The sequence below is a fragment of the Cherax quadricarinatus genome, chromosome 77 (assembly GCF_038502225.1).
Source record: "Cherax quadricarinatus isolate ZL_2023a chromosome 77, ASM3850222v1, whole genome shotgun sequence".
Classification (NCBI taxonomy): domain Eukaryota; kingdom Metazoa; phylum Arthropoda; class Malacostraca; order Decapoda; family Parastacidae; genus Cherax; species Cherax quadricarinatus.
The window spans coordinates 20,504,264-20,576,352 of record NC_091368.1 but is presented as its reverse complement, the minus strand read 5'-3'; positions in this window follow the sequence as shown (position 1 = coordinate 20,576,352).

The following is a 72,089-nucleotide window of genomic DNA, read 5'->3' as shown; positions in this document are numbered from 1 at the left end:
GAGGTTCCTTGATGCTGGTGAGGGGCTCTTGATCTAGGGAATTGGATCTGTGATTCGGTTCCCTGAATTGTGCCTGAATAACTTCCATCCCCCCTCCCCCAGATGCGCTATATATTCCTACGGGTTTAGCGCTCTTCCACGATTATAATAATATAAACCAAACAAATATTAACATACAACGTGTGGATAGAGTTATATTAGTGTATGCAACCACAGGATCAGTTAAATAATAGATCTAGGCCTTTCATGTTGCAATCACATCACGAGGAGCTTGCAAAGTTGCAAAAATTAATTAGAATTCTCAGCAGATTCGTTCCGTGGGACGCTTGCTAAAACTGAGGGAGGAGGGGCAGGAAACACACAGAGCCCCAGGTACATGAGTTCCTAGTGCCAGACAGATTGAGTATTAGAGGAAAAGAAGATAGTCAGGCCACAAGCAAAGGTATTGTAGTGGTTAACTAGCAAAATTGACATTGATAACTTTTTTTTTTTTTTTTTTTTTTTTATTCGCCGGTATTCTCCCGGCCCGGGTCTTTTCCAAGTAGTGGTGACCCGGCCTTGGCTCCCTATCTGGGGAGTGTCTTGAGACTTAAGTCTCCCATGGGAGGAGGTACAGTACCTCCTCATCTTTGGGACCAAGTGTCCCCACATTCCCCGCCCTCACGGGGCTCGTAGGGAGAAGTTAGGCCTCTGGTCTGCCATCTACCCCGCCTCAAAGGGGCTCATGGGGATGGCAGGCTTATGAGCTGCAGATGGTAGCAAGCTCAGGCCTATTGATAACAGTTATCAAAATAATTATCAGTCGAACTTCAGGGCAAAATAAAGGACTTACCAATCTGAATATAAATGTCTTGCAATTGTCTTAGGGAAATTCTACACACTTAAGGAAAATGGATCAGCGACTAGCTCACGTAAAAGGTTGATTAACGGTAGAGCCTCAAAAGGAGAGAGAAACGAAAAACCTTAATTCCTTGAAGTGGAACCCTGGCACCGAAGACAGTCCAGAGCATTCATATAAGAATCCAGTTTTAGATTGTGTATGATAATCTCAGTTATAAACGAATCGTGCTTGAATAACCCACAACTACCATTATATAACAAATATTTATCGTGTTCAATGCTGTATAGCCCTTGTGGCTTAGCGCTTCTTTTTGATTATAATAATATCGTGTTCAATAATTGCAGACTCAAATATATTTCTTTCTATCCATGAAATACATGGAACAATGATCTTTGCTGCAGACAGACTACTTAACCAAATTATTGCAAACTCGCGTGTAGTTGAATATTACGTTTGATTCTTGAGCAGTCCTTACTGAATACTGATGTTATGTAATAATAACCTTCAGAGGCTTGTCAGTCTGTCCCACATAGTATAAGTTTCAGCCTTGGCAAAAAATCCTGTACACACAACCTACATAATGTTCCGGGGAATTCTTGACCAACTTCCTCTTAAATCTGTGAATTCTTAAACACAACTTGTATATTGAGTCTCTTCAGGGCATTCGGTAGGACTAATAAATTGTCAGTGTATGGTAAGAAAAAACATTCTTTTTATGAGGGGGTTATTCTACGTTCAGTCCTACGATACGTTTTCCCAGCTGCCAACAAAGTCTCTACAAACACCTTAGGGCAACAAAGTTTGGTAGCAGTATCGATTTTTTTTCAAATTTCCTCATCCACAAACTCAGAGCTACACTCTCTGTAATCTCTCAAAAAGGCACTTTTTTTTTACTCTAAACTGTAAACTTGAACATTCTATTAACCCTGTGAATCAGAACATCTGAAAATTGAAGTTTAAAGTCCACTTCTTTCTAGACAGTGAATTTAATAGAGGGGACAAGAGAGTTAAATCTCGGTAAAAATATATTGAGGTCCAAATAATTTGGCAAAAACACACGACATCATCCACATATCTGAACCACTTAGCTTCACAGGGCAGGACATCTTTCAACGGCTTAGTCTCAAAAAACTCCATATACAAATTTCTTAACAGGCGAGACAATGGATTTTCCATAGCCATTCCCTACCTTTGAGAATATTTTCCTTCAAATTCAAATTTGCAATCAACCACACTCAACTTAATCAACCCATTAACAGTTTTGTTAAATGACAAGAGGAATTCATCTAATTGTTCGTCTAGATAAGCTAACAAATCAGGGATGTGTTCACGGGTGAATTAAACTGTGATGTCGAAACTTACTAATATAAAATCATTAGACATGTTAACATTTTGTATTTTGTCAATGAGATCAACATTGTTTTTAATGTGAGCTTCCGAAATGTTGACAAGTAATGGAGATAATATTTTTACCAATAATTTTGACAAAGCATAGGTCGCCAATTCTGTAAAACTAATGTCTCACTGGATTTTAATCAAACCATATATATATAAGGGAGTATCACTAATCCATCTTTACCCTATATGTATAGATTAATAAAAACGCATAAACCAGGTAATCCAGTTAGACCAATTTTTAGCTCCATAGGATCAGTCATATGTAGCAGCTTGCCTAGAAAGGGAGTGGGCAATGAATGGATGTCTAGGGCAATTGGTATAAATTGCTGGCTAGACAGGTACTGCAAGGAACTTGCAATCCCATTCATTGTTAACTGGGATAAATTCTATGGCAAACGTGATATGTATGCAAGGGATGGGGTTCATCTCTCTTGGGCTGGAGTGGTTGCATTAGCCAATTCGATTGAGGGGGTAATTGATGACTTTGTCTAGGACTTTAAATTGATAGATTATAGATGTATGGGTGTTTGTGGGAAACAATTAGGGTTGAAAACAGTAGATATTACCGGGATACTGTAGGGATATGTTTAAAAGACAATATTCAAAATAAAGTTGCTAGTAATGGCAAATCAATTGATCAACAAAGAGAGATAGTAGAGGGCAACGAGTGACTAGCTCCCTTAAGGTTTACTATACAAATAGTAGGAGTCTAAGAAATAAGATAGATGAGCTAAGATCACTTGCAAGTGCAGGTAATATAGATATTAGTATTACAGAGACCTGATTCAACCTGAAAGATAGAGAAATGCCTTCCAAATTCAACATACAGGGTTATAAACTATTCCACACTGGTAAACCATACTCCCGGCCGGGATTGAACCCGCGGTCATAGTCTCTCAAAACTCCAGCCCGTCGCGTTAGCCACTAGACCAGCTAGCCACAATAAGATTCATCCAACTAGGTATATTTTTACACCATACATTACGATTTCTTGAGTCATGTTGACGGCAGTGAAGGGACTTGAGCTAGAGTTCGTCACGGCCACGCTAGCTGGAGATTCGTCTGTAAAAACTTGCATTTGTGGTCACAGTGGTGCCTGTGCTAACCTTCCTATGGTGTAGAAATATACCTAGTTGGATGAATCTTATTGTGGCTAGCTGGTCTAGTGGCTAACGCGACGGGCTGGTGTTTTGAGACTCTATGACCGCGGGTTCAATCCCGGCCGGGGGTATGGTTTGTTTGCAATCGTGTCATTACGATTTCTTGAGCCACACTGGTAAGGTCAACAGGAAGGGTGGTGGAGTGGCGATGTTTGTCAGAGATAATTTAAATTGTTGTCTTAGACATGATATAAGATTAGAAACATCTGACAAAAAATCTGTTTGGCTACAGTTTCGCGAGGGTCGTGACAAATTTTGGGTGATTTATAGGCCCCCAAACCCTGATAGGGAGTGCAGTAAGCTGTTATGGGACGAAATTCATAAGGCATCTAGATATGTTGTGTTAATGGGAGATTTTAACATTAGACAAATTGATTGGAACAATATGACAGGAAATCTTGAGTCTAGTGACTTTCTTGATACGCTTCAGGATTGCTTTTTAGAACAGGCTGTGACAGAACCAACTAGAGGAACACAATCTGCTTGACTTGGTTCTTGCCAACAAAGAATCACTAATTAATAATCTTGAGGTTAATGATGAGCTTGGGGAAACTGATCACAAATCACTTAATTTCAATATATCATGGAATTGCCAAGATAACTGCAATCAAATCTGTGCCAAACTTTCGCCTGGGTGATTTCATGGGACTGAGAAATTACCTGGGTGGGTTAAATTGGGATGTCCTGACTATGGGTCAGGTAGGTGATCTTGGTTGCCAGTATGACGTTTTTTAAAGCATAGTTCTAGCTGCCCAGACAACTTTTGTTCCGAGTAGGGAAATTAGATCTAACAAAAATGATCCCATATGGATGAACAATAGATTAAAACATCTCATTGGTCAAGAGTGTGAAGGCTTACTAAGCCCTGTAACAACTTCAGTCAGTATTACTCAGGCTGGCTCCTCCTCAGGAAAATTAATGAATAGAAAAAGAACAAAAACTGACAAATATAAACACTTTATTATTTAGGAAATATGAAATATAAAACACTTATATAAGAAATACTGATCCTACATGAAAGAAAATGAAAAATTAAAAATATAAATGATATCTGAATTCAACGCTAAAAACTTCGGTGCCTGGTGTTGGTGACACTGCGTATTGTTGCAATAGAAGCAGTTGCTGATGATGTGGGGGGGGGGGGTTGCAGTTGGCGACAACCCACTGGCTCGTTCTAGTGGCCGTAAGTAATCTTTCCCGATGACAGGAGATCAAGTTCTTGACCGCTGCAATGATGAGGGGTTTTGTCCTGATTCTTTATAAAAGTGCACAGACAAGTAAATCCAATATGGGACGTCTCCAGGACGTTAGTCCGTCTCCTTCAGTTTTTCTCGTTGATTGACAGGTGACCCCTCTCTGTCATCCAAGCTGAAAAGATAGACAGGTTACCCACTACTTAAATAATCACTCTCCATGATAAGTACAAAATCTAAAAGACATGGTGATTATTACAACAGTCAACTTAGAGCAAGGCTGAAAAGACTAAGTTTATTATTGGTCCAAAGTAAAGCTTTCAACCAATAAATCCACTAGAATACAAGGCAGGCATGTACTTACAGTAGTGTTGGGAGCTGTGAGCAGAGTGATTTACTGTTTGACCAGAGCCCCACACGTCACCTTTGCGGGGGGAGGGGAAGGGATAGTGGGAGCTAGACTGACCCTACGTTAACAAGTAGCCAGCAAACAAACTATCACTTTAGGGGTGGGGGAAAAAAGGTGGGAATAGTGGGAGCTTGACTTACCCTACCTTAACAAGTAGCCGGCAATGAAACTATTGTTATTATATATTCCCTCGCTACTCCTATCTATTGAACTTTTCCCTCACACTCCCCCATACCAAGACTTATAGTCAAGGAGTATAAGAAGAATAGGCGAGGAAAAAGTTCTAACATGTGGAAGTCGCGTAAGGCAAGAAATCTTCTACTGACTGTCACGACTTAACCAGTAAGAGAAATAATTGGATGAACCATTGATATACACAATATGGAACTTAAAAGCCTGGAGTGCCAATGTCCACCTCAAGAGGCGACTGTTGGTTCCCTTAAAAGTTTCTAGGTATATCAAAGGTTTGTCATCTGTTTCTAAAATGAATTCTTTTTCCAGCAAATAAAATTTAAGTTTGGAGATACCCCACACAAGGGCTAAACATTCCTTTTCTATGGTGGAGTATCTCGTTTCTGCGGGAAGGAGTTTCTGGCTTAGGAAGCATACAGGGAAGGGAGTACCATCATTGTATTGTAGTAACACCACACCTAAGCCAGTATTGGAGGCATCAGTTCTTAAGCAAAATTTTTTATTATCTGGAATCTTAAGTATAGGGTCTTTCAAAAAGATGCTTTTAATCTCATTAAACTTTTCCCGAGCTACGTCGGAAAGTTCAAGACTTTTTAAGGAAGTCGGATAAGATGCCTGTAAGATCAGTAAGGTTCGGGATAAACCGTGCATAAAAATTTACAGAACCAAGAAAACTACGCATGAGCTTCTTGGTTTTGGGGAATTTAAATTCTAATAAAGCTTTGATCTTACTGGGGAGAGGCTGCAGTGTGTTATTAGAAAGTATCAGTCCAAGATATCTAATCTTCTTATACCCAAGGAAGCATTTCTTCGGCTTGGCAGTGAGGCCATGCGAGCGTAACCTACACAAAACTGATGTTTGGATATGTGCTTAGAAGAAGGATCTAACATTACTTGATATGCCTGCGCAATATCAATCTCTGAAAAGAAGGAAGAGTCATAAAATTTGTGTAGATCGCTTTCTATTAAGGGCATAGGCTCAACATCCCACCTAGTTATAGCATTAAGGCCTCTGAAGTCAATAGTAAGTCTATATGAATTATCCTCCTCCTTAACCATGACTGCTGGTGAGCAATATGCAGATACTGAAGGTTCAATGATCTTTAGTTTTAATAATTTGTCTACCTCTCGGTCAAATGCATCCCTAAGGTGAACTGGAACTGGGTATAATTTCCGTTTGATAGGATTGTCAGTCACTAAGTCAATCTTATGGACTACCGTGGAGGTAACACCTGGAATATCAGTAAAGACGTCTGAAAAGTTACTCACACATTGAAGTAGTTCATGTCTCTTATGGTCATCCAAAGATTCATTAATATTAATGTTGGTTGTGCCCGAGTGGTCAAGAGTCACCAAGTCATGTAGTTCTTCATCATAGTCTAAGTTAGAGGTGTCAATTAAATACACCTTACATTCTTCAGTTGTCGTATCAAGTTCGTGTGGAAAAACTAAGTCAAAGTTATTAAGGCAGTCAACCGAATTTCTTCGGTAATATTTCTTAAGGATGTTGATATGATAAAGCTTTGGTTTCCCCTTGACTTCTATGAGGGAGTCAACTTTCCCACAAATTTTTAATACTTTATATGGACCTTTCCATGCTACTAATAATTTATTTGACTTGCAAGGCAAAAGTACCAGAACTTCATCCCCTATTTTAAAACTTCTCCTCTGACTTTTGGAATCAAAATAGGTTTTGTACTGGTCCATTGACAAGCTTAGGTTTTTCGAAACTATGTTAGAGGTCTCCTCAAGTTTGGATCTAAGGTCAAGGAGAAACTGATAAGAAGACTGAACCTCGGCCTTTACGTCCTCATTAGTCCATAAGTCATGAAGGATGGACAATGGGCCTCTGGCCTTCTACCATAGAGAAGTTCAAAAGGTGAAAACCCCAAAGAGTCACTGGGAACTTCCCTCATGGCAAACAAAGCACAGGGTAGGTAACGATGCCACTTCTTAGGTTTAAGGGAGCAAAGTTTCTTTAAAATGGACTTGAGAATCGAATGCAGGCGCTCAATCCTCCCATTACAGCTGGGATGATAGGGTGTGGTGAAGAGAGGCTTCACTCCCAGAAGTTGGTAGAGATGTTGTATTAAGTAAGATGTGAATTGTGTCCCACGGTCAGACAAAATTTCTCTAGGGATGCCCACTCTGGAGAAGATGGACAAAAGGGCTTCAGCCACCTCTGTAGTAGTTATGGTCTTTAAGGGAACGGCTTCAGGGAAACTTGAAGCATAATCAACTAATGTTAAGTTTTATCTATGTCCCCCAGATGAAAGTGGAGATAAAGGACCAACGATGTCAATAGCTACTCTTTCAAACGGTACCATAAAGATAGGCATTTTGACCATAGGTACTCGCCTGGTACCTCGGGAGGATGACAGTTGGCAAACTTTACACGATCTACAATAGGTAGTGACATCTGAGGACATTTATGGCCAAAAATAGGTTTCCCTAATTTTATTTAAGGTTTTACGATGCGAGAAATGTCCGGCCACTGGCAGGTCATAAGCCATTTTAAGAACAGTCTCTCTGCATTGACTTGGAACAACTAAGATGGAATAGTCTATCTCATCTGAATTTAATTTGAATACTGACTTGTACAAGATACCTTTTATATATTCAAATTTATATGAAAAGTTTTTCCTTTGGATAACTTGATTTTGTTTAGCGGCATTATGGCAATTCTGAAGAGAAGGGTTATTACGTTGTAAATTGACAAAGGAGTCATTCGATATATCTAAAGGCTTAAAGTTAGGGAAAATCAAAGGATGGACAGTAGGAGAAGCCTGGGCTTTTGTCTGAGCCTAATGTCAAGACATTTATGGTATCGGAGGTGATATCTTCACTTTCATCTAACAAGTGAACCGGTGATCCTACTTCCTTGCTTTCGAGAGTAGCATCACTGGTTTTTAATCCCACATGAATCTCACGAGACATTGTCTCATCTGAACTTTCGAAGGGCTTCTCTGACTCTATAGGAGGAGGATCTGAAACACTTATGTCCATCTTTGGTGCTGAAAGGTCAACCTCAGAAGGAAGAATGGCACCTTTTACATTACCTATTAGTACGGAGCAAGAAGTGATGGGATCTAGTACGGCTTCAGACCAACCTGTGAACCATTTAGACTTAATGTAACAACGGATGGTAGGAAAAGTGTCCGTACAGCCCAAGTAGTCTGAAAGTATAGCAGAGGAATGAGTTTCTTTAAGATTAGGGAACAGCTTATCAGAAATGACTATACATGTGCATCCAGTGTCTCGTAAAATGGTAGATACATTAAGTCCATTAACTGTTCCTGAACAGAAGGGTGCTTGGTCATTACAGTCTTAAAAACATCTTCCAACTTTTTGGACCTTCTTAGAAGGACAATCTGGACGTTTATGTCCCTTAACACCACACAAATGACAAACAGGAATAAAAGAAGTCATTTTACTTTCCACTAGAGGCTTTGATTTCTTAAAATCTGATGAACCCTTGCCCTTAGGGTTCGATCCCTTTAGGTCTTTATAGGAATTGTGAGCCTCAGCATACAGGTCAGCAGCCTCAGCAACTTCCTCAGCTTTAATCAGGTTACGTTCTCTGATGAATGTTCGTATCTGATGGGGAAGAGCTGTCAGGAACTGGTCAGCAACCATGAAGTCTCTAAGAGATTCATAACTGTGATCAATTCCTGAACTCTCTATCCAAAAGTCGAACAAACGAAAGAGTGTTACCTGAAGCTGCTGAAAGTTCTGGCCAGGCTGTAAGGTGGCATACCTGAAATCTTTCCTGTAAGAATTAGCGGTTTTTTGATATGCTTTAAGGATTGCCTTCTTCAGTAGGTTATAATTACACATGATATCCTGCAACAAAGTTGCATAGATATTCAAAGCGGTACCAGAAAATAACATTCCTAACCTGGTAGCCCAGGTGTCAGCAGGCCATTCACAGAGGGTAGCGGTATTTTCAAACCTGATAATGTATGAAGTTATGTCTTCCCCCTCTGTGAAGGGAGGTAAATTAGGTGTTGGAATATGTGCACTAGCTGCACGTTGTTCCATTACTCCTTCATCTAATTGCTGTTGTGAGAAAGTTAAATTTTTATTCTCTAATTCAAGGCGAGCTTGTTCGAGCTCGCGATCCTTTTCTCTCTCAACTCATGTTCTCTAGCTCTTTCCTCAACTTCTCTATCCTTTGCTCTTTCCTCAAGTTCCCTTAATTTAACTTGTTCATCACGTACTTTAGCTCTCTCCTCACGATCAAGTCTATCACGCTCCTTTTTGTCTTCTCTTTCTCTTTCTATTCCCTCTCTTTCAAGTCTTTCCTGGATCTTAACACTTATGAAAGATTCTAAATTTTTCCCTGTTATTCCTAACTTACTTCCAGCATTCATCCAAAACTGGTATTCCTCCATATTTGCAAGAATAACTTAAACCACCAGGGGAAAATGAAACGGGTATTAAAGAAAACGGAGGGTTCAATTCCTGCTCCGCTCAAACTGTAAATAAACCAGAGGGCTCGATCCCTGTTTCAATTAAACAATATGTATTAATTAAAACGAAGGGTTCTATGCCGGCTCCGAGCAAACAGTAAGTAGAATGGGGTCACTTGACCGTCCAATCTTCTCACCAACAAATCAAGAGTGTCCTACGACAGTTCCCTTGATATAATAAAGAGCTCAATGAAACAAATTGTCACTGGAAAATCTCGGGTCCCTAGAGTCTAATCCTCCAAAGTGTTTCAAGCTCACACTAAATTAGGTGGCAGAATTAAATACTATATCCTGCCTGACTTGACTTACAATAAATTGAGACTATAACAATCACCAAATCTTTTAAATACCTGTACTGTAGTCCTACCATAGAGAATGATTACTCATGGCTGGTGGTAACCGTCTGTGGTATGCGGCGATGAAGTTCCAATGGTAGATTCGATATGGAGTTGAATCTTGATTCAGTAGAGTTGATCCTGGCAAGGTCGCCACTTGCGAAGGCTTACTCAGCCCTGTAACAACTTCAGTCAGTATTACTCAGGCTGGCTCCTCCTCAGGAAAATTAATGAATAGAAAAAGAACAAAAACTGACAAATATAAACACTTTATTATTTAGGAAATATGAAATATAAAACACTTAAATATGAAATACTGATCCTACATGAAAGAAAATGAAAAATTAAAAATATAAATGATATCTGAATTCAACGCTAAAAACTTGGGTGTCTGGTGTTGGTGACACTGCGTATTGTTGCAATAGAAGCCGTTGCTGATGATGTGGGGGGGGGGGGTGTCGCAGTTGTTGGTGACAACCCACTGGCTCGTTCTAGTGGCTGTAAGTAATCTTTCCCGATGACAGGAGATCAGGTTCTTGACCGCTGTAATGATGAGGGGTTATGTCCTGATTCTTCATACAAGTGCACAGGCAAGTAAATCCAATATGAGACGTCTCCAGGACGTTAGTCCGTCTCCTTTAGTTTTTCTCGTTGATTGACAGATGACCCTCTGTCATCCAAGCTGAAAAGATAGACAGGTTACCCACTGCTTAAATAATCACTCTCCATGATAAGTACAAAATCTAAAAGACATGGTGATTATTACAACAGTCAACTTAGAGCAAGGCTGAAAAGACTAAGTTTATTATTGGTCCAAAGTGAAGCTTTCAACCAATAAATCCACTAGAATACAAGGCAGGCATGTACTTACAGTAGTGTTGGGAGCTTGAGTCGAGTGATTTACTGTTTGACCAGAGCCCCACACGTCACCTTTCGGGGGGGGGGGGGGCGAAGAGGGAGGGGAAGGGATAGTGAGAGCTAGACTGACCCTACGTTAACAAGCAGCCGGCAAACAAACTATCACTTTAGGGGTGGGTGAAAAAAGGCGGGAATAGCTGAAGCTTGACTTACCCTACCTTAACAAGTAGCCGGCAATGAAACTATTGTTACTATATATTCCCTCGCTACTCCTATCTTTTGAACTTTTCCCTCACAAAGAGAGAGGCATGTATAGGTGTATCAAAAGAGCGGAGGGGCAGTTAACAAATCAATATATTCAATTAAAGAGAGAAATAAAAAAAACAGGAATAAGAAAAGCAAAAAGTGATTATGAGGCTAAGGTCGCAAGGGATTCGAAGACTAATCCAAAAGGGTTCTTTCAGATATACAGAAGTAAGATTAGGAACAAGATAGGCTCATTTAAAAGTAACTCACGATTTCGCTAACTAGTGACATCGTCCTCAGACAAACAGAGAAATTAAAACCTAACAAATCCCCAGGCCCTGATGAACTGTTTGCAAGGGTGTTAAAGGAATGTAAAGAGAAACTTAGCATACCTTTGGCTAATCATTTCAACTTATCACTACAAACTGGCATAGTGCCTGATAAGTGGAAAATGGCAAATGTAATATCTATTTACAATACAGATGACAGGTCCTTGGTTTCAAACTATAGACCAATAAGCCTTACCTCCATAGTGGGAAAATTTATGGAACCAATAATTGCTGAAGCAATTCGCAGCCATCTTGATAGGCATAAATTGATTGGCATTGTCCTCTTCGCTTCCGGGCCGAGTGGACGTGCTGTGCAGGCGCTCCCGATTCAGTTGATTTTCTGCGCAGTTTACCTGTTTTGAGCAATCAAAATGGCGGACAGACATGGACGCAGGGTGAATACTGTCTGTGTGGTGCTGGTACGTGGTGCCCTGAGTAGTTCTACAATGCAGGTGCTGCTGCCAAGTATTATCCGCGATGTGTATGGCATACCGAACGAAGAGTTGTATGGTGTAGCAGTGAATGGAGTGTACAGGATCTTCATCAAGTTCAAGAGTGCTGGGTTTTACGCCAGCATAGTCGACGCGTTTCAAGAAAAGAGGATGACCGTTAATTCTGCAGTGGAGGTGTGCCTACATGACGTATCAAGCTATGTAACGTGGGTAAAGGTGAGAAATGTCCCCTTTGAGGCCTTGGAATATGATGTTGTGGAGGTATTCTGTAGGTATGGCAAGATCCATTCGGCACAGTTGGGAGTGTGGAAGGATGGGCCTTATATGGGGCTGCCAGAGGGGTCTTTCACATTGAAGATGACATTGAGACAACCTATACCATCGTACGTTCTGATGGAAGAGTTCAGAACACAGGTTTATGTATATTATGCAGGACAGCGTCGGACATGTAGGCTGTGCGGGTCTTATGACCATATGGCGGCCCAATGTCATCAAAGGCAGGGACGGAGGGAACAGGTGCCAACAACTGTGGAACGACAGCTGCTCTCCTTGGCACCTGCGACAGGTGAAGCTGCAAGACAGGCATCTGGAAGTTGGAGTGAAGAAGTAGACAAAGCGAAGTCGGAGATGGGAGCGTGCGACACGTTACCTGTGGGAACTGTGTCTGAGCGACCATCTACGGATGAGACTGTTGACAGAAGTGACTTACAACAGGATGGTCTGTTGGACGAGGTCTTGAAAGACTTCTTGGGGGAGGTGGAAGACAATCAGGAAGGGGAGAAGGACGGGAGGGTATTGGAGGGGGTAGCAGCTGCACAAAAGTGTGAGAACACCTTGTGCAACGAGAGTAAGCAACACACGGCAGAGGTTGAGGTGCACCAGGAGGACATGGATGCTGAGGCAACGTGTGGAGGTGGCACACGTAAGCGAGCAGCTGGGACGTCTGATATGGAAGATGTCTTAACGCCAGGGCAGAGATCTGGAAAGAAACCTTGGAAGACTAGGCTAGAGCTACCGGGGAATGGTGGCACCGGTTCTGTGGTGCTGCAAGGGTCGAAGGAAAAGGGGGGAAACGGAGGTCTGGATAGACCAAGTGACAAACGTGGCTATAGTCAACAACCACGTCTTTCAAGCAACCTTCAAAAGCGGCGGGGAAAGCCGCCTTTATTGTAATAATTCAAGGTGGTCACCATTAATGTTAACGGCCTGAGAGCTGAGATTAAGAGAGTGTGGATGGAATGGTTTTTAAGGAGATTTGATGTGGATATATGTTTCATACAGGAGCATAATTACAAGTTTGGATGTGAGTTGCGCTTGAAGGGTTATAAGTTATATGTGAGTGGATAGGTGAGGTTAAAAGGGGGGGTTGATGTGGCTGTGAAGGAAACCAGTCCCTTGCATGTGTTGGGGTGGGAGGAGGGTGGGGGTGGAAGGGTGGTGCGGGTAGAGGGAGAGTGGGGTGAGACAAGGGTTTGTTTTAGGAGTATACATGCCGGCGGATGGAAATGCAGCAGTTAAGGTAACTTTCGTGAGGGATGTTTTGCTTTTTTATTTGAGGGGATTGCCTTTAGTTACTGTGATAGGTGGAGATTGGAATTGTGTCATACGACAGGGTGATGTGGAACCGAGGGGGGCGGGGTGTGTGTTGGGGTTTTTACGCAATGTGTTGGGGGATGTGGGAGTTTTAGATGTAGTGGGGAGGGGTGGTTGGAGGATTGAGTATACATTTGTACGAAGGGGTTATGCTGCACGTCTGGATAGGCTCTATGCTACGGAGGCAATAAGAGTTCTGGGAGTTAGGACCTTCGATGTGGGGTTTTCGGACCACAGGGCGGTTATTGCGGATCTTGATTGGGAGGGTATGGTTAGGATACACACTGGTTATTGGAAATTAAATGCGAGACTTGTGAAGGGGGAGGGGGTGAATGAGGCTTTTGGGGATTGGTGGCACTCTTTTTGGGGATCAAGGGATGTGGGGTCGTGTGTCTTGGAATGGTGGGAGAAGCGAGCTAAGCCGGGTATTGCTGGATTCTTTAAAAATAGGGGACGGGAAGAGGCCAGGTGGAGGTATGGGTTACAGAATTATTTGGAATGTCAGCTGAACGAGTGTTATGAGGAGGAAGTGGGGAAGCAGTATGGGACCGTGGAGCAACTTAGAGGTAGACTGGCGGAGATACACAATGACAGATTTGATGCTGTGCGTGTGAGGGCAGGATTGGAGGCTGTATTGTGGGGGGATAAACCTTCGGGAAGTGTTTTAAGACGTTTTAGGGTAAGGCAGAAGGAGTCAACTATTTTGCAATTAGAGGTGAGTGAGGATATGGGTGGATATCATAAGGGACAGGTGCTTACTACTACAGAAGGCATGAGTAATTATACTGATTTCTGGTTTCGAGAGAAATGGAGAAAGGGGGGGGGAGGGCGATGCTTTTGAGGAAGTGTTGGAGGGGGGGGTGTGGGTTAGGGCAGAAAGAAGTGGAGGGGATGGAGATGGGAGGAGCGATTAGTGTGGGAGAAGTTGAGGAGGCAGTGTTTAACATGAGTACTGGAAAAGCGCCGGGCATCGATGGGATTTCAAATGATTTTTACAGAGTTCATTGGGAGCATATTAAGACTTGTCTGGTGGAGGTCATGAATTGTATGCTGCGGGAGGGCAAGCTAAGTCAGACACAAAGTATTGGAGTGGTGGTGTTGGTTCGGAAAAAGCAAGTGGGGAGTGTTTTAAGTGCGTATAGAGCTATCTCACTAATGTGTTCTGACTACAAGATTTTTGCAGATATTAGGTAATAGGATGAAGAAGGTAATTGGTGCGGTTGTACATAGGGGACAGATGGGTATACCGGGACGAAGTATGAGAGTTGGGCATGGGCGCATAAGGGACTTTTTGGAGGGTTGCGAGGGGGGAGGACTTTTGGGTATTGATTGGGAGAATGCATATGACTGTGTGAATAGAAAATTTTTGAGGGCTTGTTTGTTGCGTCTGGGGTTTGGACTGGGAGTGGCGAGGTGGGTTGATACGCTTTACTCAGCGGCTATGGTACGGGTCCAAGTTAATGGCAGATTGGGAAGGCTGGTTAAAATGGAGAGGGGATTACGGCAGGGGTGCCCTCTTTCACAAATTCTGTTTGCGTGCATGCAACATCCGTTCTATGGGCTCGTTGAGGGGGTGGGAGCTTTAAATTTGGAGAGGGAAGGGCGCTCAGGCATTGTGGGGTATGTGGATGATACCACTATCCTGATAGAAGGGGTGGAGGAATTGCGTATGGTGGGGAGGGTGTTGGGGATTTTTGGGGAGGTGTCGGGAATAAGAGTAAATAGGGCGAAATCGTGTTTACTGGAGGTGGGTGCTTGGGTGGGGGGGGCTTGGGGTTGGAGTTTGGGTGGGCAGTGGTGGATAATTTGAAGATTTGTGGAGTTTTATACATGGCGAATGCGCAGGAGGCTAGGCAGGTAAATTCAGAGAGGGTAGTGGAGAAAGTAGTGAGTAGATTAAAGGGTTTACGGGCGGGAGATGTCACATTACAGCAGAGGGCGGTAATAGTTAATTCGCTGGTTTACAGCAAGGTTTGGGGTATAGCGGAAGTGTATCCTTTGAGAACACAGGACGTACAAGAAATACAGAGACGTGCTCTACGTTATGTTTGGGGTTTTGGGAGAGCATGGCTGAGCAAGGAAGTGGTGATGTCGAATGTACGCAGAGGGGGTGTGGGTCTTTTAGCACTGGGGCCGAGGGTGAAAGCGATATATGTAAAACAGTCATTCGTTAGGGCTGGAGGGGAAGGAGGGGTAAGAGTGGGGAAGGTGATGGGGGATGTGCGGAGATGGTGGGGAGGTAAAGAGTTAATTGAATGTGAGGATATGCTGAGGGTTTTATTATTGGTTAAAGATGTTGAGCGACTTAAAGTGGGGCGTTTGGTATCATTGAGTGGGAGGAAGGAAATCCTGCAGGGCGTATCGGTCTATCCATTGTATGATTGGGGGACGATATGGGAAGACTTCAGGAGGCTCAGGTTAATGCCTAGGGTACGTGAGTTGGTATACAGATTCATGATGGGTATCCTAGCTTCAAAAGCAGTCTTGAGTTTAATGGGTTTGGTGAGGGAACCGTCCTGCAGTCAGTGTGGTGAGCTGGAAACGGCATTTCATGCGGTTTATTTTTGTGAAGAATTGAGGGAGGTACGGATGTGGTTGGCGAGGGTTTTTCGTCTGCTAGGTGGGGGTAATGTAGAGACCCTGCGAGCTTTAACATTAGAGGTAAAAGGGGTATCACGGGAGGTAAAAAGGGCGATTATGTATGTGGTAGTGGATTTTCTGTATATTTAATGGGGAATGAGAGATGCTGGGGGTAGGATTCGAATTAAGGCAATTGCAGCGCGTATATACAGGACTGCTCGTAGGAACAAACTTATTTATGGAAGTCAGTGGGGAGCTTGTTTTCCAGAGAACTACAGAGAGATTACAGTCAGTCGTCTCCAGCAATTGGTACAGTGATAACCATGTAGGGGACTGGTATTCTTTGGTAGTCGGGTGTTCAAGGGTTTTCAGTGGTGGTGGCGTGTATGGGAATGGTTTTAGCGAATGACAAGGGTGGATGGTATGTAGTGTAACGGTTTATGGTTGGGTGGTAACTAGTCTGATTCCGGTTGCTGTTGTAGGAATGGAACACGTAAAACTGTGTGCACGTGTGAATTGATTTGGGTATGGAGGTGAATGTGTGTGAATGTAGTGTTTGTGTTAAAAGTAATGTATTATAAGATAGGAAAGCTCCCGGTGTGTGGCGTTATTATGAGGAAATCAAGATATGTTAGGTAAAATGGTGTTCAGGGTTAATTTAACTTTCTGGCTTAGATCATAATATATCAGATGAACGATTTCGTGGTTCTTAAACTTTCATGTACAGTAATTTGTGTTTTTTTTTTTTTTTTGGAGTGGTGAGACACTCCTGTGTCAAATTAGTAATGTATCATCTGATGGATGATGGTAAAAGTTTGTATATATGCCACAAACAATTACGAATAACAAGTGTTGTGTTGTTTCTGTGTACACAGTTTTATAGATAATATTTAAATTTGTATTCACTTAGCTTGTTTTTTAACTTTTGTGTTATGGTTGTTATGGTGCAGGGATCAAGAACACTGGGTGTTCAAGTGTTGGTGCAGGGATGGCACAAGAACACCTGGGTGTTCAAGTGTGAATGGCTCTGGGTATGGAGGTGCATGTGTGTAAATGTAGTGTGTGGTGTATGAATGTAATTTTCTCAACGATAAGAAGGCTCGCTGTGTTTGAAGTTATTATGAGGAAAACATGATACAATGTACAGTAAACTGGTGACTAGGGTTAATTTATCTTTATGGCTGAGTTCATAATATATCAGATAAACAAGTTAGTGGTTATTAAACAACTCTCATGTATAGTAAATTTCTGTTTTTTTTTTTTTTTTTTTTTTTTTTTTTTTTTTATTTTTTTTTTTTTTTTTTTTTTTTTTTTTTTTTTTTTTTTTTTTTTTTTTATTATTAGGGAAATATAATAATGTACATTCTTTAGGGGTGGTGATACACTCCATTGTCAAAATAGCAATGTAACATTTGATGTACTCTAGTAAAAGTTTATATATATCCCAATCTGTTGGTGATATTAGTTTCTTTGCTTCGGGGTGAAGGGGGAAGATTAGTAAAAAATTTTCTGTCAGGATCAGATCTATCAAAATTAACGGTAATCGTGACAAGTGTATGGAAATATAAAATTAACAGTGTTACAGAATCAGTTATGTCATTTGTAAGGATTCTGTATGAAGGATATATAAATAACAAAGTGGAAAAAATAATGCAGATTGTAGTTTTGGGGTCATCTTTGGCTATAATAATAATAATGATGAATATTATGTCATCTTGTGTAATCTTACTTAACATAGTATCATGGGATATAATGTATAGGGGATGAGGGACAGTTTGTGACAACACAACGTTAATCGTCTGTGTTCATTTAGACAATGAAATTTGTAATTTTGTGTAAGAACTGATACTGTGTTCTTTTATCTATTTAATGTATTATGTTGTTTTAAATAAAATAAAATAAAAAAAAAAATTGATTAATGAATCTCAACACGGTTTTACAGAGGAGAGTTCCTGTCTTTCGAATTTACTAACTTTTCTCACTAAGTTGTTTGAGGAGGTAGATCATGTTAATGAATATGATATTGTGTATTTGGACTTCAGTAAGGCTTTCGATAGAGTTCCACATCAGAGGCTATTGAGGAAACTTAAAGCACACGGAATAGGAGGAGATATTTTTCCTGGGTAGAGGCTTGGCTGACAAATGGGTAGTAAAGAGTTTGCATAAATCGGGAGAAATCAGAATGGGGCACGTCACAAGCGGTGTTCCACAGGGGTCAGTGTTCGGCCCGTTGTTGTTCACAATTTACATAAACGACATAGATGAGGGAATAAATAGCGACATAAGCAAATTTGTTGATGACACCGAAATAGGCTGGCCAATTCGTTCTAATGAGGACACTAGAGCACTCCAGGATAATTTGAATAGATTGATGCAATGGTCGGAGAAGTGGCAGATGCAGTTTAATATAGACAAATACAAAGTTCTTATGGAGAAAAAGAGAGAAGTTAAGAGAGTGGTGAAGCAATGTAAAAAGAGAGCAAATGAGAGAGTGGGTGAGATGTTATCAACAAATTTTGTTGAAAATAAGAAAAAGTTTTGGAGTGAGATTAACAAGTTAAGAAAGCCTAGAGAACAAATGGATTTGTCAGTTAAAAATAGGAGAGGAGAGTTATTAAATGGAGAGTTAGAGGTATTGGGAAGATGGAAGGAATATTTTGAGGAATTGTTAAATGTTGATGAAGATAGGGAAGCTGTGATTTCGTGTATAGGGCAAGGAGGAATAACATCTTGTAGGAGTGAGGAAGAGCCAGTTGTGAGTGTGGGGGAAGTTCGTGAGGCAGTAGGTAAAATGAAAGGGGGTAAGGCAGCCGGGATTGATGGGATAAAGATAGAAATGTTAAAAGCAGGTGGGGATATAGTTTTGGAGTGGTTGGTGCAATTATTTAATAAATGTATGGAAGAGGGTAAGGTACCTAGGGATTGGCAGAGAGCATGCATAGTTCCTTTGTATAAAGGCAAAGGGGATAAAAGAGAGTGCAAAAATTATAGGGGGATAAGTCTGTTGAGTGTACCTGGTAAAGTGTATGGTAGAGTTATAATTGAAAGAATTAAGAGTAAGACGGAGAATAGGATAGCAGATGAACAAGGAGGCTTTAGGAAAGGTAGGGGGTGTGTGGACCAGGTGTTTACAGTGAAACATATAAGTGAACAGTATTTAGATAAGGCTAAAGAGGTCTTTGTGGCATTTATGGATTTGGAAAAGGCGTATGACAGGGTGGATAGGGGGGCAATGTGGCAGATGTTGCAAGTGTATGGTGTAGGAGGTAGGTTACTGAAAGCAGTGAAGAGTTTTTACGAGGATAGTGAGGCTCAAGTTAGAGTATGTAGGAAAGAGGGAAATTTTTTCCCAGTAAAAGTAGGCCTTAGACAAGGATGTGTGATGTCACCGTGGTTGTTTAATATATTTATAGATGGGGTTGTAAGAGAAGTAAATGCGAGGGTTTTGGCAAGAGGCGTGGAGTTAAAAGATAAAGAATCACACACAAAGTGGGAGTTGTCACAGCTGCTCTTTGCTGATGACACTGTGCTCTTGGGAGATTCTGAAGAGAAGTTGCAGAGATTGGTGGATGAATTTGGTAGGGTGTGCAAAAGAAGAAAATTAAAGGTGAATACAGGAAAGAGTAAGGTTATGAGGATAACAAAAAGATTAGGTGATGAAAGATTGAATATCAGATTGGAGGGAGAGAGTATGGAGGAGGTGAACGTATTCAGATATTTGGGAGTGGACGTGTCAGCGGATGGGTCTATGAAAGATGAGGTGAATCATAGAATTGATGAGGGAAAAAGAGTGAGTGGTGCACTTAGGAGTCTGTGGAAACAAAGAACTTTGTCCTTGGAGGCAAAGAGGGGAATGTATGAGAGTATAGTTTTACCAACGCTCTTATATGGGTGTGAAGCGTGGGTGATGAATGTTGCAGCGAGGAGAAGGCTGGGGGCAGTGGAGATGTCATGTCTGAGGGCAATGTGTGGTGTGAATATAATGCAGAGAATTCGTAGTTTGGAAGTTAGGAGGAGGTGCGGGATTACCAAAACTGTTGTCCAGAGGGCTGAGGAAGGGTTGTTGAGGTGGTTCGGACATGTAGAGAGAATGGAGCGAAACAGAATGACTTCAAGAGTGTATCAGTCTGTAGTGGAAGGAAGGCGGGGTAGGGGTCGGCCTAGGAAGGGTTGGAGGGAGGGGGTAAAGGAGGTTTTGTGTGCGAGGGGCTTGGACTTCCAGCAGGCATGCGTGAGCGTGTTTGATAGGAGTGAATGGAGACAAATGGTTTTTAATACTTGACGTGCTGTTGGAGTGTGAGCAAAGTAACATTTATGAAGGGATTCAGGGAAACCGGCAGGCCGGACTTGAGTCCTGGAGATGGGAAGTACAGTGCCTGCACTCTGAAGGAGGGGTGTTAATGTTGCAGTTTAAAAACTGTAGTGTAAAGCACCCTTCTGGCAAGACAGTGATGGAGTGAATGATGGTGAAAGTTTTTCTTTTTCGGGCCACCCTGCCTTGGTGGGAATCGGCCGGTGTGATAATAAAAAATAAAAAAAATAACAAAGTTCTTAATGTTGGACAGGAAAATAACCATGCCACATATAAACTAAACAATGTAGATCTTAATACTACTGATTGCGAAAAGGATTTAGGAGTTCTGGTTAGCAGTGCATTAGTGCTCGCAATAAAGCTAACAGAATCCTTGGCTTCATATCTAGAAGTATAAATAACAGAAGTCCTCAAGTTGTTCTTCAACTCTATATATCTTTGGTAAGGCCTCATTTAGACTATGATGCACAGTTCTGGTCACCGTATTACAGAATGGATATAAATGCACTGGAAAACGTACAGAGGAGGATGTCGAAGTTGATCCCAAATATCAGAAATCTTCCCTATGAGGATCGACTGAGGACCCTGAATCTGCACTCTCTCGAAAGGCGTAGAATTAGGGGGAGATATGATCGAGGTGTATAAATGGGAAAACAGGAATAAATAAAGGGGATGTAAATAGAGTGCTGAAAATTTCCAGCCAATACAGGACTTGCAGCAATGGTTTCAAGTTGGAAAAATTCAGATTCAGGAAGGATATAGTAAAGCGCTGGTTTGGTAATAAAGTTGTGGATGAGTGTAACATACTCCCGAGTACAGTTATAGAGGCTAAAATGTTGTGTAGTTTTAAAAATAGGTTAGATAAATACATGAGTGGGTGTGGCTGGGTGTGAGCTGGACCTGACTAGCTTGTGCTACTAGGTCTGAGCCGTGCTCCTTCCTTAAAAGTGGAAGTGACCTGTCTAGGTGGGTCATTGGGCTAAGCCGGGGGAAACATGGGCCTGCTTCGCATGGGTCAATAGGCCTGCTGTAGTGTTCCTTCTTTCTTATGCTCCTATGTTCTTATGCAAATTATCTAAATGGTTTGTGGATATTTTGTGCTCAATTCTTGAAAAAAATTGTAATGTTAACGTTATTAACATTAACATTACAATGTAATGTTAATGTTCTTAACATTAACATTACAATTTTGTCTATAAATTAAGTATCTTGACTGACTTAAATGACTTTAATATGGGTAATTTTGAAGCTACTTCCTTGTTTACAAAAGTTCCAGTTAATGACTTAAGTTTCTTATCTAAAGGACTTGTTAATTATGATTAACCATTGCCAGTTCCTACTATCATTAAACGTATTAAACTTTGTATTGTTGATGCAAAATTTGTGATTAATCTCGAGTTTTACACTCAAATGTTTGGTATGGCAATGGGAAATCCTCTCTCACCGGTGTTAGTAATTTATACAAGGAATTTTTTGAAACAAGATTGCTTAACACAATCCTTGCTAATAGAGCTAAGTTTTATAGATATGTTGATATTTTGTGTCATATGCCTGAAAATATAGATATAAAACATTTCCTTGTTAAAGTAAATAGTATAGCTCATTCTATACATTTTATTGTTGAGTTCGAAGAAAACTCATTGCCTTTCCTAGATGTTTTAATTATCAAGGGTAACAATGTTTTTAAATATAAAATTTACAGAAAACCGTCAAATAGCCATTCCTATGTTCACTATTATTCTTCACATCAAAATAAAGTTAAATTGTTGGTATTTTCATCAATGTTTTTGAGAGCTTTGCTTAATTGTAGTCCAGAATTCATAGACAAAGAAATCTGAAAAAATTATGAAATGGCTAATGATAAAATGCCTAACCTCTTCAAGGGGGGATGGAGCTCCTTGACACGGCAAAGAGGCTCTTGGTCTAAGGAATTAAACCCTTTGGTCTCCTTTCTTAGACCGAATCTAAGTACCTTCCAATCCCCCTTCCCTATCCCATCTTCCCTATCTCCCCCTTTTTTCCACTTTCCTCTCTGTTTTACCCTCCCCTTTGCTCATCCCATTTGTAGTCTCTGGGGTCCTCCCCTCTGGCATTACGGTTTCTAGGTAAGGGGAAGTGTGCTGGGGTTCATCCCTCTCTGTAGGACCCCTTGAGAGTGGTGTAGTTTGCCATGGAATCTGAATTGTCTGGAGGTGCCCTGTTTCCTTCCTGGATTTCCGAGAAGTGGACGGGGTGTCCTGCGGATGATGGGTGTATCTCCAGAGGCTGCCTGTCGGTTCTGGGAGGTGACAGCCGAAGGAGGTATGCTTTGTGGCGGGTTTCCGATCACCCTTTTGTCAGCTGTGGTGGCTCGGTAGATGTGAGGTTGCTATCCCAGACCGCTGGTTTACTGACATGTAGGGTAGAGTATGGTATGGCATTGGTTCCACACTGCATTTGCACTTCTAATGGGCTCGGGGACCTCTCTGATGAGTGGAGCAACTTACGGCCCTTCCATGCCTTCTATTGACTATCCCTCCGCTGTCTCTCTTTTTTTTCTTTCCATCTTTCTTTAAAATAACAAGAAAGAAGCGCCACTCATTTATGTTAATTCATCTGGCTTTTGTATGCCTTTTGTATCGCCCTCCTCCCTCAGGTCGGACCACCCTTGATACTACTACTAAACATTCCAGACCACCTACTGATGACGGTTCTTCGATGTCTACCCAAAAACGACCTACGAGACTCCCAAATTCCTTTGTTCACCATGTTTACAAGTATGCAGTGGACTAAATTCTTTTCCCTACATCCGACATCTCCAATTGATTATCTTTCTGATCATACACACATACCACTCTTTGAAGCGGTATGTGCATCGTTACAGTTAAAAATTCAGAACAAGCTCATGATCTTTCCATGTAACTTCCATAGATAACATTGCAATCACAGTTCATAATCACACTACTCTCAGTTCTTGCAGTGGTACGGTGGTTTTACAGCATACCATTATGCAGAGTGATTTTCTCTCTTGCGGCGATGATATTTTAGAGCAATTACCCCCTTCAGGACCTTCCTGTTCTCAAAGTGGAAATATATGTCCTTCCTGCTAGTGGGCAGAGGGTGCTTTCCCAGTAACATCGCCCCCTTAATTAACCTTCGTCTGCCATGAACTCCTGTCCTCCGTTTATATTGCAGGCCATCGCCTAGAGGTCAGTAGAATAGTCACTACTCCTCAACAGTGTCGTAATTGCTGGTGATTCAGACACCCCACTAAATACTGCAGATCTGCGGGGGATTGTCCGGTCTGTGGTGCTGCAGATCATGCTAATACATCTTGTAGTCTTGTAAATAAATGGTTCAGAGAACCGACAAGTTGATAAAATAGACACATGTGCAACACTTGGTTATTTTTAAAGATACCCAAGTGTTGCACTTGTGTCTGTTTTATCATCTTGAAGTGCTCCCCCATTTGCTCTCAATTGCAATGAATCTTATCCTTCTTTTACACGCCGTTGTCAAGTTTATCGTAATGAATGAGACATCTGCTGTGTTAAAGAGAGTGAAGGCCTTACGCTATGGCTGTCTCTCAGCTCCGCCTTCAGGGAAATATTCCTCGTGTTCCTTATTCTCGAGTAGCTCAGAGACCTCCAACCTTGACGATCCTCCTGCTTACCAGCTCCTCTGCTATCATGTCTTCCGGGGTCACCCACATTTCTAATTCTTTCATGGTTTTTACCCTATGAAGCTCCTACTTCCGTACCTTTTTTTACTTCTACTTCTGTATCTCGCTCACTAGTTTCTCAGCCTACAAGACCTCGCAAGCCTACACCTTCTCGCCTATTACCTGTGAAGTTGAATCTATCTTCTACCTCGGTGTCTAGTTCTCACCCCCTTGCTAACTCTCACACGAAGGTGGAGGTTCACCCCCTTCGTGTAGTCCCCTCTTCTGTTTCCCCCCCAGTCTTCTTCCCTAGTTACCTTCCAACCTCCTTCCTCTCCTGTTCCACTGCTGGATTCTTCTGGCCCTGCCAGTGCGTCTCTCCAGGTTCACACTCCCTCCCCCTCTCAGACCTCTTCGGTCTGAAATCTGTTTCTGAAATCATGGTATCGGCATCTTTCTTATTCACTGAGATACTCTACGCTACCTCCAACTATATATTGCAGAGACGAAACCCTTGATGGATACCGACGCGCCTCCTTCTACCCCTTCTGCTTCACGACCTTTGCAACAATCTGTTCCTTCAGAGCATTCTGATTCCTCCTTGATTACATGTTTACTGTTCTCCCCACACGTTGACTTCACTGACCCTAATACCCATAGATTTTATCGCTTCTTATTGTTGACATACCTGTCTTTGCAAATAACGTGTTATTTTCAGTGGGATATTCGTGGCCTCAGGGGTAATCGAGGAGAGCTCTCAAGTGTTGCTTTTTCATTTATCACCAATATGTGTCGGGTTACAAGAGCCCAAAATTTGTTCAGCTGTTATTTGTCCCATTTCGGGCTGTGCGCTGTTACATTCTTTTGATCCCTTTTCTGATGAATCATGTAATGAGAGCGAGCTTCTTGTGCGCGTTGGTATCAACAAATTTTTAAAGATTTTGCTCATTGTCTGCTGCATTATATTGCCGCTTATATTTATTTACACTGATGGTATGCAGTTTACTTTCCCCCTCCCTTGCATTCTGTATCTTGGATATTGCATTTTTGATCTCTACTGCCACCCATCTTGTTAGATGATCACCATCATCTGTGGGGAGGATCCCACTGTGACTCAGGTGATCAGTTGGAGACTCTTCTCGCTTCTCATTCTCTTCATGTTTTAAATACAGGTGCTTGTACCCATTTTGACTCTCACACTCAGTCTCTCTCTTGCATTGATCTTTCTATTAGTTCTTCGTCAACTGTACTTGATTACGCTTGGTCTCTTGTCCCGGATTTACACAACAGTGATCACTTTCCTATTTTTCTTACTTCTACTACGTATTCCCGCCAGCCTCATAGCTCTCGTTGGCAATTTGCAGGAGCGAATTGGGACTTATACTCTCATCTTACCACCTTCTGTGGGGACCCTTTTTCGTCCTCTATTGATGAACTGGTGCACTAGTTTTCGACTTTAGTTTTGACTGGGGCATCACGTTCTATTTCTCAAACCTCAGGCATTCTCAGACATGCGTGCCTTGGTGGTCTCTGGCGTGTGCCTGTGCAGTGCGTTTGAAACGTGCTGCATGAGGCTGTTATTGATATAATTGGACCACAGGTCGTCTTTTGGATTTTAAGCAGGCAAGGGCAGTTGCTTGCCATGTCATACGCGATGCTAAACCCAGTTGTTGGCAAGACTATGTGTCTACCATTACCTCGTCTTTCCCTGTGTGTGCAGTTTGGAAGAAGGTACGGAAATTTGTGGTGAGTTCACTCCAGTCCCAGCTCCCGTTTTGTGGGTTGGGGATCCTCTTGAAGTTGCCACGGAAGTCTGGAACTATCTTGTCCGTGTCTCCCAAGAGCTTCACCTTTGTGCCTCATTTGTTTCATTTATGTCTACCAAGTAGCAATTGCCCTTGGATTTCTCCTCTCATGGAATGGAGCCATATAACATACCTTTCACTCTCCTAGAGCTAGAGTCCATGCTTTCTGCTTGCCAGTCATCAGCATCTGAACCTGATGATTTTCATATCAGTATGCTACAACATCTGCATTCTACGACCCTTACAGTCCTTTTACGTCTTTTCAATCTTATCCAGGCACGAGGGGTTCTCCCTCAACAATGGAACTCTGCTATTGTCCTACCGTTTTGCAAACCAGGCATCTCGGGGCTTGATACCTCACAGTATCGCCCCATTGCCCTGACCAGTGTAGTCTGCAAGGTGATGGTACGATTGGTGAACAAACATCTGATATGGTTCTTGGAGACTCTTAATAGTCTTTCTCCTCGCCAATATGGCTTTCGCAAAGGCCACTCAACTTTGGACCCCTTGCTCCACTTAGATACGTATGAGCGTAATGTTTTTGCTAACAAACACTCCGTCCTAGCAGTCTTATTTGATCTTGAGATGGCATATGACACGACATGGAGGTATAACATTTTAGCTCAAGCCTTAGGTCTCTGCAGTAATTTACCAACCTTCCTTGCTGTTTATCTGACAGACATTTTCGTGTTCGTGTTGGTGCCTCGTTTTCCTCATACTTTGTTCAAGCATATTTAGTCGTCACTTTATGTGGATGACTTCGCTATAGTTTAATCAGGCTCTGACTGTCGCCTGGTAGCAGCCTCCCCCTTCAGGATGCGATTCGCCGAGTTTCCCATTGGACCACTTCTCATGGTTTAAAATTTTCTAGTACGAAAACCCATTTTATTACCTTCACTAGAAGTCCTCTTATCCCAGATATTTCATTGTATTTACACGGCTCATGTTTCCTGGCCTTCTCTTCGATCGACGGTCGACATGGAAACCTCACATTTCCTCTTTGAAGGCAGTTTGCCATAGTCGGCTGAATCTCCTTAAAATTCTTGCGCATCGTTCATGGGGAGCAGATCGCCGAACTCTCCTCCATTTGCATTTCACCCTAGTCTTGTCCAAGCTGGATTATGGCGACCAAGTCTATTCTGTAGCTTCTCCTACAACTCTTTCTAAGTTAGATTCCTTTCATCATCAGAGTCTACGTTTATGCCTTGGTGTTTTTCGTTCATCTCCTTTGGAAAGCAGAGGTAAATGTTCGTTCCGTGGCTGATCGTCGTAATGCTCATCGTCTTCATTACTTTGTCCGCGCTCATGACCTTGGCATTTCTTCAACGTATAGGTTGGTCTCAGACGTTAGTAGAAGCCCATTGTTTGTTCGGTACCCCTGCTTACTCCGACCATTTTCTCCTCACTTCACTCTGGTCGTGTCTCCATGTGTATGTTCATTTAGCGTCTACCTTTTCCCTTCCCCCTTGTGAAGTTCCGACAGTTCGTGTCTGTTCTTCCCTACTGCCGTGCACCAAAGCTCTCCTCCCTACGACTGTTTCTCGCTCTCTTTTTCTCGATGACTTCCGGACACGTGCTCATGCAGGCACTGTTTATAAGGATGATTCTAAATCTTCTGACAGTGTTGGCTCGCGGCAGTGTTCCCTGACTATGTTGTCCGAAGTCATTTGTTAGACTCAGCTAGTATTTTTACTGCCGAGTTGTATGTCATCTTCATAGCTCTTCTTTGTATTACATACATGTATTCTTCGACGTTTGTGATTATTTCAGATTCCCTCAGCGCTTTACAAGCCATTAAACAATTTGATTCCCCTCATTCATTACACCTTCGTATTCAACTATGGTTGCTCCGTGTGTCTAGCAAAAACAAAGACGTCGCTTTCTGTTGGGTCCCTGGACACGCTGATGTACAGGGCAATGAACATGCGGATTCTGCTGCTCGGTCAGTGGTGCATGATCTTCCGGTTTCCTATAGTTATTCCGTTCAGAGATTATTTTCGTCATCTCTGCCCGTCTTCGAGGCCGTTGGCAACAACGGTGGTCAGACATACACCATAACAAATTTCACTCTATTAAACTGCTTATAGGTTTGTGACCATCTTCTTACCACAGTTGCCGTACTCGGGAGACTGTGCTCTCCCTGCTCTGCATAGGCCATACTCGCCTTACCGATGGGTCCCTCATGGAACGACACCCTGTTCCTCTCTGTGAGGTTTGTTGGGTCCCTATTTCGGTTCTTCACTTTCTTGTCAATTGCCCGGTTTACCAGCGAGCTTGCAGGATTTACCTCCAACGACACAGTCGCCCTACTACTCTTACCTTATCTTCCCTTCTAGCAGACGGTCCTGCCTTTGACTTACAATCAATTTTTTACTTTTTGTCAAAAAATGATTGTAAGTCAAAGGAGGGATACAATCTTTCAAATTGCTAGAAATACTTTTAACAATTCATAAAGGAACAACCAACCTTTTTCAACTAAAAAATATCTTGGTTCTCTCTTACCATAAAAACTTGGTTGATATGAATTTTCTTCTTAAGACTTTTAATATCAAAGTTGCATTTAAAAATCTTGATACAGGAAAAAAATTGATAAAACTTCCCCCCAAAATGCTGATGGATGTGTCTATAAGATTCCTTGTAAAAGTCTTAACTAAGATTAAAATGGCATAAATATAGCCTTACAACTGGCCAAGATTCTAATGATCTATTTATTCATGTGAGAGATTTTAACCATCCAATTAATTTTCAAAAATCTGAGAAAGTTGTATCAAGCAAGTCTATGTTCCACAGGAATATAATAGAATTATGTTGCATAAAAAGCAGTTTTGAAAATAATATGAATGTGTTTTTGGTTTAAATAAATTGGATTCATTTATAATTAATAAAATTTGGGAAGAATTTAATGATTCATTAGACAAATAAAAAATCATAATGCTTGGGTAGAGTATCGCAGAGTCGGGTGTTGTGACGTGACTGTGAGGTGTAGTCTTGACTCTTTATATGCATTCCTGTTGATATTATATTTTTATAGTTCCTTCATAATGTGAGAAGTCGCCGAAGCGCTGGGAATTTCAATATTTTTTCACACTGGTTGTTCTGTATATTGTGATATCAACTGTTTTAGGGAAAACTGATCAATTAGCAAGAATTTGTTTAAATTTAAGTCCATTCTAAAATTTTCTCGTATATAAAAATAATTTGTTTCTTTTATGCTAATATAAAAATTAATGATTTTGTACCAAAACAACCTTAAGAAACTTAAATAAATTTTTACAACAAGCGCAGTTTAATTTAGCCTAATCCTACTAAATGTATTTTATACAAGTTTACAACAATTTAATAATAAACAGATACAATGACATATTTATTCGTTACTTTTAGAATGATTTTTGCGAAATTATTGCATTCACAAATTTTCACTTGCCTTATTCGGCAAGAAAAGCGTTACTTTTTAAGCCAGAATTGCAAGTTTTACCTATTCGTCAAGACATTTATATTCACGCAAAACAACCGAGGGGGAGTAGAATGATAGCTTGGGTTGCGGTATATATTTATATATATATATATATATATATATATATATATATATATATATATATATATATATATATATATATATATATATATATATATATTATAGGGAAGATGAAGACTATCCTTGAAAAATTATTTATTTTTTTCACGACAAGTTTTCGACACAATTCACTCCATTATCATAATTCAAGAAAATTTACTGTATGAATGGGATCTGAACCTCTGTTAAACATCAGATTACCTAATATTAATAAATAAAAATTAAAAAAAAAATGCATGGAAAGAAAATATAATAATGCCGCAAATTAAGGCCTCTGACCGTTCATTATTACATATGGAAAGTTTGTCACTATTGATGTTTGACTTTACTGTTGCCAGGTGAGTGGTTTTACAACGACTGGACAACAGTGATTGATTTCATGTCTGTTGTGTGACTTTACTGTTGCCAGGTGAGTGGTTTTACAACGACTGGACAACAGTGATTGATTTCATGTCTGTTGTGTGACTTTACTGTTGCCAGGTGAGTGGTTTTACAACGACTGGGCAACAGTGATTGATTTCATGTCTGTTGTGTGGTCTGTGATTTCACTGTTGACGTGTGGCATTATCAGTGTTCAAAAATAATGACCTTAAGGTGACGCTTAATGTTACCAGTTTACATTGTATTGTTACTATGACAGTAATATTTGTAGACTTCAGAGGACTATAATACAACAGATATAACTTCTTTCAACTTTAAAGACGTTGGTTAGTGTATTTAAGCTTAAATATATAAGTTACTCTCTTCTTGGGAGAAAATTCTTGTAACAGCTGTTAGCCTTTTTATAAATAAAAACTACGTTTTTGTAAGTTACTGGGAAATAGAGAACTTATCTGTTAACACCAATTTTTTGTTCTGGAGGATGTAATAACTTGTTCAGCTGTTTATCTATTTAAGTAGTTAAATAAGATAACTTGATTCACGAAATCGTAATGACACGATTGCAAACAAACCATACCACGGGCGGGGATAGAACCCGCGATCAGAGAGTCTCAAAACTCCAGACCGTCGCGTTAGCCACTGGACCAGCTAGCCACAATAAGATTCGTCCAACTAGATATATTTATACACCATAGGAAGGTTAGCATTGGCATCACTGTGACCACAAATGCAACTTTTCTGGCTCTCTGAGCGTGGGTTCTAATCCCGCGCATGGTATAGTTTAAAGATATGATATTTTTGTAGCTAAGCCAGTAAATGTTTAAGTGTTGAAACTGCTATATTAATAACTCCCACACATGTGAAGTAAAGGAAATGTTCCATTTGTCTCAACTTAAGATGAAAATTCAATATTTGAGATCTTCCTTACCTCTGATCCCCTTACCAAGTGCTCATAGACCCGGCACTACTCTGTCCCGCACCACTGCATCACTCTTCTGCTTTATTTGAATATAATGATAATTAGAGAATTGAGATGTTGGAAGAAAAATGATACATTGTCACTTGATTTAATTATTAGAAAGTTCTCATCAAAATAATGTCGATATAACAATGGGTTAAATTCAGCCAGACACTTGTTTAAGCAGTCCACCTCAAAATAAGCAAGTAAAACATTGGCCAAAATAGGTCCTAAAGGATTCCCCATTGCAGCTCTATCACTCTATAAAACTTTTCATTATATGGACAATAATACTGTTGCTGCTAGTATACAAAATTTAAAGCTGTTGTCTATTAAAAATATAAATATGTCTAAATTATATATATCTAAATTCTCTTTTAATTACATAATTGTAAACGAGACTTAACATGAAAATAGGAAATTTTACAATATGAAAAAATAATCTCAGTGAAAAAAAAATGAAATTCCAAGTGCTTTTTTGATTTTTCACATTATCAAGGAAGAGTAAAACTTATAGGACAACGGAAAACTTATAAGCCTAATATATGACCTGACATATGACCTCACACACGACACAGCTCACTGACCCTGGAGTGTAGTGAAGAGTTGGTTAGATCAGATGTCAAGTAATATTTTATGAGCAATGTTTCTAGCATAGCCTAAATTCCCCACAAATTTTATTCATTATAAATTATTCAAAATTATATAACCCTGAACTTATATTGACAATATTACTTTTTTTATGAAAATTTAGTGGATTATATATTGCTCAACCATGAACCTGCTTGATACAACCTTCTCGACCTTTGAAAATTGTGTGGTTAAAATCTTCCACATGAATAAACAGATCATTAGAATCTTGTCCAGCTCTATTTTCGTTATCTTAGTTCTAGTTTTGTCCAGTTTAATAGGAATAACTCTCTTGAATTTTTTATAAGGAATTTTGTAGAATCAGCTATCTTAATTAAATATTTTTCTGACTAAATTAAGGTTTTTAAATATAACTTTGACTTTATAATTCTAAAATAGATGAGGTATATGAAAGAGGTTATTCATGCAAAGGAAGAGCCAACATATACTTGGCTGAATATTTTTCATTTCTTTGTCTATGAACTTTGGGTTGCAGATGCACAGAACAATGAAACAGATGGATGAGAATGCAAAAAGATTAACTCTGTCATGTTGTGAAATATTGTAGAGGAAATATTTGTTGGCTGTAAATCTGTATTTTTTTTTTTTTGCTTCAGGATGCTGCTTAGCATAACTACAAAAATCTTTTTAACATTTCCTTGTTTACTGACGTGTTACTCTCTCGATATTATTGTGTCCCGTAGCTGGGTCGCTAGCGCACTCAGCTCACACACTAAGGTCCGAGGTTCGAATCTCCTCCGGTACGGCTGGAAAATATTAGGGACGTGTTTCCATAAGACACCTGCTGTCTCTGTCCCTGTTCACCCATCAGTTTAAAATGGGTACCTGGGTGTTAGTCGACTGGTGTGGGTCGCATCCTGGGACAAAACTGGCCTAATTTGCCCGAAATGCTCAGTATAACAAGGGGCTTTCTATATAGTAGTATGTCATTGATGTCGGCTATGGTCTGTATACTTGTACATGTACTTGTAGTAAATAAAGACTGAGGTTCACTGTTAAACTGATGTGACACTGACGGTAACCGAATTCCGGCCTCTGATGCTGAGGGATGTCGTGTTCTTGGACACTAAAGGACACTATAAAACGACATGTAACACTGAGGATAATTGTGCAATAACCTGTATCACTCAGGGTGATTGAGCACTGAACAATGGTATTGATAGGGCATTAGGTTCTAATGTGTTAAACTATGGAACACTGAACTGACATATGAGCAATGTGTACTCTCATATGACACAGATGTACTTTGCGAATTCGATTGTGACGCTGAGGTAGCCCTCAGCGTCACAATGTAACTAAATAATGACCTGTAACACAGTGACTGTGTTTTGACCTGCACACAGCCTCAGTGTATACTGTAGTTTGAAGCTTTGGGGCAGAAGAGCATAAGAGGAACGAGAGACAGATAGATAGACATACTGAAAGATAGATAAAGAGACAGCCAGAGAGAGAGAGAGTGAGAGAGAGATCCCCCAAACGCTGAAGGATCCTCAGCCCGGCTGATTGCTCCCCCGAGACCCTAACGACTTTGTTGTTAAGGCTGTGGGGCTGATCGATGGCAGGTACTGAAAATAATGTGATTTACTTGAATGAAGAAAAATAAAGTACTTACACACCACTCACATAAACACACACATACGCACACTGACACACACACACACACACACACACACACACACACACACACACACACACACACACACACACACACACACACACACATACAACACATCCCTTGAAACTGTGCAACTACCTGAGAAATGGAAGACAGCTAATGTAGTCCCCATATTTAAGAAAGGAAACAGAAACGAGGCACTAAACTACAGACCTGTGTCTCTGACATGTATTGTGTGCAAAGTCATGGAGAAGATTATCAGGAGGAGAGTGGTCGAACACCTGGAAAGGAACAAGATTATAAATGAAAACCAGCATGGGTTCATGGAAGGCAAATCTTGTATCACAAACCTCCTGGAGTTTTATGACAAGGTAACAGAAGTAAGACACGAGAGAGAGGGGTGGGTAGATTGCGTTTTCCTAGACTGCAGGAAGGCCTTTGATACAGTTCCCCACAAGAGATTAGTGCAGAAGCTGGAGGATCAGGCTCACGTAAAAGGGAGGGCACTGCAATGGATAAGGGAATACCTGACAGGGAGGCAGCAACGAGTCATGGTACGTGAAGAGGTATCACAGTGGGCGCCTGTTACGAGCGGGGTCCCACAGGGGTCAGTTCTAGGACCAGTGCTATTTCTGATGCATGTGAACGACATGATGGAAGGAATAGACTCTGAAGTGTCCCTGTTCGCAGATGACGTGAAGTTGATGAGAAGAATTAAATCGGACGAGGATGAGGCAGGACTGCAAAGAGACCTGGACAGGCTGGATATGTGGTCCAGTAACTGGCTTCTCGAATTCAATCCAGCCAAATGCAAAGTCATGAAGATTGGGGAGGGGCAAAGAAGACCGCAGACAGAGTATAGGCTAGGTGGACAAAGACTACAGACCTCACTCAGGGAGAAAGACCTTGGGGTGACCATAACACCGAGCACATCACCGGAGGCACACATCAACCAAATAACTGCTGCAGCATACGGGCGCCTGGCAAACCTGAGAATAGCGTTCCGATACCTTAATATGAAATCGTTCAAGACACTGTACACTGTGTATGTTAGGCCCATACTGGAGTATGCAGCACCAGTCTGGAACCCACACCTGGTCAAGCACGTCAAGAAGCTAGAGAAAGTACAAAGGTTTGCAGCAAGGCTAGTCCCAGAGCTCAAGGGAATGTCGTACGAGGAAAGGTTAAGGAAAATCGGACTGACGACACTGGAGGACAGAAGGGTCAGGGGAGACATGATAACGACATACAAGATACTGCGGGGAATAGACAAGGTGGACAGAGATAGGATGTTCCAGAGAGGGGACACAGGGACAAGGGGTCACAACTGGAAGCTGAAGACTCAGACGAGTCACAGGGACGTTAGGAAGTATTTCTTCAGTCATAGAGTTGTCAGCAAGTGTAATAGCCTAGCAAGTGAAGTAGTGGAGGCAGGAACCATACATAGTTTTAAGAAGAGGTATGACAAAGCTCAGGAAGCAGAGAGAGAGAGGATCCAGTAGCGATCAGTGAAGAGGCGGGGCCAGGAGCTGAGTCTCGACCCCTGCAACCACGACACTGGAGGGGACAGGAGGGTCAGGGGAGACATGATAACGACATATAAAATACTGCATGGAATAGACAAGGTGGACAAAGACAGGATGTTCCAGGGAGGGGACACAGAAACAAGAGGCCACAATTGGAAGTTGAAGACACAAATGAGTCAGAGAGATAGTAGGAAGTATTTCTTCAGTCATAGAGTTGTAAGGCAGTGGAATAGCCTAGAAAATGACGTAGTGGAGGCAGGAACCATACACAGTTTTAAGACGAGGTTTGATAAAGCTCATGGAGCGGGGAGAGAGAGGGCCCAGTAGCAACCGGTGAAGAGGCGGGGCCAGGAGCTAGGACTCGACCCCTGCAACCACAAATAGGTGAGTACAAATAGGTGAGTACACACACACACACACACACACACACACACACACACACACACACACACACACACACACACACACACACACACACAGTGTGAGGGAGAAGTTCATTAAATAACTGGAAGACTGAATGAGTGGTGGAGGAAGCATGACTGGTAGTATGACTCTTCAGAAAGGGATATGTGAGCAGTAACCTTTACCCTTCCCCCTCCTCCTCCCCCTCCTCCTCCCCCTCCTCCTCCACTGGATGAGAGTCAACAAGTGACCCTTGCTGACGGAGGAGCGTCACTTAACTCTCAAGTCTATTTACGTGTGGAGTTCCACTCTTGATTAGTTATTTCATGTTTGGATTTTCCCTTAATATGAACAAGAGTTCTACTCTTGTTAGAACTTTTTATTTGTTTGTCCGGACTTGATTAGTTTTATATTAATAATGTAATGTTTAGTCATCATCTCTAATCTCTCTCTCTTATTTCTTTTAAAGGCATCCAGGATATGTGAATGACCTCTTGCCCGGTTCGTATTTTACATTTATTTTCGTCTCAGCCTTGCTTTATGGTTCAGGTCACCCGACATGCGAGACAAAAAGAGCAGCACGATCTGATAATAGATCAGAAAAGTATTTTTTGATTAGAATAATAAATCAGAAAGTGTTTGTCTACACTTGTACTGCATCATTACGAGAATTCTGCTGTTCTACTACCTCTGTGCAGGTCAACGATCTCATAAAAGACCTCTTCTTGGGAACTCTGCAAAACTCTTCAAAACCTGTTGAGAAATGGGTTATCAGCTAAGTTTAAACAGTGAAAACTTAACTTAAAGACAACTCATCGCCTGCACAGCCGCCCCTGCAGACGAGGTCTAGAAGCTGTCGACTCATCTCTCAACGGGCTGTAAAGAGTTATAATTTGTAAGATTATAAATTACCCCTAGGGGGTGTTATGTCAGCATATTTCATTCACTGATGGCTGACAGACTTACTTGTTTGGACTCAAAAGTCCGCACCTTACTGCCGACTATAGGTTGATTACAAACTCCTTGCGACACAAGAACCGCGCAGTCCCCCGTACTACAAGAAATTCGTAACCTACCTTGCTCTTGTAGCGTGAGCTATGGTGTTCTTCACACCTTCGACAGGTATCGGTGACTTGATAGAAGCTGAAGTGTCCTTGGATGTCCACGTCTTCCATTGTCTAGGAAACGCACACTGGTACACTATGTTCCACAAGATTTGTCTTTATTGTTCACAATGTTATCACTGAAGAAGCTGATCACACTTCTCTTAAGTGTTTATTGTGTTTTATGAGATACTTTGTTCACACTAATGCACAGATCAGTGTTCTTTGTTGGTTATCCTGGCGTCAGTGTCACTCTCAGTAGAGTCAAAAGTAATCTGAAGACGCCACAGCACCCCATGCCGTCACTCCCCTAGCACAAAAAAAAGCTGACCTAGTACTTTTGCTTCCTTGCCACTTCCTCGATGAAGCAAAGCAGAATGTTTGATTCTTGCTGTCTTAAGCATAGACAACAATGTCCACTGTCTTTACTATGGTAACAAAGTGGGAGCAGGATTTTCCTTAATTGTCCTGCTAAAGTAAGAGATGTACTGTCTCTTATTAAAATACACTCTGCAGCACTCTGCAAGGAGCAGCGGTCACTTGACCACGTCGCATACTCGTACGGCATCTGTGATCAATTACTCACTGTAGCAGTAAACAAGACGCTTGCCCCTTCTGAGAGGGCTGGGCCCCTCAGGGCTGAAAGGGGCTGAAGGGGCTGAAGGGGGCTGATACCCCCCTCCTGGAGAAAATTTCTCCACACTGGGGGGCGGCAGAGGTTCACTGCAGGTGAACTATTCATCACTTAACATTAATTTAATTTTCTCACTCGCCACCACTGCTGCTTGCCTTTTCTGAACAGCTTTAGTCTGTGTGGTTTCTGGAGAATCACTAATTTTGTTTTCAACACTGTGTAATTCTAACGGCACTAGTTTATTTATTGTCCGCTTATTCACTACACCTTTGCTCAAAACATCAACTGTCCTGATGATTCCATTTGCATCAGGATATATGGTCACAATTTTTCCAAGTGGCCATTGGGACCTCGGACCATCATTGTCAATAATCACTATGTCACCAGGTCTTAAGGACTTATGATTTTCAGGAACACCAGCTCCATAGAAATGTTCTCTCAATGAGGTGAGATAGTCTTCTCGCCAAATTTTCTCCCAACGTTCAATCACTTTATTCAGGTGTTTCAATTTACGTCTGAGTTGCTCAGGTTCGAAATAAGTAGGATCCTCTATGATTTCTTTATCATTCATGGGAGGAACAGGTTCGAGCCTTCTGCCATGGAGTAAATGAGATGGACTTAACACTTCTAAATTGTCCAGATCATCGGTAACATAAGTTAGAGGTCTGTTGTTGACTCTATTTTCTATTTCAGTCACAACTGTACAGAATTCTTCGAAGTCTATTCTCTGACGATGAAGAGTCTTCCTTAAACAACGTTTTACAATGCCGATCATTCTTTCATAAAATCCACCGTGCCATGGAGATTTAGGAGGAATGTATCTCCAACGACAACTGCGTTGATAAATTAGACACATGTCGGTTCTCTGAACCATTCATCTAGACAACTGCGTTGATTCAGCTTCTGTTGTACTTCCGGTTGATCAAAGATCTTGCTTATATAAGCAGCACCAGCAACAAAGTTCGTTGCATTATCTGAAATCATCAGTCTGGGACATGCCCTTGTGGCTGCAAACCTTCTGAATAATTTGATAAAGGTTTCAGCAGACATGTCAGTGGCTACTTCTAGATGTACTGCTCTAGTTGTAGCACAAGTGAACAAACAGATGTACACCTTGATGGGAACTTTGTCAACTGTTTTGGTTAAAATTATTGGTCCAGTGTAATCTACACCTGTCACCTCAAATGGAGTGACATGACAAACTCTTTCAGAGGGATATGGAGGTGGACCTGGATACTGACATACTCGCATATCGTAGTGACGACAAGTAATACAGTCCCTTATTTGTTTTTTCACACTTTGTCGACCTTGAGGTATCCAGTAGGATTGTCGTATATGACAAAGTGTGTCAGCTACCCCACCATGTAACACGTTACTGTGGGCGTTTTGCACAATCAGTTTTGTTAGCCAATGATTCTTGGGGATCAATATTGGATGTATGGCTTCTTTAGGTAGTGAAGAATTATGAATTCTTCCTCGACATCTTATAATCTTTTCTGAGTCGAGATAAAGTCCTAAAGAATTAATCATGACAGGCTTCTTTGGGGATTTATCTTGTGTTTCCAGAAATTTATATTCTGTAGAGAAAACATCTTTCTGTATTAGTTTCACCCAGTATTTAATGGGTTCAAGACACTCATAATCAGGTTTTATTCCTTTAATGAATTTAAAGACAAGAGCTGTAACTCTTAAGAGTTTACCCAAAGATGAGTATTTAGATCCATCAATGACTATTTCTGTTGTGTCTGCAGTATTTACACAACTTATTTCTGCTGTGTTCAAGCAGACTGTTTCTTCTGGCATAATGTGAGCTTTTTGCTGAGGCCAGTTATTTTCATTAGAGAGCCAGTTCGGTCCGTGGAGCCATAATTTATTATCCACAAATTTCTTGAGTGGGACACCACCTGACAACATGTCAGCTGGATTCTCTTGGGTAGAGACGTGGAGAAAGAGATAATCTCTCTGCATCTCTTTTATTTCTGGTACTCTATTCTGTACATGGACCAGCTTACTCTTATTATTTCTTAACCACTGGAGCACTGCTTCATTATCACTCCAGATCACGGTTTTCTCAATAGTGAGATGATCAAGTACTTTGTTGAGATAGACAGCTAATTTTGTACCTACATAGAGTGCTGTCAGTTCCAATTGTGGTACTGTTCTGACCTTCAAGGGTGCTACCCTGGCCTTTGAAGTAATTAGTGTACTTCCTTCAGCATTACTCATGTAAGCTACAGCGCCATAACCTCTGGTAGACGCATCACAGAACACATGTAATGTGTACTTGTTTCCCTCTTGACCTATTTGTCTGGGAAATTTAATTTGATGAAGTTGCTTAAACTCCTTGGATATTTCATCCCTTGCTTGACTCATTTCTAGAGGCAAGTTCTCATCCCATCCAATTTTGAGCTTCCATGCATCTTGCATAAGCATTTTACCCGTTATGGTAATTGGTGAGACGAGTCCTAGAGGATCAAAACATTGTGATACCTCTGACAGTAAACTACGTTTAGTGAGTGTACTGCATGATTTATTGTTTATCTTTTTGAGACTCAAAGTATCTTCCTGTGTGTTCCAATTAAGTCCCAGCATATTGTTGCAATCAGGAATTTCAGCTTCAGTGAAATCTTCTTCGATAAGTTCCCTTAATTGCATTGAATTAGTATTCCACATCCTTAGAGGCATATTTGCTTCTTTCATCTCCTTGTTAGCTTCTCTGAATAAGGATTTCAAATCCTCCACTTTATTCACAGTACCTTGAAGATTGTCCACATAGAAACTTTTCTTTAAGATTTCTTTGAAGGGACTTTCAGATTTCTTCAAATGTGTATTTAGAGTAGTTTCTAGTAAGAATGGAGAGGATGTTGCACCAAATAATACTGATTTGAAACGATAAGTTTTCACAGTACTTTGAGGATCATGTGGATTTTCAGGCCACAAGAATCGAGTATAATCTCTATCAATTTCTTGTAGTCCTACTCTTAAGAAAGCTTTGGAAATATCAGCCGTGTAGGCATATGTGTTTGTGCGAAATTTCGTAAGCACGTCTCCAAGCTTCTCAGTTAGTGAGGGTCCGGTCATCAGACAGTCATTAAGACTTGCTACATCTTTATTTGCACGTGCGCTGCAATTGTATACAATACGTAGTGGAGTGGTTTCAGAATCTTTTCTGACTCCATGGTGCAGGAGATAATGAGCTTCTGTCTTCAACTTGTCTTCGACTATTTCCTCTGTGGAGAAATTTTCTCCAGGAGGGGGGTATCAGCCCCCTTCAGCCCCTTCAGCCCCTTCAGCCCCTTTCAGCCCTGAGGGGCCCAGCCCTCTCAGAAGGGGCAAGCGTCTTGTTTACTGCTACAGTGAGTAATTGATCACAGATGCCATACGAGTATGCGATGTGGTCAAGTGACCGATGCTCCTTGCAGTGTTGCAGAGTGTATTTTAATAAGAGACAGTGCATTTCTTACTTTAGCAGGACAATTAAGGAAAATCCTGCTCCCACTTTATTACCATAGTAAAGATAGTGGACATTGTTGTCTATGCTTAAGACAGCAAGATTCAAACATTCTGCTTTGCTTCATCGAGGAAGTGGCAAGAAAGCAAAAGATGCTTTGGCATCTTCAGATTACCTTTGACTCTACTGAGAGTGACACTGACGCCAGGATAACCAACAAAGAACACTGATCTGTGTGTTAGTGTGAACAAAGTATCTCATAAAACACAATAAACACTTAAGAGAAGTGTGATCAGCTTCTTCAGTGATAACATTGTGAACAATAAAGACAAATCTTGTGGAACATAGTGTACCAGTGTGCATTTCCTAGACAATGGAAGACGTTGACATCCAAGGACACTTCAGCTTCTATCAAGTCACCGATACCTGTCGAAGATGTGAAGAACACCATAGCTCACGCTACAAGAGCAAGGTATGTTACGAATTTCTTGTAGTACGGGGGACTGTGCAGTTCTTGTGTCGCAAGGAGTTTGTAATCAGCCTTTAGTCGGCAGTAAGGTGCGGACTTTTGAGTCCAAACAAGTAAGTCTCTCAGCCATCAGTGAATGAAATATGCGGACATAACACCCCCTAGGGGTAATTTATAATCTTACAAATTATAACTCTTTACAGCCCGTTGAAAGATGAGTCGACAGCTTCTAGACCTCGTCTGCAGGGGTGGCTGTGCAGGCGATGAGTTGTCTTTATGTTAAGTTTTCACTGTTTAGACTTAGCTGATAACCCATTTCTCAACATAATTGGTCGTGCTCGAACCGGATAAAGGCCACACTGTGGTCCAAATACGTTGTACTACAGTGTACAAATAACCTACGAGCCAAGATCCTTCGAAAAAATCTGTAAAACTAGTGTTTTACAATATAAACCAGTATAAATGAGTCCCTCCAGACTCAATCACAGAGAATGGGCAGCCAAAAGAAAACGGGCGCTCACCCAGCGTTCACCCAAAGAAAAAGGGAGCTGGGTGACTCACCCAACAAGAAAACGGGGGATGGCACACTGCATCCACTGCTCCAATCTCGAAAATCGCTGACTAAAGACAACAACAACCCAACTGATGTTCGGTTTGTCTGAGTGTATATACACAGTATTTATAATGTTTATAGACAGAAATTAAGAGACAAGATTGCATTGAAGTTTGTTTCTTATAGATCTATCTGTTATATTATTTGCGATTAATCATCGTGGTCAGGCTGACACAGCAAACTCAAGCCATAAACACCAGCCACATGTACTCTGTACCCTTCATGGTCATTGACCCTGAGGTTAAGCTTGTTTATAGCAGTACAGTGACTTTTAAACACTCTAAGTGTGGTGCTAGAATTTTCAGTATACCATTAAAATGGCTAGTTTGAAAACTCAGTTTCAGTCTTTACAGACTAAGATTACACAATTAGAAAATCTAATTTCAGTCTGTATAGGATTAACTCAAGATACAAACATAGATTTTGATGATCTTGAGGTCAAATTTGAATTATTTACACGACGTCTGGAAATAATTAATTCAGACTATACACATTATGAAAATAAATTTCTTGAATTAGATTCATCTGAGGATGAAATTCAAAATGTTTTGGATACTTTTAGTAATCAACAATTAAGGTGGACAGGAGTATAGGCTATCTGCCACAAAACTCTGTCACAGAGACCTACTGTAACTAGTGGTCAAACACCTGTTACACCTGTAACAACAACAAGTGTCCCATTACCAAGTTTACCTACATGGTCATTACCTATTTTCCAAGGTCATACTTACAAAGAATTCATTAGTGGTTTTCAATCCATAGTAAATTCACGAACTGACATAGATGAGATTGCTAAGTTTAATTATCTTAAATGTCTTGTGAAGGGAGAACCCTATGAACTGATTAAGTCATTTCCGGTGGTTAAAGGTAATTATCAAATAGCCTTACGTGTCTTAGCAGACAATTACTTTGATGATGACAAGGCTAGAGTTAGACATGCAGTCTTAATATCAAGTTTGAAGCCACCCAAACATTGTTTTTCAGACTTACAGGCATTTACAATCTCATTAGACAATAGTCTCAGATCTCTAGGTGCTAAATATGACCTAAGGCAGTGTGATTGGTTTATCAGTGGTATTGTACAAGATAAGTTGTCACCACAAACTATTGAACGATTAAATATTATGTTCAATAAACACTATTTCACTTGTGAAGAAATTAGCAATGGTTTACAAACAATAGTTTCATGCATCCAGCGCAACGAGACAAGATGAAAAATCCACAAATCCAGTGGATAATAAACCTTCAACTCAGTGTAAAAAGAGTATACCTACTCCCACTAAACCACATAATGGGAAATCCCATATAGGCATTTATCAAGTTGTGAATACAACAGACAGTAAACGAACTGTCACTCATAAACATACTCCAAAATGTGTACTTTGTGATGGAACACACTGGGCACAGTATTGTAGTCAATACACATCAATGGAGGCACGTAAACAACGTGTTCATCAGCTGAAAAGGTGCATCAAGTGTTTAGGTGAACACAAGGGAGAAAATGCTCACTGAAGAAGTGTTTTAAATGCAAGGGTATGCATCATACAGCATTATGCCCAAATACTTTTGCTGAACAGCAGCAGACTTCCACAGAATCAGGAAGTCAACAAGCAACAGCATTAAATGTGAGAGATAAGTTTAAAGCAACTGCTCTCCCGATAGCTCGAGTTGAGTTATCTAATAAATCACACAAAACCAATGTGCTAACACTATTTGATCAAGGCTCACAAAGGTCCTTCATAAGAAGAACAGTGTTGCAGAAACTGAATAAACAACCCTATGCCAAAATACAGTTAGATATAGCTATTTTTTTCCACAATTCTGGTAAACAGACATATGACCTAGCCAGAATCACTGTTGGTCTAGGAAACAGGAAAAAGGCAGTAGAAGCTGTGGTAGTAGATGATTTGCCTAAGTCTGTGCAGATCCAGGGATTAAAAGAAACAGTTACAGCACTGAAAGCAGCTAAGGTCAAGTTAGCCTGTCCTGACATACAGACGGACACCATTAGTCCAATTGATTTAATCATTGGAAGTGATTATTATCACTGTTTTGTGCAAAATATAGTAAGTAAACATGATGTTCACTTGTTGAAAACAGCAGGAGGCCACATGATATGTGGTCCCATTCCCTCTCAAAGTGGGAAAGAAGCTGATATTGATTCAGTGGAAAATGTACTAGTTATGAGAACCGCTGATCATGTACCACAGCAAAAATTATCATTACTGGAAGAAATGAATGAACCAGTTGATAAGTTGTGGGATTTAGATGCGATAGGTATTGATGTAAATAAACCAAGCCCACAAGAGTCTCAGACTTATAACCAATATTTGGACACTGTCAAATATAAAGATGGACAGTATTGGGTTAGGTTTCCATGGAAATTAAATCCACCACATCTGCCTAGCAATTATCTCATGGCTTTCGGACAAATGAAAGCACAAATACATGAGCTCAGGAAGAATCCAGAGCTACTGACTGTCTATGATAATATCATACAAGAACAGTTGGACAATAACTTTATTGAGGAAATAGTCGAAGATAAGTTGAAGACAGACGCTCATTATCTCCCGCACCATGGAGTCAGAAAAGATTCTGAAACCACTCCACTACGTGTTGTATATAATTGCAGCGTACGTGCAAATAAAGATGTAGCGAGTCTTAATGACTGATGACCGGACTCTCACTAACTGAGAAGCTTGGAGACGTGCTTATGAAATTTCGCACAAACCCATATGCCTACACGGCTGATATTTCCAAAGCTTTCTTAAGAGTAGGACTACAAGAAATAGATAGAGATTATACTCGATTCTTGTGGCCTGAAAACCCACATGATCCTCAAAGTCCTGTGAAAACTTATCATTTCAAATCAGTATTATTTGGTGCAACATCCTATCCATTCTTACTAGAAGCTACTCTAAATACACATTTGAAGAAATCTGAAAGTCCCTTCAAAGAAATCTTAAAGAAGGAGGATTTGAAATCCTTATACAGAGAAGCTAACAAGGAGATGAAGGAAGCAAATATGCCTCTAAGGATGTGGAATACTAATTCAGAGCAATTAAGGGAACTTATCAAAAAAGATTTCCCTGAAGCTGAAATTCCTGATTGCAACAATATGCTGGGACTTAATTGGAACACACAGGAAGATACTTTGAGTCTCAAAAAGATAAACAATAAATCATGCAGTACACTCACTAAACGTAGTTTACTGTCAGAGGTATCACAATGTTTTGATCCTCTAGGACTCGTCTCACCAATTACCATAAAGGGTAAATTGCTTATGCAAGATGCATGGAAGCTCAAAATTGGATGGGATGAGAACTTGCCTCTAGAAATGAGTCAAGCAAGGGATGAAATATCCAAGGAGTTTAAGCAACTTCATCAAATTAAATTTCCCAGACAAATAGGTCAAGAAGGAAACAATTACACATTACATGTGTTCTGTGATGCGTCAACCAGAGGTTATGGCGCTGTAGCTTACATGAGTAATGTTGAAGGAAGTACCCTAATTACTTCAAAGGCCAGGGTCGCACCCTCGAAGGTCAGAACAGTTCCACAATTGGAACTGACAGCACTCTATGTAGGTACAAAACTAGCTGTCGATCTCAACAAAGTACTTGATCATCTCACTATTGAGAAAACCGTGATCTGGTGTGATAATGAAGCAGTTCTCCAGTGGTTAAGAAATAATAAGAGTAAGCTGGTCTATGTACAGAACAGAGTAGAAGAAATCATAGAGATGCAGAGAGATTATCTCTTTCTTCACGTCTCTACCCAAGAGAATCCAGCTGACATGTTGTCACGTGGTATCCCACTCAAGAAATTTGCGGATAATAAATTATGGCTCCACGGACCGAACTGGCTCTCTAATGGAAATAACTGGCCTCAGCAAAAAGCTCACATTATGCCAGAAGAAACAGTCTGCTTGAACACAGCAGAAATAAGTTGTGTAAATACTGCAGACACAACAGAAATAGTCATTGATGGATCTAAATACTCATCCTTGGGTAAACTCTTAAGAGTTACAGCTCTTGTCCATAAATTCATTAAAGGAATGAAACCTGATTATGAATATCTTGAACCCATTAAATACTGTGTGAAACTAATACAGAAAGATGTTTTCTCTACAGAATATAAATTTCTGGAAACACAAGATAAATCCCCAAAGAAACCTGTCATGATTAATTCTTTAGGACTTTATCTAGACTCAGAAAAGATTATAAGATGTCGAGGAAGAATTCATAATTCTTCACTACCTAAAGAAGCCATACATCCAATATTGATCCCCAAGAATCATTGGCTAACAAAACTGATTGTGCAAAACGCCCACAGTAACGTGTTACATGATGGGGTAGCTGACACACTTTGTCATATACGACAATCCTACTGGATACCTCAAGGTCGACAAAGTGTGAAAAAACAAATAAGGGACTGTATTACTTGTCGTCACTACGATATGCGAGTATGTCAATATCCAGGTTCCCCTCCATATCCCTCTGAAAGAGTTTGCCATATCACTCCATTTGAGGTGACAGGTGTAGATTACACTGGACCAATAATTTTAACCAAAACAGTTGACAAAGTTCCTATCAAGGTGTACATGTGTTTGTTCACTTGTGGTACAACTAGAGCAGTACATCTAGAAGTAGCCACTGACATGTCTGCTGAAACCTTTATCAAATTATTCAGAAGGTTTGCAGCCAGATGGGCATGTCACAGACTGATGATTTCAGATAATGCAACGAACTGTTGCTGGTGCTGCTTATATAAGCAAGATCTTTGATCAACCGGAAGTACAACAGACGCTGAATCAACGCAGTTGTCGTTGGAGATACATACCTCCTAAATCTCCATGGCACGGCGGATTTTATGAAAGAATGATCGGCATTGTAAAACGTTGTTTAAGGAAGACTCTTCATCGTGAGAGAATAGACTTAGAAGAATTCTGTACAGTTGTGACTGAAATAGAAAATAGAGTCAACAACAGACCTCTAACTTATATTACCGATGATCTGGACAATTTAGAAGTGTTAAGTCCATCTCATTTACTCCATGGCAGAAGGCTCGAACCTGTTCCTCCCATGAATGATAAAGAAATCATAGAGGATCCTACTTATTTCGAACCTGAGCAACTCAGACGTAAATTCAAACGCCTTAATAAAGTGATTGAACGTTGGGAGAAAATTTGGCGAGAAGACTATCTCACCTCACTGAGAGAACACTTCTATGGAGCTGGTGTTCCTGAAAATTATAAGTCCTTAAGACCTGGTGACATAGTGATTATTGACAATGATGGTCCGAGGTCCCAATGGCCACTTGGAAAAATTGCGACCATATATCCTGATGCAAATGGAATCATCAGGACAGTTGATGTTTTGAGCAAAGGTGTAGTGAATAAGCGAACAATAAATAAACTAGTACCGTTAGAATTACAGTGTTAAAACAAAATTAGTGATTCTCCAGAAACCACACAGACTAAAGCTGTTCAGAAAAGACAAGCAGCAGTGGTGGCGAGTGAGAAAAAATCATATTAATGTAAAGTGATGAATAGTTCACCTGCAGCGAACCTCTGCCGCCCCCCAGTGTGGAGAAATTTTCTCCAGGAGGGGGTATCAGCCCCCTTCAGACCCTTCAGCCCCTTTCAGCCCTGAGGGGCCCAGCCCTCTCAAAAGGGGCAAGCGTCTTGTTTACTGCTACAGTGAGTAATTGATCACAGATGCCGTACGAGTATGCGACGTGGTCAAGTTACCGATGCTCCTTGCAGTGTTGCAGAGTGTATTTTAATAAGAGACAGTGCATCTCTTACTTTAGCAGGACAATTAAGGAAAATCCTGCTCCCACTTTATTACCATAGTAAAGATAGTGGACATTGTTGTCTATGCTTAAGACAGCAAGATTCAAACATTCTGCTTTGCTTCATCGAGGAAGTGGCAAGAAAGCAAAAGAACTAGGTCAGCTTTTTTTTGTGCTAGGGGAGTGACGGCATGGGGTGCTGTGGCATCTTCAGATTACCTTTGACTCTACTGAGAGTGACACTGACGCCAGGATAACCAACAAAGAACACTGATCCGTGCGTTAGTGTGAACAAAGTATCTCATAAAACACAATAAACACTTAAGAGAAGTGTGATCAGCTTCTTCAGTGATAACATTGTGAACAATAAAGACAAATCTTGTGGAACATAGTGTACCAGTGTGCGTTTCCTAGACAATGGAAGATGTGGACATCCAAGGACACTTCAGCTTCTATCAAGTCACCGATACCTGTCGAAGGTGTGAAGAACACCATAGCTCACGCTACAAGAGCAAGGTAGGTTACGAATTTCTTGTAGTACGGGGGACTGCGCAGTTCTTGTGTCGCAAGGAGTTTGTAATCAGCCTATAGTCGGCAGTAAGGTGCGGACTTTTGAGTCCAAACAAGTAAGTCTGTCAGCCATCAGTGAATGAAATATGCTGACATAACACCCCCTAGGGGTAATTTATAATCTTACAAATTATAACTCTTTGCAGCCGTTGAGAGATGAGTCGACAGCTTCTAGACCTCGTCTGCAGGGGCGGCTATGCAGGCGATGAGTAGTTTTTAAGTTAAGTTTTCACTGTTTAAACTTAGCTGTTAACCCATTTCTCAACATCCTCAATGAATTTATTGTCCAACTGTTCTTGTATGATATCATAGACAGTCAGTAGCTCTGGATTCTTCCTGAGCTCATGTATTTGTGCTTTCATCTGTCCGAAAGCCATGTGATAATTGCTAGGCTGATGTGGTGGATTTAATTTCCATGGTAACCTAACCCAATACTGTCCATCTTTATATTTGACAGTGTCCAAATATTGGTTGTAAGTCTGAGACTCTTTTGGGCTTGGTTTATTTACATCAATACCTATCGCATCTAAATCCCACAACTTATCAACTGGTTCATTCGTTTCTTCCATTAATTATAATTTTTGCTGTGGTACATGATCAGCGGTTATTCTCGTAACTAGTACATTTTCCACTGAATCAATATCAGCTTCTTTCCCACTTTGAGAGGGAATGGGACCACATATCATGTGGCCTCCTGCTGTTTTCAGCAAGTGAACATCATGTTTACTTACTATATTTTGCACAAAACAGTGATAATAATCACTTCCAATGATTAAATCAATTGGATTAATAGTGTCCGTCTGTATGTCAGGACAGGCTAACTTGACCTTAGCTGCTTTCAGTGCTGCAACTGTTTCTTTTAATCCCTGGATCTGCACAGACTTAGGCAAATCATCTACTACCACAGTTTTTACTGTCTTTTTCCTGTTTCCTAGACCAACAGTGATTCTGGCTAGGTCATATGTCTGTTTACCAGAATTGTGGAAAAAAACACCTACATCTAACTGTATTTTGGCATAGGGTTGTTTATTCAGTTTCTGCAACACTGTTCTTCTTATGAAGGACCTTTGTGAGCCTTGATCAAATAGTGTTAGCACATTGGTTGTGTGATTTATTAGATAACTCAACTCGAGTTATCGGGAGAGCAGTTGCTTTAAACTTATGTCTCACATTTAATGCTGTTGCATGTTGACTTCCGGATTCTGTGGAAGTCTTCTGCTGTTCAGCAAAAGTATTTGGGCATAATGCTGTATGATGCATACCCTTGCATTTAAAACACTTCTTCAGTGAGCATTTTCCTCCCTTGTGTTCACCTAAACACTTGATGCATCTTTTCAGCTGATGAACACGTTGTTTACGTGCCTCCATTGATGTGTATTGAGTACAATACTGTGCCCAATGTGTTCCATCACAAAGTACACATTTTGGAGTACGTTTATGTGTGACAGTTCGTTTACTGTCTGTTGTATTCACAACTTGATAAATGCCTATATGGGATTTCCCATTATGTGGTTTAGTGTGAGTAGGTTTACTCTTTTTATACTGAGTTGAAGGTTTGTTATCCAATGGATTTGTGGATTTTTCATCTTGTCTCGTTGCTTGCATGCATGAAACTATTGTTTGTAAACCATTGCTAATTTCTTCACAAGTGAAATAGTGTTTATTGAACATAATATTTAATCGTTCAATAGTTTGTGGTGACAACTTATCCTGTACAATACCACGGATAAACCAATCACATTGCCTTAGGTCATATTTAGCACCTAGAGATCTGAGACTATTGTCTAATGTCATTCTAAATGCCTGTAAGTCTGAAAAACAATGTTTGGGTGGCTTCAAGTTTGATATTAAGACTGCATGTCTAACTGTAGCCTTGTCAGCATCGAAGTAATTGTCTGCTAAGACACGTAAAGCTATTTGATAATTGCCTTTAACCACCGGAAATGACTTAATCAGTTCATAGGGTTCTCCCTTCATAAGACATTTAAGGTAATTGAACTTAGCAATCTCATCTATGCCAGTTCGTGAATTTACAATGGATTGAAAACCACTAATGAATTCTTCGTAATTATAACCTTGGAAAATAGGTAATGACCATGTAGGTAAGCTTGGTAATGGGACACTTGTTGTTGTTACAGGTGTAACAGGTGCTTGACCACTAGTTACAGTAGGTCTCTGTGACAGAGTTTTGCGGCAGACAGCCTGTACTCCTGTCCACCTTAATTGTTGATTACTAAAAGTATCCAAAACATTTTTAATTTCATCCTCAGATGGATCTGATTCAAGAAATTTATTTTCATAATGTGTATAGTCTGAATTAATTATTTCCAGACGTCGTGTAAATAATTCAAATTTGACCTCAAGATCATCAAAATCTATGTTTGTATCTTGAGTTAATCCTATACAGACTGAAATTAGATTTTCTATTTGTGTAATCTTAGTCTGTAAAGACTGAAACTGAGTTTCCAATCAAGCCATTTTAATGGTATACTGAAAATTCCAGCACCACACTTTGAGTGTTTATAAAACACTGTACTGCTATAAACAGCTGAGTTTTTGGTATGCTTAAGTCAGCAATAATCGAGTCAGACACTTCTGACCCACTAAGCTTAACCTCAGGGTCAATGACCATGAAGGGTACACAGTACATGTGGCTGGTGTTTATGGCTTGAGTTTGCTGTGTCAGCCTGACCACGATGATTAATCGTAAATAACGATGTTATACACTTCATTCACTATACACTATAAATGTCATTGTATAACTGTAAATCACATGTGAACATTACTTACACATATATAAATGTCACTGTTAATATATATTTGAAAGCTTACACTTTTATATATAGTTCCTTTAATATAACAGGTATATCTATAAGAAACAAACTTTAACACAATCTTGTTTCTTAATTTCTGTTTATAAACATTATAAACACTATGTGTATATACACTCAGACAAGCTGAACATCAGTTGGGTTGTTGTCTTTAGTCAGCAATTTTCGAGATTGGAGCAGTGGTTGCAGGGTGCCATCCCCCGTTTTCTTGTTGGGTGAGTCACCCAGCTCCCGTTTTCTTTGGGTGAACGCTGGGTGAGCGCCCCTTTTCTATTAGCTGCCCATTCTCTGTGATTGAGTCTGGAGGGACTCATATATACTGATTTATATTGTAAAACACTAGTTTTACAGCTTTTTTCGAAGGACCTTGGCTCGTAGGTTATTTGTACACTGTAGTACAACATATTTGGACCACAGTGTGGTCTTTATCCGGTTCAAGCATGACCAATTATGTTGAGAAATGGGTTATCAGCTAAGTTTAAACAGTGAAAACTTAACTTAAAGACAACTCATCGCCTGCACAGCCACCCCTGCAGACGAGGTCTAGAAGCTGTCGACTCATCTCTCAACGGGCTGTAAAGAGTTATAATTTGTAAGATTATAAATTACCCCTAGGGGGTGTTATGTCAGCATATTTCATTCACTGATGGCTGACAGACTTGTTTGGACTCAAAAGTCCGCACCTTACTGCCGACTATAGGTTGATTACAAACTCCTTGCGACACAAGAACCACGCAGTGCCCCGTACTACAAGAAATTCGTAACCTACCTTGCTCTTGTAGCGTGAGCTATGGTGTTCTTCACATCTTCGACAGGTATCGGTGACTTGATAGAAGCTGAAGTGTCCTTGGATGTCCACGTCTTCCATTGTCTAGGAAACGCACACTGGTACACTATGTTCCACAAGATTTGTCTTTATTGTTCACAATGTTATCACTGAAGAAGCTGATCACACTTCTCTTAAGTGTTTATTGTGTTTTATGAGATACTTTGTTCACACTAATGCACAGGTCAGTGTTCTTTGTTGGTTATCCTGGCGTCAGTGTCACTCTCAGTAGAGTCAAAAGTAATCTGAAGACGCCACAGCACCCCATGCCGTCACTCCCCTAGCATAAAAAAAAGCTGACCTAGTACTTTTGCTTCCTTGCCACTTCCTCGATGAAGCAAAGCAGAATGTATGATTCTTGCTGTCTTAAGCATAGGCAACAATGTCCACTGTCTTTACTATGGTAACAAAGTGGGAGCAGGATTTTCCTAAATTGTCCTGCTAAAGTAAGAGATGTACTGTCTCTTATTAAAATACACTCTGCAACACTCTGCAAGGAGCATCGGTAACTTGACCACGTCGCATACTCGTACGGCATCTGTGATCAATTACTCACTGTATCAGTAAACAAGACGCTTGCCCCTTCTGAGAGGGCTGAAAGGGGCTGAAGGGGCTGAAGGGGGCTGATACCCCCCTCCTGGAGAAAATTTCTCCACTAAACCCACGTCTTAAGAACTCTGCTTTTCCGATACCCCCAGGACAGAGTTACTGTATCTACAACATTCTACGTTCCCTCCACATTTGTTGCCTATCTCTAGTTGCCTACCACTGCCGGCAGCCAACTCCATTAATTGAACTGCTAGCTGTGCACCTTCATAGGCGTTGTTACCTTCTACAGTTGAACTTCACAAAAGTCACGACCACCTGTGACCTCACTACGCTATCTCTAGCTTCCTGTTCCACTCCAGTTATTCCTGTGCACATTGCCATACCAACACCAGATTCAGAAAGACATTCTGTACATATTAGGCTTCCTTCATTTGATTTATATAATTAATTTTTTCATCATTTTCTTTTGTTAGGATGAGATCATATTTAATTGTTTTATATTTTGTAAGATATGCATAAATTTAATGAAGTTGTTTCTATTTGTTATAATTTATTTTTCTGGTTTTTGTTTTCAGGAGGAGGAGGGGGGGTACCTTCAAATGCTTGAGGATCTGAAGGGATCTTACACCTTCACACACACACACACACACACACACACACACACACACACACACACACACACACACACACACACACACACACACACACACACACACACACACGCACACACACACAGAGTGAAGGGATGACACACAATGAAAGACAGCCATAAGAAAAACAAGAGATTGAAAACATCAGAGAAATAGGTGAGGAAGACATGACTGAGATAGTAAGATTTCAGAGAACTGGGGAGGTACTTGAGGGGGAGAAATCGGCCAGTCAAACTGATTTTCAAGATAGAAATGGTGTGGAACAGGATCCTGCAAGAGAAAACATGGTTGAAGGAGCTATCAACATACAAGAGGGTTTTCCTAGACCGAGATGGAGTAAGGCCAGAACGGCAGCAGCTGAGGGAGAGGACACAGAAGCAAAAGGGGCTAGGAAGAGAGATAAGGACAGTCAGAGCAGAGGACAACTGGAGCAGGACAGAGCAACAAGCGCAAGCAAATACAGAACCACAACCACAACCCCACAAACACTTTATCCCAACATAAACACAATCCACACTTACAGCCTACACCCCACACTACACTGTAGAATCACACAGTGCACTGCCAGGTATCCTAGTCTCACAGACCCCTCAGAACACTGTGCTGGACAGGAAACTGAAGATATGGCACCCAACTGATGGAATAACGAATAAGTTGGAGGAGTGGCACAAAAGAGTCAAGGAAGAATAACCGGACATCATAACTCTAACAGAAACCAAGCACACAGGAATGATAACAGATGTCATCTTTCCAAAGGATCTCAGATCCTGAGGAAAGACAGAGGGAACAGATGGGGTGGAGGAGTGGCAGTGCTCACCAAAAACTGATGGGATTTTGATGAGCTGGAGAGAGGAGACAGAGGCGAAGCAAGAGACGGCATAGCAAGTGCACTTCAGTCTGGAGGTTCCATTGCAGTAATTGCAGTGATGTATAACCCACCACAGAACAGCAAGAGGCAAGGCAAGAGTATGATGAGAGTAATAGAGCGATAGTTGACACACTGGCTGAAGTGACCAGAAGGGCTCATGCGAGCAGAGCAAAGCTGCTGATTATGGGTAACTTTAATCACAAGGAAATCGACTGGGAGAACCTGAAGCTACATAAGGGCCCTGAAACGTGGAGAGCTAAGAAGATGGAGGTGGCATTGGAAAACCTCATGTACCAACACATATGGGACACTACCAGAGAGAAAAGGATGAACCAGCAAGACTGGACCTAGTATACACCTTGAGTTATGCAAATATTGAGGACATCACATATGAAAGACCCCTCGGTGCCAGTGACCACGTAGTTCTGAGCTTCAAATACATAGTGCTACAAATGGAGAGGGAGGCAGGAAGGGCAGGACGAATGAAGCGAAACTACAAGAGAGGGGGCTATACAGGCAAGAAGAATTCCCTGCACGAGGTTCAGTGGGACAGAAAAATGGCAGGGAAGTCAGTAAACGAGATGATGGAATATGTGACAATATGCAAGGAAGATGAGAGGTTTGTACCACAGGGTAACAGAAATAATGATAGAGCCAGGATGAGCTATTGATTCACACCGAGGTTTAGACAGGCCAAAACCAAGTGTCCTAGAGAATGGAAGAAGTACTGAAGGCAAAGGACCTAGGAGAATAAGGAGAGCAGTTGTAGAGCCTGAAATGAATATGCCCAGGTAAGAAGGCAGGCCCAACGACAATGCGAAAATGAAATAGCTGCGAAAACCAAATCTAACCCGAAGCTGTTGTACAGCCAGATCAGGAGGAAAACTGTCAAGGACTAGGTAATCAGGCTGAGGAAGGGAGGAGGAGAGATCACAAGAAATGACTGCAAACTATGTGAGGAGCTCAACATGAGATTCAAAGAAGTGTTCACAGAGGAGACAGAAGGGTCTCCAGAAAGACAGAGAGGTGGGGTACATGATCAACTGTTGGACGCAATACGTACAACCGATGTATCTAGATACTAAGCGAGCTAGATACATCAAAGGTGATTGGGCCGGATAACATCTCTCCACTGAACCTGAGACAGGGAGCAGAAGTGCTATGTGTACCACTAGCAGCAATCTTCAACACATCTATCGAAACAGGGCGACTACTTGAAGAATGGAAGACGGGAAATGTAGTCCCAATTTTTAAAGGAGACAGACACGAAGTATTAAACTGCAGATCAGAGCCACTGAAAAGTATGGTATGTAAAGTCATGGAGAAGATTATCAGGAGATGAGTGGTGGAACACATAAAGGAATGAGCTTTTCAGCGACGGCCAGCACGGTTTCGGGAATGGAAAATTCTATCTTACAAACCTACTGCAGTTCTATGACCGGGTAACAGCAGTAAGACAAGAGAGAGAAGGGAGGGTAAACTGCTTTATCTTGAACTGTAAGAAGGTGTTTGATGCAGTTTCATACAAGAGAGTAGTGCAAAAGCTGGAGGACCAAGCAGGGATAACAGGGAAGGCAGTACAATGGATCAGGGAATACCCGTCAGGAAGACAACAGCGAGTCATGGTAAGTGACGAGGTGTTAGAGTGGGCGCCTGTGACGAGCGGAGTTCCACAGGGGTCAGTCCTAGGACCGGTGCTCTTTCTGGTATATGTGAACGACTTGACGGAAGGAATACACTCAGAAGTGTCCATGTTTGCAGATGATGTGAAGTTGAGAAGAATTCAGTGGGACGAGGACCAGGCAGAAGTACAAAGTGATCTGGACAGGGTGTAGGCCTGGTCCACCAAATGGCTCCTGGAATTCAACCCCACTAAGCACAAAGTCATGAAGATTGAGGAAGGGCTAAGAAAACCGCAAATGGAGTACAGTCTATGGGGCCAGAGACTACAATTCTAATTCTAGGAAACTGATCTTGGGGTGAGTATAATACAAGAGATATCTCCTGAGGTGCACATCAACCAAATAACTGCTGTAGCATACAGACACCTAACAAACCTAAGAACAGCATTCCGATATCTCAGTAAGGAATCGTTCAAGATCCTGTACACCATGTACGTTAGGCTTATATTGGAGTACGCAGCATCAGTTTGGAATCAACACCTAGCCAAGCACGTAAGGAAACTAGAGAAAGTGCAAAGGTTTGCAGCAAGACTAGTCCCGGAGCTAATGGGTATATACTACGAGGAGAGGTTGAGGGAAATCGACTAGACGACACTGGATTACAGGAGAGATAATGACATATACTGAGAGGAATCGACAACATGGACAGACAGGATGTTCCAGAGATGGGACACAGCAACAAGGTGTCAAAGTCGGAAGTTGAAGACTCACATGAATTACAAGGATGTTATGATTTTCCTCAGTCACATAATTGTCAGGAAGTGGAATAGTCTGGTAAGTGATGTAGTGAAGGCAGGATCCATACATAGCTCTAAGAAGAGGTATGATAAAGCTCATAGAGCAAGAAGAGTGACTTAGAAGCGGCCAGTGAAGAGGCGGGACCAGGCGCTGTGAGTTGACCCCTGCCACCACAATAGGTGAGTGCTCACACACACATTTACTTAGGGAAAGACAGTAAATGAAATGATGGGTCATGTGGCCACAGAGTTCAGGGAGGCAGTGAAGAAGTTAGTACACAAGGGCAACAGAAACAATGGGAAGACCAGAACGAGCCCTTGAATCACTCAAACGCATAGGTAGGCCAAAGCTAGGTGTGCTAGAGTATTGAAAAACAAAGAAACTAGAAAAATGAGGAGACGAAACGATGAGCCAAAAAGATATATGCAGAGTTAAGGAGAAAGGCCCAGCGGCAATATGAGTGGCACAGCACCGAAAGCAAAGTCTGACCTGACGCTGTTGTGGAGCCACACCAGGAGGAAAACAACAGTCAAGAGCCAAGTAAGCCGAGTGAGGAAGGAAGGACGGGAGATCACACGAAACTACCGAGAAATATGTGAAGCGCTCGCTTTACATGAGATTTAAGGAAGTATTTTCAGTAGAGGCAGAAATGACTCCAGAAAGCCAGAATTGTGTGGTACACCAACAAGTCCTGGATACAATACGCACAACCGAGAAGGGGGTGAAGAAGCTGCTGAGTGAACTAGATACCTCAAAGGAGGTGGAACTGAACATCTCTCCACGGGTCTTGAAAGAGGGAGCACAGGCACTGTTTGTGCCATTAACAACAATCTTCAGCACATCTGTCGAACCAGGGCGACTACCTGAGGTGTGCAAGAAAGCAAATGTAGTCCCAGTTTTTAAGACAGATGACAGACACCATTAAACTACAGATCAGTATCACTGACATATATGGTATGAAAAGCAATGGAGAAGAGTATCAGGAGAATAGTAGTGGAGCACCTAGAAAAGAATGAACTTATGCATGACAACCAGCATGGTTTCAGGGAAGGGAAATCCTGTGTCACAAAACTACTGGGGTTTTACTAAAAGGTGACAGAAGTAAGACAAGAGAGGGATGAGTAAATTGCATTGTCTAGTACTGTAAAAAGGCTTTCGACACAGTTCCACACAAGAGATTAGTTCGGAAGTTAGGATCAGACACGTATAACAGGAAAGGCTATGCAATGTATCAGATAATACTGACAGGAAGGCAACAACGAGTCATGGTACGTGACGAGGTGTTAGAGTGGGCGACTGTGATGAGCGGGTTCCTCAGGGGTCAGTCCTAGGACCGGTGCAGTTTCTGGTATATGTAAATGACATGACGCAAAGGATAGATACAGAAGTGTCCCTGTTTGGAGACGATGTGAATCATGCAGGACTACAAAGGGATCTGGACAGGCTGCAGGCCTGGTCCAGCAACTAGCTCCTGGAGTTCAACCCCACCAAGTGCAAAGTCATGAAGACTGGGGAAGGGCAAAGAAGACCGCAGAGAGAGTACAGGCTAGGGGAACAGAGATTGCAAACTACACTCAAGGAAGGCGCACATCAACGAAATAAGTGATGCAGTATATGGGTGCCTGGCAAACCTAAAAATAGCATTTCAACACCTCAATAAGGAATCGTTCAAGACTCTGTACACTATGCAGACTATGCAGCACCATTCTGGAACCCACACCTGGTTAAGCACGTCAAACTATTAGGGAAAGTGCAAAGGTTTGCAACAAGACTAGTCCTGGAGCTGAGAGGTAATGGGTCAACAGTCTCAACAGACATCCCTTGGGATTTTGCCCAAGTTATGACCAACATCGGAGAAGGATTAGACATTATAGAACCTGGACACTTTGTGGAATTAAGAATGTTATTATCTAGTAATAACGTTCGAGGAGAGAGAAATGGAGAGGGAAACCGGCCTGACGACACTGGAGGACAGGATGGATTGGGGGAGGGGGGGGTACATGATAACGACATATAAAATTCTCAGAGGAATTGACAGGTTGGATAAGAACATGATGTTCAAGAGATGGTACACAGTAACAACGGGCTACAGTTGGAAGTTGACAACTCAGATGGTTCACAGGGATATTAGGAAGTATTTCTTCAGTCAAGGAGCTGTCAGGAAGTGGAACAGTCTGGAGGCAGGATCTACACATAGCTTTAAGAAGAGATATGATAAAGCTCATGCAGCAGGGAGAGAATGAACCTAGTGGCGACCAGTCAAGAGGCAGAGCCAGGAGCCATGAATCGACCCCCTGCTACCACAATTAGGTGAGTACACACGCACACATACACACACACACACACACACACACACACACACACACACACACACACACACACACACACATACACAGGCCCCCCAAACCACAGTGTTGGAAAGGAAACTGAAGGTATGGTACACAAACGCTGATGGAATAACAAATAAGTGGGAGGAGTGGCATGAAAGAGTCAAAGAAGCATCACCGGACATCATAGCTCTCACAGAAACCAAGCTTACAGGTATGATAACAGATGCCATCTTTCCAACGGGATACCAAATCCTGAGGAAAGACAGAGGGAACAGGGGGGGTGGAGGAGTGGCGTTGCTGATCAAAAATCGCTGGAATTTTGATGAGCTGGAGAGAGGAGACAGCGGAGAAGAAAGTGATTACATAGCGGGAACACTTCACTCTGGAGGTCCCAAGGTGGTAATAGCAGTGATGTATAACCCACCACAGAACAGCAAAAGGCCAAGGCAAGAGTACGACGAGAGTAATAGAGCGATGGTTGACACACTGGGTAGAGTGGCCAGAAGAGCTCATGCATGCAGGGCAAAGCTCCTGATCATGGGTGACTTTAACCACAAGGAGATCGATTGGGAGAACTTGGACCCACTTGGGGGCCAAGATACATGGAGGGCTAAGATGATGGAGGTGGTACTGGAAAACTTCATGTGCCAACACGTAAGGGACACTACAAGAGAGAGAGGAGAGGATGAACCAGCAAGGCTGGACTTAGTATTCACCTTGAGTAGTGCAGATATCGAGGACATCACATATGAAAGACCCCTTGGGGCCAGTGACCATGTGGTTTTAAGCTTCGAATACACAGTAGAGCTACAAGTGGAGGGAGAAGCAGGAAGGCCAGGACGAATGAAGCCAAACTACAAGAAAGGGGACTACACAGGAATGAGGAACTACCTGAACGGGGTTCAGTGGGACAGAGAACTGGCAGGGAAGCCAGTTAATGAGATGATGGAATATGTAGCAAGAAAATGCAAGGAGGCTGAGGAGAGGTTTGTACCCAAGAGTAACAGGATTAATGAAAAAGCCAGGATGAGCCCAAAGGTGCAGGGAGGCAAAAACCAAGTGTGCTAGGGAATGGAAGAAATATAGAAGGCAAAGGACCCAGGAGAATAAGGAGAACAGTTGTAGAGCCAGAAACGAATATGCACAGATAAGAAGGGAGGCCCAAAGACAATATGAAAATGACATAGAAGCGAAAGCCAAATCTGACCCGAAACTGTTGTACAGCCACATCAGGAGGAAAACAACAGTCAAGGACCAGGTAATCAGGCTAAGGAAGGAAGGAGGAGAGACAACAAGAAATGACCGTGAAGTATGTGAAGAACTCAACAAGAGATTCAAAGAAGTGTTCACAGAGGAGACAGAAGGGACTCCAGAAAGACGGAGAGGTGGGGCACACCACCAAGTGCTGGACACAGTGCACACAACCGAGGAAGAAGTGAAGAGGCTTCTGAGTGAGCTAGATACCTCAAAGGCAATGGGGCCAGATAACATCTCCCCATGGGTATTGAGAGAGGGAGCAGAGGCGCTATGTGTACCCCTAACAACAATATTCAATACATCTATCGAAACAGGGAGATTGCCTGAGGCATGGAAGACAGCAAATGTAGTCCCAATCTTTAAAAAAGGAGACAGACATGAAGCATTAAACTACAGACCAGTGTCACTGACATGTATAGTATGCAAAATCATGGAGAAGATTATCAGAAGAATGGTGGAACACCTAGAAAGGAATGATCTCATCAACAGCAGCCAACATGGTTTCAGGGACGGGAAATCCTGTGTCACAAACCTACTGGAGTTCTATGACATGGTGACAGCAGTAAGACAAGAGAGAGAGGGGTGGGTGGATTGCATTTTCTTGGACTGCAAGAAGGCGTTTGACACAGTTCCACACAAGAGATTGGTGCAAAAACTGGAGGACCAAGCAGGGATAACAGGGAAGGCACTACAATGGATCAGGGAATACTTGTCAGGAAGACAGCAGCGAGTCATGGTACGTGACGAGGTGTCAGAGTGGGCACCTGTGACCAGCGGGGTCCCGCAGGGGTCAGTCCTAGGACCAGTGCTGTTTCTGGTATTTGTGAACGACATGACGGAAGGAATAGACTCTGAGGTGTCCCTGTTTGCAGATGACGTGAAGTTGATGAGAAGAATTCACTCGATCGAAGACCAGGCAGAACTACAAAGGAATCTGGACAGGCTGCAGACCTGGTCCAGCAATTGGCTCCTGGAGTTCAATCCCACCAAGTGCAAAGTCATGAAGATTGGGGAAGGGCAAAGAAGGCCGCAGACGGAGTACAGTCTAGGGGGTAAGAGACTACAAACCTCACTCAAGGAAAAAGATCTTGGGGTGAGTATAACACCAGGCACATCTCCTGAAGCGCACATCAACCAAATAACTGCTGCAGCATATGGGCGCCTAGCAAACCTCAGAACAGCATTCCGACATCTTAATAAGGAATCATTCAGGACCCTGTACACCGTGTACGTTAGGCCCATATTGGAGTATGCGGCACCAGTTTGGAACCCACACCTAGCCAAGCACGTAAAGAAACTAGAGAAAGTGCAAAGGTTTGCAACAAGACTAGTCCCAGAGCTAAGAGGTATGTCCTACGAGGAGAGGTTAAGGGAAATCAACCTGACGACACTGGAGGACAGGAGAGATAGGGGGGACATGATAACGACATACAAAATACTGAGAGGAATTGACAAGGTGGACAAAGACAGGATGTTCCAGAGATTGGACACAGTAACAAGGGGACACAGTTGGAAGCTGAAGACACAGATGAATCACAGGGATGTTAGGAAGTATTTCTTCAGCCACAGAGTAGTCAGTAAGTGGAATAGTTTGGGAAGTGATGTAGTGGAGGCAGGATCCATACATAGCTTTAAGCAGAGGTATGATAAAGCTCACGGCTCAGGGAGAGTGACCTAGTAGCGATCAGTGAAGAGGCGGGGCCAGGAGCTCGGACTCGACCCCCGCAACCTCAACTAGGTGAGTACAACTAGGTGAGTACACACACACTCACTTTCTCACACACATTGCATTCATCAGCATTCACAGAAATGGTATGCAGTTCTACCAATATGCTACAATCTGATGAAGTTACTATATCTAACCAGAAAATCTATGTAGTGCAGAAATGGGATCCCTGGAGCTAGAATGAAATGGAGCCAAGGAGGAATAGCCTGAGAAGAAATCTTAGGTAGCTGGTCTCAGGTACAAGATGGGAGAAAAGTGGGAAAAAAGTTTAATGGCTTTTGTAAAACGATTGAAGAGAAGGAAGAGGAGGTAACTGTAGAGTGAATGGAACAGGAGAGACGGGCTGCAGCTGTCGAGGCGAAAGTACAAAGCCTGAAAAAGGATTTGAAGAAACTGAAAAAGGAATTGGCTTAATGAATTGGTTATATGATGGGAGCACGAATAGCAACAGCTGGCGAGTGAAGCAAAGAAAGAGAAGTAACAAAGAAGACTTTCATAGAAATACTAACAAGTCGGAGATGCAGGAGATGATAAAGGGAACAACAAATAATTTTTTTCAGATCAGATTCAGAAATATGGAGGGACAGGAAGTGGGAAGAGAAAGAGAGAGAGAGGTTGCCGATAATTCATAAGCTTCATGAGGCTGACGGGTGGACTTGTGATGAAATACAGCAGGTGGAGAAGCAGCATATTAAAGATAACATCGGCCTAACTGTTGGAGAGGTTCGTGTCCCTGGTGACAAATTTTCAGAGACTTAGAAAGTATTCAAGGATGGTAAAATATGCCCAGTGAAATTGAACTATACAAGAGCAATGGTATAAGACAAGATCATTGGAGCAGAAGCCATACTTAATGGAAGTAATAAAAATAGCACCTCACGTACCTCAACTGGGACAGAACAACGAAAGAACTGCAATAACTAAGGAAGAGGGTGCAAATATTCCAGAGGCAGGAATGGGAGACTTAACCCTTTATCGTGCTTGGCCGGGAAAATTCGGTATTAATTACGTGTTTTGGGGGCGTGTCATACTCCGTGCCCCGCGCGGCCAGCTTCCCGTTCTTTAGTTCCAACCAATCACAAGCCTTCCCTGAGTCTCTTCAGCTAAGTACAGTTCGCTTCTGCCGCCTTCCCATTGGTTGAGAGATCAAAATATAAACACTGGTGGCTTGGCTCCGCCCACACACGCATTTTTCCCTCCACCCTTACTAATCTACTCTTGGATTATACATTCTACAATGTCGGTAAGTACTGATTGTTGTGTTTAGTGCTTACATGAATAGTTTAGGCATATTTTGATATATACCTAAAGTCCGTGTGAAGCATAATATGAGTGTAGCATGCAGTTGAAAAAAGTGCAAGCATTTTATACTGAATTATTTCGGTCTTGCCCGAGTTTCCGGGAATGTCCAATTCTAGTCAAATAAATATTTATAAAAAAATTTCAATTGCATATATGAACTCTGTAGTGGTCTGGATCTATACAGGAGGTTTCTATTGTCCTTCCAGATCAATGAGAAGTTGTTTTATGGGGAGCAGTCCACCAGCAGGTCGAGGTATGTCTGCGTTTCTGAAGAGAGTGACTCAGAAGCAGAGGTAGATGAACCAGAATTGCTGGATAGTGGTGATGAATACTTGCCATCGGATGCACAGGTGTCAAGTGATGATGAGGAGGAAGAAAGGCCAGCCAAAAAACAGAAATTAGTGAAGAAAAAGTAAGGTATTACGATTGCAACTATTGCAGCCACTCGAAGAAATTGGTCACATCCTCATTCCAGTGTTCTGTATGCAAAGTAAATCTGGATAAAGAGTGATAGAAATTGCTTCAGCGACTACCATACCATCAATTAGCAATATAGAATAATTGGTCATCCAAATGAATCTCAGGAATATAGGGATTGAAAGTTGCATCCCTTTGCAATTTGTCATTGTTGAGATTTGCTTCCTTTTTATATTTTTGTAACAATTAAAAAATGTTTTGATTCAAGTTCCATTTATGTTTTTTATATTGTCTGTTTGTATATTAAATTTAAAAAATTGTTTTGGTGTGTTTTATTAACAATTGCAAGTTTGCAACATAAAATTTTTTAATCCCTTTGTCGGGCCCAGCCGAATATTTTCGGTCTTCGGAGATTAGCAATTGCTCGAAAACTAACCATCAGAAATCAATTTATATGGGATCGGTGACCTTGTATTGAGTTACTCTATCCACCATAGGGAGTTCAGTTCGAATTTCAAATTTTCGGACCCCTTGCACGATACCTTGTGGTCCTCCAGAGGCTAAGTTTCCATGTCAATGTATGTTAAGTCTCCCATTCCTGCCTCTGGAATATTTCCACCCTCTTCCTTAGTTATTGCAGTTCTTTCGTTGTTCTGTCCCAGTTGAGGTACGTGAGGTGCTATTTTTATTACTTCCATTAAGTATGGCTTCTGCTCCAATGATCTTGTCTTATACCATTGCTCTTGTATAGTTCAATTTCACTGGGCATATTTTACCATCCTTGACTACTTTCTAAGTCTCTGAAAATTTGTCACCAGAGACACGAACCTCTCCAACAGTTAGGCCGATGTTATCTTTAATCTGCTGCTTCTCCACCTGCTGTATTTCATCACAAGTCCACCCGTCAGCCTCATGAAGCTTATGAATTATCGGCAACCTCTCTCTCTCTTTCTCTTACGCTCCTCCCACCCAAAATAAAACAGACCATACTTCATTTCCTCCCCACACCTGAAGTCCCCATTTTTTTTTTTTTTTTTTTTTTTTTTTTTTTGCCAGCACAGCTACATTCCTCACAAGTGGTCCTCACCCCAAACCAAAATCCTAGTGTTCTCCCTCAAAACAACCAACCTTTCCATTACCAGTCTACATATTGAGTTCTGATCTCCTTCAGGGCATAAATATCACCCTCTCCAGAGGTAACATGAAAAAAGACACACTTTCATCATTCACACTTTCACTGTCTTGCCAGAGGCGAGCTGATACTACAGTTTGGATGTACCTCTAAACAGCTCATATCCCAACCCCGCTCCTTTAGAGTGCTGGCATTGCACTTTCCACCTTCTACAGATTTATACACCCTCCAAGTCATCCTATTTTGCTCCATCCTCTCTAGATGACCAAACCACTTCTACAACCCATCGTGCACCTCCTCCAATTCTCCAGACTAAGAATTCTCTGCATAATTTTTACACCACACATTGGCCTCAGACACAACATCTCCACTGTCTAAAGCCTCCTCGCTGCAACATTTATAGCCCATGCTTCACACACTGTTGGTACTACTATACACTCACACATTTCCCTCTTTGCCTCCATGGATAACGTTCTTGTCCTCCACAAATGCCTCAATGCACCACCCACCCTTTTCCCTTCATCAATTCTTTGGTTTCCCTCGTCTTTCACAAACCCATCCACCAACACATCCACTCCAAGTTATCTGAATACATTCACTTCCTCCGTACTCTATCCCTCCAATTTGATGTCCAGTTTATCTTTATCTCACTCGTTTGATGCCCTAATCACCTTACTCTTATCTATGTTCACTTTCAACTTCATTTCCTTACACACCCTCCCAAACTCGTCCTCTGACCTTCGAACTTCTCTTCAAAATGCCCAAAAGCATAGCATTAGCAGTAAAAGTAACAGTGCCAACTCCCATTTTGAATTAGATTCTGAATATTTTAATACCACCCCTCTCTCCAACACTTGAGCCTTTACTTCTTTTACAACCCTATTAAAAAATATATTAACCATAGTGACATCATGCATCCCTAAGGCCTACTTTTTCTGAAAAGTAATGTCATTCTCTTTTACACACCCTAACCTGAGTCTCATAAAAACTCTTTACAGCATTTGGTAACTTACCAACTATTGCAACATCTGTCATATTCCTCCCATATGCACCCAATCATACGTCTTTTCTAAATCCATCTTCTTGTCGATTCGCCAGCATTCTCCCAGCCCGAGCCTTTTCCAAGTGGTAGCTCGGCCTTGGCTTCCTGTCTAGGGAGTGTCTGAGACCCGTGTATTCCATGGGAGGAGGACCAAGTACCCCCTCATCGTTGGGATCAATTGTCCCCAGGCCTAGCCACATTCCCCGCCCTCATAGGGCTCGTAGGGAGAAGCTAGACCTCTCTGGTCTGTCATCCCCACCCCAAGGTGGCAAATGGGAATGACAGTCTTATGAGCTGGAAATAAATGGTATAAAATACCGACACAATGGCAATATAAACACAAATGCAGTATAATGTGATCCTTTATTGACTACGTTTCGCCCACACAGTGGGCTTTTTCAAGTCACAAACAGAACTGTTTGTTACTACAAACAAAACTGTTTGTGATTTGAAAAAGCCCACTGTGTGGGCGAAACGTAGTCAATAAAGGATCACATTATACTGCATTTGTGTTTATATTGCCACTCTTGTGAGCTGCAAGCTCTGGCTCAGGCACCTACCCTGCCCTAGAAGAGCTGGGCATGGTGTCGATGTGCTCTAAATCCATAAAAAACAGTGAAAACTTAATTTTTTCTAAATGTTGCTCACTTATATGTTTTATGTAAGCATTTGGTCTACACATCCTCTAGCCAGTATAAAACTTCTGTGTTCATTTGATCTCCTATTTACTCTTAATTCTTTAAATAATGACCCTTCTATATACTTCACCTGGTATACCAAGTAGATTTATTCCTATATAATTTTTGCACTCTCTTTTGTCCACCTTTCATTTAAATAATGGAACTATGCACACACTCTACCATTATATAGTTACCTTCCCCTCTTTCATACATTAATTGAACAATAGTACCAACCACTCTGCAACTTTTATCCCACCTGCTTTCAATTTTTTTGTCATTATCTCATCAATCCTAGCTGCTTAAACCCCTGTCATTCTACCCACGGCATCATGAGTCTTCCCCTCATTCACAACTGGCTCTTCTGCCAGTTGTGCTGGACATGAGTAAGTTTGCTGATGATACAAAGATAGGCCGTATAATTCACTCTGAGGAGGATATCAATGAACTCCAGGACGATTTGGACAAATTAATGTCTTGGTCTGAAAAATGGCAGATGAAGTTCAATGTGGATAAGTGTAAGGTACTTGCCCTTGGTAATGAAAATAACCCTCGAAGCTATAATCTAGGTGAAGTAGAGCTTGGTCATACAGAATGTGAAAAAGACTTGGGAGTCATGGTAAGCAGAAATCTAAAGCCAAGACAGCAATGCCTCAGTGTGCGCAACAAGGCCAACAGATTACTTGGATTTATCTCAAGAAGTATAAGTAACAGAAGTCCAAAAGATTGTAATAAAGTTGGTAGAATTACCGACAATATGTAAAGTAAAAGGACACAAGTGCAACTAATGTGACATTTATTGTGGCAACGTTTCGCTCTCCAGGAGCTTTATCAAGCCATTACAAACAATACATGGACACAGAGGGTATATAAAGGCTCAGAGTGAGGTGAATACTAGTGAGGTACCATTCCGATGTTCACTAGTGGTAGTAGTAGTAGTAGTAGTGGTAGTGACAAAAGCAATTAATTCGTACATGAGTAAAAGGATATAAAAGCTATTACTTGGGTAACTTAAAAATAGGTTGGACAAATATAAACTGGAATGAGGCAGGTTGTTTCAGTGTTCACTCTCTGTGCTTTGTGTAGTATAACAGGAGAGACTATGTGATGGCAGGGTTTAATGTTTTCAGGAGGATTCTTGCTAAGACTTCGGAGATGGTGAAGCTGCCGTTGTTTTGTTTAATTGTATTCGAAACAGCGATCAGTGCTGATTCAAGGCACTTGCGTGTGCGGAAATTAGTTTCTTTTATCACTAATTGGGCGTCTCTGAATTTCATAAGATGATTGGTGGAATTTCGGTGTTGTACACAGGCGTTGTTTAAGTTGTCGTTCCTACATGCGTATATGTGTTCATTGAGGCGGGTGTCGAGGTTTCTTGCTGTTTCACCTACGTAGATCTTGTCACAGCCTCCACAGGGTATAGAGTAAACTCCTGCATTGACTGGTTCGTGGTGCTTGGGTTTTGTCCTGGTTAGATCCTTTATTGAAGTGGTAGAAGCGATGGCGACTCTGGTGTTAGCTTGTGAAAGTACTTTTGAGACGTTTAGTGCAACCTGTCTGTTGGGAAGAATTATAACTTTGTTGGGAGCGGTGTTGATGCGTGGAGAATTGATGATCTGAAGAGCTCTTTTCTTGCAGTCTTTGATGAAAAAAGAAGGAAATTGTAACTCAGTGAATGTTTGGTGAATGTAAGTACATTCCTCGTCAAGAAACTCAGAGTCGCCATCGCTTCTACCACTTCAATAAAGGATCTAACCAGAACAAAACCCAAGCACCACGAACCAGTCAATGCAGGAGTTTACACTATACCCTGTGGAGGCTGTGACAAGATCTACGTAGGTGAAACAGCAAGAAACCTCGACACCCGCCTCAATGAACACATATACGCATGTAGGAACGACAACTTAAACAACGCCTGTGTACAACACCGAAATTCCACCAATCATCTTATGAAATTCAGAGACGCCCAATTAGTGATAAAAGAAACTAATTTCCGCACACGCAAGTGCCTTGAATCAGCACTGATCGCTGTTTCGAATACAATTAAACAAAACAACGGCAGCTTCACCATCTCCGAAGTCTTAGCAAGAATCCTCCTGAAAACAGTAAACCCTGCCATCACATAGTCTCTCCTGTTATACTACACAAAGCACAGAGAGTGAACACTGAAACAACCTGCCTCATTCCAGTTTATATTTGTATAACCTATTTTTATGTTACCCAAGTAATAGCTTTTATATCCTTTTACTCATGTACGAATTAATTGCTTTTGTCACTACCACTACTACTGTAGATGAATGGTTCGGAGAACCGACATGTTGATAAATTAGACACATGTGCAACTCTTGGGAATCTTTATTGAGGAAACGTTTCGCCACACAGTGGCTTCATCAGTCCATACATAGGAGAAATTTGAAGAACAGGAGGAGAATGAGGTAATCAGTCCCTCAACCTTGAGTCGATGTGTTCAGTCCATCAATCTTGAGTAGAATACGGCAGATGAGCGGAGAAGCAGCTTATAAACCGTATGGCAGGAGAGGTGTAGCAGTCATAGGTAGTGTCACAATTTGTCCAATGTGGAAGTAGGTTGTGCCCAAGAATTAGGCAAGCGAAGAATTCCTAAGTATTAAGATCCCAAGAAGTTGCAGTGTCTGACAGGTTTGTAGATGAATGGTTCGGAGAACCGACATGTTGATAAATTAGACACATGTGCAACTCTTGGGAATCTTTATTGAGGAAACGTTTCGCCACACAGTGGCTTCATCAGTCCATACATAGGAGAAACTAATTCTTGGGCACAACCTACTTCCACATTGGACAAATTGTGACACTACCTATGACTGCTACACCTCTCCTGCCATACGGTTTATAAGCTGCTTCTCCGCTCATCTGCCGTATTCTACTCAAGATTGATGGACTGAACACATCGACTCAAGGTTGAGGGACTGATTACCTCATTCTCCTCCTGTTCTTCAAGTTTCTCCTATGTATGGACTGATGAAGCCACTGTGTGGCGAAACGTTTCCTCAATAAAGATTCCCAAGAGTTGAAGATTGAGACACTTATGCAGCATATGGGAATCTTTATTCAGGAAACGTTTCGCCACACAGTGGCTTCATCAGTCCAATACAAAGAGGAAGGCGTAAGGAGAGGAGGAGTATGAGGTAATCAGTCCCTCAGCCTGGAGTCGATGTGTTCAGTCCATCAATCTTGTAGAATGTACAGCATAGGGCCGTAGACGTGGCTTATATACTGTAGTGAGGTGACTTGAAGCAGACGGAGGCGGGATCATAGTGGTACCATCCACTAGTCGAAGTAGGTCTTTGTCCAAAGGTTGAACAAGCGTTGAAGAATTCTTTGTAAGAAGATCCCATAATGCTGCAGTGTCTGACAGTTGTGATGAATGGTTTGAAAAACCGACAAGTTGAAGATTGAGACACTTATGCAGCATATGGGAATCTTTATTCAGGAAACGTTTCGCCACACAGTGGCTTCATCAGTGATGAAGCCACTGTGTGGCGAAACGTTTCCTGAATAAAGATTCCCATATGCTGCATAAGTGTCTCAATCTTCAACTTGTCGGTTTTTCAAACCATTCATCACATTCCCAAGAGTTGCACATGTGTCTAATTTATCAACATGTCGGTTCTCCGAACCATTCATCTACAAACCTGTCAGACACTGCAACTTCTTGGGATCTTAATACTTAGGAATTCTTCGCTTGCCTAATTCTTGGGCACAACCTACTTCCACATTGGACAAATTGTGACACTACCTATGACTGCTACACCTCTCCTGCCATACGGTTTATAAGCTGCTTCTCCGCTCATCTGCCGTATTCTACTCAAGATTGATGGACTGAACACATCGACTCAAGGTTGAGGGACTGATTACCTCATTCTCCTCCTGTTCAACAGGCTGGATAATATCATGTCAGGTAATGGGAGCAAGCCCATTATCTGTCTCAGTGCTGGTGGAAATGATATTGGGAAGGGTAGGAGAGAAGAGCTGCTAGATAAGTACAGGTCAGCTATAGATTTCATTAAGTCTAAGGGAGGGATCCCAATCATATGTAGCATCTTGCCTAGAAGGGGAGTAGGAAATGAATGGTTGTCTAGGGCAATTGGTGTAAATTGCTGGCTAGACAGATACTGCAAGGAACTTGCAATCCCATTCATTGACAACTGGAACAACTTTTATGGCAAACATGATATGTATGCAAGGGATGGGGTACATCTCTCTGGGGCTGGGGTGGTAGCACTTGCAGACTCGATTGAGAAGGCCATTGGTGAAATGCCTATGATTTTAAACTGAGCGAAGATAGAGGTATGGGTGTGTGTGGGAAACAAGCAGGTTGCAACACTTGGGTTGGAAACAGTAAATGTATAAAAGGCATTCAGCATGAAGTTATAAATAAAGACAATAGATCAGGTCAGCAAACAAAGGGGGACAGCAGAGGGCAGCAAGGGCCTAGCTCCCTTAAGGTTTACTATACTAATAGCAGGAGTGTAAGAAATAAGATAGATGAGCTAAGATTAATTGCAAGTGCAGGAAACATAGATATTATTGCTATAACAGAGACCTGGCTCAATCTGAAAGATAGAGAGATGCCCTCTGAATGTCACATACAAGGCTATAAATTATTCCACACTGACAGGGTCAACAGGAAAGGTGGTGGAGTAGCGATGTATGCCAGAGACAATTTAAATTGTTGTGTTAGACAAGATATTAAATTAGAAGCTTCAGCCACTGAATCTGTTTGGTTACAGCTTCTCGAGGGCCGAGAAAAACTAATTTTGGGTGTGATTTACAGGGCCCCAAATCTTGATAGGGAGTGCAGTAAACTTCTATGGGACGAAATTCGTAAGGCATCTACATACGAAAATGTTGTGCTAATGGGAGATTTCAACTATAGACAGATTGACTGGAGCAATTTGACAGGAAATTTAGAGTCAGGTGACTTTCTTGATACGATCCAGGATTGTTTTTTAAAACAGTTTGTGACAGAGCCAACTAGGGGAAATAACCTCCTTGACTTGGTTCTTGCCAGTAGGGAAACACTAATTAATAATCTTGAGGTTAATGATGAGCTTGGGGAAAGTGATCACAAATCACTCAGTTTTAATATATCATGGAATTCCCCTAATAATGGCAATCAAGTCTCCGTCCCTGACTTTCGCTTGGCTGATTTCATAGGACTGAAAAATTACTTAGGTGGGCTGAACTGGAATGACCTGACTAAGGGTCAGGTAGGTGGTGATGGTTGCCGATATGATGCTTTCCAGGGCATAGTTCTAGCTGCTCAGTCAAATTATGTTCCAAATAGGGAAATCAGATCAAACAAAAATGATCCTAAATGGATGAACAATAGATTAAAATATCTGATTGGTCAAAAGAGAGGCATATATAGGCAAATCAAAAGAGGAGAGGGGCAATTGAGAAATCGATATATTCAGTTAAAGAGAGAAATAAAAAAGGGAATTAGAAAAGCAAAAAGAGATTATGAGGTTAAAGTTGCAAGAGAATCGAAGACTAACCCAAAAGGATTCTTTCAGGTATACAGAAGTAAGATCAGGGACAAGATAGGCCCACTCAAAAGTTCCTCGGGTCAGCTCACTGACAGTGATAAGGAAATGTGTAGAATTTTTAACACATACTTCCTCTCAGTTTTTACACAGGAGGATACCAGCGATATTCCAGTAATGATAAATTATGTAGAACAGGACGATAATAAACTGTGCACTATTAGGGTCACAAGTGACATGGTCCTTAGGCAAATAGATAAATTAAAACCTAACAAATCCCCAGGCCCTGATGAACTGTATGCAAGGGTTCTAAAGGAATGTAAAGAGGAGCTTAGCACACCTTTGGCTAATCTTTTCAACATATCACTACAAACTGGCATGGTGCCAGATAAGTGGAAAATGGCAAATGTGATACCTATTTTCAAAACAGGTGACAGGTCCTTAGCTTCGAACTATAGACCAATAAGCCTAACCTCCATAGTGGGAAAATTTATGGAATCAATAATTCCCGAGGCAGTTCGTAGCCACCTTGAAAAGCATAAATTAATCAACGAATCTCAGCATGGTTTTACAAAGGGGCTTTCTTGCCTTACGAATTTATTAACTTTTTTCACTAAGGTATTTGAGGAGGTAGATCATGGTAATGAATATGATATTGTGTATATGGACTTCAGGAAGGCTTTTGACAGGGTCCCACATCAGAGACTATTGAGGAAAATTAAAGCACATGGAATAGGAGGAGAAATTTTTTCCTGGATAGAGGCATGGTTGACAAATAGGCAGCAGAGAGTTTGCATAAATGGGGAGAAATCAGAGTGGGGAAGTGTCACGAGCGGTGTTCCACAGGGGTCAGTGTTGGGCCCCCTGCTGTTCACAATCTACATAAACGACATAGATGAGGGCATAAAGAGCGACATCGGCAAGTTTGCCGATGACACCAAAATAGGCCGTCGAATTCATTCTGACGAGGACATTCGAG